This window comes from Oncorhynchus masou, chromosome 7, assembly GCF_036934945.1.
Source record: "Oncorhynchus masou masou isolate Uvic2021 chromosome 7, UVic_Omas_1.1, whole genome shotgun sequence".
NCBI classification, from domain to species: domain Eukaryota; kingdom Metazoa; phylum Chordata; class Actinopteri; order Salmoniformes; family Salmonidae; genus Oncorhynchus; species Oncorhynchus masou.
The window spans coordinates 9,607,083-9,665,049 of record NC_088218.1 but is presented as its reverse complement, the minus strand read 5'-3'; the positions used below and the strand labels follow the sequence as shown (position 1 = coordinate 9,665,049).

Sequence of the window (57,967 nt, the reverse complement as noted above, 5' to 3'; positions counted from 1 at the left end):
GACGTTTTCAGCAGGATTGTGCCCCAGGTCACAAGGCTTGTCCAGGAATGGTCCCATGGGAACCATGACAGGGATTCAGTTTACTGCAGTGGCCTGTCGAGTCACCAGATCTCAATCCAATTGTGCATCTGTGGGAGGAGATGGAACGAGCTGTTCAGAGTAGACGTCCACTCCCAGCCAACCCGACACAACTGTGGGAAGCATTGGAGTCATCATGGCCCAGCATCCCTGTGGGTTTCTTTCTACACCATGTAGAGTCCATGGCCTGACGAATTGAGGCTGTTCTGAGGACAAAGGGGATTGCAACTCGATATTAGGATGGTGTTCCTAATGTTTTGTACACTCGGTGCCAAAGGAAAGTATTCAGACCCCTGGACTTTTTCCACATTTTGTTACAAAAATTCCTCAATCTACACACCAAAGCCCATCATGACAAATTGAAAACAGTTTTTTAGATTTTTTTTTTCTGGTAAATAATAAATAAGTATTCATTACTATGGAGACTCAATTATACTCAGGTACATCATGTTTCCATTAAGTATCCTTGTGATGTTTCAACAACTTGATTGGAGTCCACTTGGTAAATTCAATTCAAACAGGCACACACCTGTCTATATAAGGTCCTACAGTTGACAGTGCATTTCAGAGCATAGTGAAGCATGGTGGTGACAGCATCATGCTGTGGGTATGTTTTTCAACGGCAGGAACTGGGAGACTAGTCAGAATCAAGGGGGAAGTTGAATGGAGCAAAGTACAGAGAGATCCTTGATGAAAACCTGCTCCAGATTGCTCAGGACCTCACACTGATCCACCTTCCAACAGGACAAGGACCCTAAGCACACAGCTAAGACAATGTTTGCAAAACTGTTTTGCTTTGTAATTTTGGGGTGTTGTAATGGAGATTGATGAGGGGGGAAAACAATTTAATACAGCATTATTATAAAATGTAACGTAACAAAAGGTGGAAAAAGTCCAGGGGTTTGAATACTTTTTGAATGCACTATCAGTTAAAGATGATATGATCAGTTTTCAGCATTAGTTTCAGTGGATTATTTTTATATTACCAAACATGTTTTTTAATTTGTACCTTTATTTAACTAGTCAAGTCAGTTAAGAACAAATTCTTATTTTCAATGATGGCCTAGGAACAACTGCCTGTTCAGGGGCAGAACGACAGATTTGTACCTTGTCAGCTCGGGGATTTGAACATGAAACCTTTCGGTTACTAGTCCAACGCTCTAACCACTAGGCTAACCTGCCGCATCTAACCGCAACATCTTCTCTTGTGTATAGTTTTAAATGAAACAAACTGTTTTAAATGATATGGTGTCTATATATGAACCAAATTTGATCCCATTCACATTCTCACAAACAAATGGCCGACACTGTGGATATATAATTGTTGACATCCAATGGTCATTCTTATGGTGGGTTGCAAGATGCAGGATCCTTCCAAGTTTTACCCACCAAAGGGGGACTGTCATGACGGTCCTGTGAGGATCAGGTTACAGTGGATCTCGGTTTACAGAGAGATCTCTCCCTCCCGAAGAGGGGGAGAAGTATAGAGGGATTGATGGGGGGGTTTATGACCTCACGCCCATCATAAATTATAAGGCAACAGCCCAACTCCATTCTGTTCTCTAATGTGAGAGACTGGAATGTCTGTGTGCCTTAGGAAGAGTTTACAGCCCAAAACTAAACAACATCAAATAAATGGACTTTGGGACATGTATATTTGATCAACCAATCGGTGGAAACAATGATGGATAGAATATGAAAAGATGCAAATTGGCTGAAAGGAATTGGTATAAATGGAAAAATATACCAGTTTCATCTGAGGACAAAAATGTTGACAGCTGAGCCACACAGGTTGCAAAATAAATGGGAGGAAATGTTCAATCTACCAATTCCATGGCACATGGTTTATGAACTGGTACAAAAAACTACACTTGACTCAACACTTAGTTTTTCAATTTAAATTATTATATAAAAGTCTTGCCACCAAAAGAGTGCTATATATATGGGGCATACAACAATCTCAGCTCTGTACATTTTGTTCACTTATTCTGCTATTGCCCATATGTAGCTTGTTTCTGGACACAGGTTCAGGAATGGTTAAAAAAATCACAACATGCACTTAAAATTAACCTTACAAATAGCAGTGTTGGGCGATCTGGAAAGCCATAGTCAGTCGATAAATAATACAACACTCGTAGGAAAGGTTTTCATCTTTAGCTCACAATCTGTGGATAATATACGTTTAGAAGGATTCAAATATTTTGTAAAACATTTAATAAATATACGGCACATGGAACCCAAACAAGGGCGGTCTATGGTGATAGGTGGGATGGGCTCAGGGGGCGGTCTATGGTGATAGGTGGGATGGGCTCAGGGGGCAGTCTATGTTGATAGGTGGGATGGGCTGAGGGGGTGGTCTATGGTGATAGGTGGGATGGGTGATGGTCTATGGTGATGGGGTTGGGCTGAGGGGGTGGTCTAGGTGGGATGGGCTGAGGGGGTGGGATGGGCTGGGATGGGCTGGGGCGGTCTATGGTGATATGGGTGGGATGGGCTGGGATGGGCTGGGGGCGGTCTATGTGGGATGGTGATATGGTGTGGGATGGGCTGAGGGGGTGGTCTATGGTGATAGGTGGGATGGGCTGAGGGGGTGGTCTATGGTGATAGGTGGGATGGGCTGAGGGGGTGGTCTATGGTGATGGGCAGGGGGTGGGGATGGGCTGGGCTGGGGGTGGTCTATGGTGACAGGTGGGATGGGCTGAGGGGGTGGTCTATGGTGACAGGTGGGGGATGGGCTGACAGGTGGGATGGGCGGTCTATGGTGATAGGTGGGATGGGCTGATGGTGGGGATGGGCTGATGGTCTATGATAGGTGGGATGGGCTGAGGGGGCGGTCTATGGTGATAGGTGGGATGGGCTGAGGGGGTGGTCTATGGTGATAGGTGGGATGGGCTGAGGGTGGCTGAAGGCTGGGATTAAAGACTTTGTTTGGTAATGTATTGTTGTTACATATAAAAATACCATCTATGTAAAAATGTATTGGTAAAATGTATGTATAGGTAGCAAAAAGGGTGTACAAAAAAGAGGACAAATTGGGGTTTTAAAATAAAGAATGATGGAAATTACTCGAATATGGCTTATTGAGAGGTCAATAAGAAAAACATTGCAATGAAACATTTTCTAATCAAATCAATTGTAGCCATAGCTGTAGTTTTCCTCGTCTTCAGGTTCACCCTCTCCAACTGAACAGGACATCAGTAGGTTTAGTCGGCGCACACAGATATGCAGCCTCGCCTCCTGAAGTGCCATCGTACAAAACACTATGGAAAGAAAGTACATTTTCTTAGAAATATACCTTTGCACTGTTTGTCTCCATTTATGGTCTTGGTATAACCTAGGCCTACACTATAGTCTATCGATCATGTTGGAAGAGAGAAGAAACCTCTGGGAGGAGGGCCGGAGAGAAGAAACCTCTGGGAGGAGGGCCGGAGAGAAGAAACCTCTGGGATTATTTTTCATATTTAAATAAATGTGAAATGCAACCTCTGAGAGGAGGGCCGGAGAGAAGAAACCTCTGGGAGGAGGGCCGGAGAGAAGAAACCTCTGGGAGGAGGGCCGGAGAGAAGAAACCTCTGGGAGGAGGGCCGGAGAGAAGAAACCTCTGAGAGGAGGGCCGGAGAGAAGAAACCTCTGGGAGGAGGGCCGGAGAGAAGAAACCTCTGAGGAGGAGAAGGCCGAGGAGGGCCGGAGAAGAAACCTCTGGGAGGAGGGCCGGAGAGAAGAAACCTCTGGGGAGGGCCGGAGAGAAGAAACCTCTGGGAGGAGGGCCGGAGAGAAGAAACCTCTGGGAGGAGGGCCGGAGAGAAGAAACCTCTGGGAGGAGGGCCGGAGAGAAGAAACCTCTGGGAGGAGGGCCGGAGAGAAGAAACCTCTGGGAGGAGGGCCGGAGAGAAGAAACCTCTGGGAGGAGGGCCGGAGAGAAGAAACCTCTGGGAGGAGGGCCGGAGAGAAGAAACCTCTGGGAGGAGGGCCGGAGAGAAGAAACCTCTGGGAGGAGGGCCGGAGAGAAGAAACCTCTGGGAGGAGGGCCGGAGAGAAGAAACCTCTGGGAGGAGGGCCGGAGAGAAGAAACCTCTGGGAGGAGGGCCGGAGAGAAGAAACCTCTGGGAGGAGGGCCGGAGAGAAGAAACCTCTGAGAGGAGGGCCGGAGAGAAGAAACCTCTGAGAGGAGGGCCGGAGAGAAGAAACCTCTGAGAGGAGGGCCGGAGAGAAGAAACCTCTGGGAGGAGGGCCGGAGGGATCCACCCCAACGACACTAACCACAGTCCTATTTCCCACAGTTCTCTGCTCATGCTGCTCTGGACTCAGGCAGGGCCATGACAATACCAGTAAAAAGAACAGACCTAGGTCCTCTGAGAAATAAACAATCAGTCTATCTTAGAGGTGATGAGTGGTGACTCCGCCTAGTTGGAAGGTATAAACATGTCATTGTGTGACTTGTATGTTGTATTTGCAGCTGACGTATCCAGTAGGTTGAATAAATCTGGTGTGTGCTTTTACTAGTTGTCAATCTGAGTATCTACTCTGTTTGTTCAGAACTTAACAATCCTTTTATTGAGACCACACTTGGCGCACTTGATATTGCGGACCCAGCAGAGAATCAGGGAGGAGGGGCATCATGAGATTAATAAGCAACTAATTCTCAAACCCTGAGCAATGTGACATTTGCAAATTACATGACACTCCCTGAACTAAATTGAAAAAAATACTAAACCCTACATATGTTGAAACAACTACATATGTTTATTACATTGTCTTTTAAAGTTAGATGTATTATTTTCATCCTTGATGAAGAATGTGTTTGGATAACTGCATGGAACTTGATTGATCTGTTTAATGAAAAATAAATAGTTGACATTCTACTGCTCAGCCTATGGGTTATCTATACATAAAATGTGTTTGTTTAATTGATAGCATGCTAAATCATTTTAAATTCTATGTATCTACTGAATACATGTAACTGCACCTCTACATTCCAATTAGCTAGCCCCCAGTATGCTCTACAATGCATACAAATAATGTTTTTCAGTATAAAGGACATTTTTCATATTTAAATAAATGTGAAATGCAACTAATGTAAAACATTGTGTGTGTGTGTTTTCTATGGTTACCACAATTCAAGTATGGTCCACTTACTAAAATTGTTTAATTAGGTAGCATGCTAAACCATTTAAATGTCTATGTAGACTGAATACATGGTCACTACAGCTAATGGAACCATTAGCCTTTACCTGCCCCATTGTTCAGAGTGGAAGAGCTGGGAACTCACCATGATGGTCCACATCTACCACAACCTTTCCTATTGTGTTAGTAAGCACCACAGCATTTTAGGAAGCCATTGTTCAGAATCTGTTCATACACTCCGTAACAATGGGAGGGGGTGTGGCCTGCACAGAGGAAGACCAGGAGGTCGATTTCAGAGTCTATTTAGGACTGGGATCCTTTCCAGAGTTGACAGGTTGACAGTGAGTACAAACCCAGTCTGCCTCTCTCCTTCCACACGGAGTACAAACCTGCAGTCACTGGGTCCTGCTTGTCACAGTGGAGCCCAGTTTGCACTGCAGGATCCAGAGATGGCATCAGTGAAGCTGGAAGACTGCAGTCAAACACTGGAGCTGAATGTCAAAATTAAAAATGATGAAGAGGAGGAGAACATTGGGAAATATTTTATTCGTGGTAAAACCAGGTTCTAGGACCCCGTAAAACCAGGTTCTAGATATAAATGCTATTCATAAACTAAACCTCCATAAATTATGACCCCGTCTATTGCTAATTGAATTCTGACCTTACACATCCATGAAGAACTTCCGACTGCACTAATGTAGTTATGAAAGTTCAATCAGTAAGGCTGGTCTGAATGGATCGTCACTTCATTCATCTAGTAAACTCTATGGTGCAGACATGGTTTAATAAATCCTGATGGGGCTATGGGAAATACTGCCCCCTTTGGATGAATTGTGTGCCCAAAGTAAACTAAAAAAAAAATGTCAAAAATTGCTAATATATGCATATAATAATTATTATTGAATAGAAAACACTCTAAAGCTTCTAAAACCGTTCGAATTATGTCTGTATGTAAAGCAGAACTCACAGGGCAGCCATTCTCCCAAACTCTCTCTCTCTAAGAAAGTTGCTCCAACTTTGACGTCATCGCCCCCACCCTTCCCAACCAGCTACGGATCTGGGAACAGTTTCTATTTCTTCAGCACGCTCTCCTTTCGATGAGACGTGGAACGGAGAAAATAGCACGAGCTTTGACTGCTTGGTGGGCAAAATACTGAGGTGTCACGAGTTTTCAGGAGCGCTCTGTAAAAGGGACTTTTTTTTTCCGGTCTGGCTGGGCAGAGTTCTTTATAAATGTTTGAAAATTTAAAGAGAGTTCCAATGATTTAATCGCCAATTGTTTTGTACGTTAAAAACATCCTAAAGCTTGATTCTGCACTTAGTTTGACCAGTTTAGTCGACATATAATATGTAAATTTGAAGTTTTGATGCATTTTCAGAGTGGATCAGAAGTCCTTTTTGGGTAATTCACCTGAAGATGTTAGCTTTTGCTAATACAAAGACACACCAACAGCAACCAAACGTTATATTAGGTAAGTATAACTCCTTCCACGGCATTCTTGGAAGACCATCAAAGGTAAGGGAATATTTATGTTATAAAATTGTATTTCATACAATCCAACATAGTAGAGAAATAATGCTAATGGCTGAGCGCCTGTCTCAGATTATTGAATAGTGAAGACCTGTAACGTTAAAAATAAATGTAACACAGCGTTTGCATTAAGAAGAAGTGTATCTTTCTAAATATATGTAGAACATGTATATTTACAGTTTATGATGTTTACAGTGAGTACAAACATTTTCAATTTTTGAAACTGCCTCCGGTCATTTCCTTCCACATTTTTTGAGCTCAATGTAAATGGAGATTTATGGATATAAATTGCATATTATTGCAAAAAAACATAAATGTACTGTGTAACAGTGCTATTACTGTCATCTGATGAAAATTTTCAAAAGGTTAGTGAATTATTTTTCTTTTAATCCTAAAGTTTGTGATTGTGCTATTTTGGAGAACATTGGCTACATATTTATGTTTCTAGTGGTGGTTTAACATAAATATGTGCTATTTTTAAATGTAAAACATTTTAAAATTCTGACATGCTGGGTAGATGAACAAGGTGTTTATCTTTCATTTAAGCTATTGGACTTGTTAATGTGTGGAGGTTAAATATTTTTAAGAATATTTTTGCTTTCCCTGCGCCACCGTTTGGGCTGAAGGGGGGGGAGGGGTTCCTAGTTGGGAACCCGTAGCCCCATATGGTTTTAAAATAGTCTGACTTGTCCTAGTGTAGATTTAAAGTCAGGATGATTTAATCGAGATCTAAGCAGTGGGGAACCATGAGGGCCTTCAGAGAAGGCTAAGGCTTGATAAAAATGTATATTTATTTATAAAATTACTTTTTAATTTGTATTTCATCTTAACAATAATTGTAATAATTTTCTGATTTCATCTCTTCAGTTGTTTTTGGAAAGAGAAGGGTTATTAAGAGAAAAGCATATCCAATCAGGATATTATTTGGTGGTCTCTGGGTAGAAAAATCTAGATAGCTCAGCCATCTAGCCATTGGCTAGAGTCATGGGTAACAGCATATATAGAGTGTGTCTGAAAGTGGGCCTGTTGACAGAAGTGGGAGGATCAACAGAAGTGAGTGTTTGGAAAGTGAATCAGCTAATTGAGAAGATTTGTTGCCACTCAAGACCGTTTTGTGTGGCTGATATGATTGTTGAACAACCAGTTGATTGTTTGACAACTAGCATTTTAGCTAAGCAAAACCCTAACCTTTTTCCTAACCTTAACCTCATCATCCTAACCTCCACGTTAATTATCCTAACCATTTTTGTAACCTTAACCTCATTATCCTAACCTGCTATGTTAGTTATCCCAACCTGCTAGGTTAGTTCTCTTAACCTGCTTTGTAAACATTACACTGACCAGCATGGACCTGGGTATGGCTGATCTGACCAATAATGGAGTGCTGATGTTAAACTTCCACCTTTCCAGACACAAGTCTCTCACCGTTGCCGATTGTTATAGACCCCCTTCAGCCCCCAGCTGTGCCCTGGACACCATACGTGAATTGATTGCCCCTCATCTATCTTCAGAGCTCGTACTGTTAGGTGACCTAAACTGGGACATGCTTAACACCCCCGCCATCCTACAATCTAAGATAGATGCCCTCAATCTCACACAAATTATCAAGGAACCTACCAGGTGCAACCCTAAATCCAAAACCATGGGCACCCTCTTAGGTATCATCCTGACCAATTTGCACTCTAAATACACCTCTGCTGTCTTCAACCTGGGTCTCAGCGATCATTTCCTCATTGCCTGCGTGCGTAATGGGTCCGCTGTCAAATGACCACCTCTCATCACTGTCAAACGCTCCCTAAAACACTTCAGCGAGCAGGCCTTTCTAATCGACCTGGCCCGGGTATCCTGGAAGGATATTGACCTCATCCCGTCAGTAGAGGATGCCTGGTTTCTCTTTGAATGTGCTTTCCTCTCCATCTTAAATAAGCATGCGCCATTCAAAAAATGTAGAACTAAGAACAGATATTGCCCTTGGTTCACCCCAGACTTGATTGCCCTTGACCAGCACATAAACATCCTGTGGTGTTCTGCATTAGCATTGAATAGCCACCCCGATATGCAACTTTTCAGGGAAGTCAGGAACCAATATACAGTAGTCAGATTAGGCTACAGGTAAAACAAATGTTAAAAAACACTGGCTGTTCTTGACAAGCATATTCAGTTAATATTCATATTTAATTCAGTGATTGAAATGATGAGCCCATCCCTCAGTAGCCTATTCCAGCAGGCTATTGGGTAACAAGCACTTCTTATTGAAGAATTGCCTCGCTTTCATGTTGAATAAATTAGTCTGGAAATTTGAAGTAAGCAAGCTGCTAAATCGTTCAGTTTACATACTGTAGACTATCTGATATGATATGTAGGTCTATCAGGCTACCTGCCTTTATCCAAGCAATCTATGGCAAAATGTAATTCGAAACATAAACCCAGCTTTTAGTCTGTTGCCTATGTCTATTGAAATGACAAATCAGTCTCACAAATGGGTCATTTATAACGGCTGTAGTCTTACAATCTGGCAGATAATAACTGCATAATTTCTATAAATTTGCCTAACATTCGTTTTTTTTAATGTTCATCCAAATGTTTCTTGCTCAGAGATTTCGAAATCCTCTGCCAGCTTTCATCACTCAAACTCTCCTGTCGGATGTATCTATAGCTATGCACATGCGTAAAGGCAATGTATTTACAAAAATAAACCTGATTCAATCCCTGAATGCTGATTGGCTGAAAGCCGTAATATATCAGACCATACTCCAGGGGTATGACAAAACATTACTTTTTACTGTTCTAATTACGTTGGTAACCAGTTTTTAGCAATAAGGCACCCTTGGGGTTTGTGGTATATGGCCAGGCACTTAGAACAGCCCTTAGCCGTGGTATGTTGCCCATATACCATACACCCTTGTGCCTCGTTGCTTAATCAAGTCGACATTCATTGATAGAAAATGATATGGTGAGTTTAATAAAGGTGTTATGAAAAGGTCGTATAATATGTGTTATATCTGGAGTTTCCTCGGACAATGAGGTTCATCTTCTTAAGCAGAAGATTCCTGGAGTGTTTGGATGACTAAACCGTGTGTTGATGGAAAGGAGGAAAGTCAATCGGTTTTACTGACGTTGGACGAAGAGTACCAACCTACTTGTCTTTTTGCTATTTATTAGGATCCCCATTAGCCGCTGCAAAAGCATCAGAGTTGTTCACTTCTTTCATTATATTCTCAAACCTCGGCTTGGTCTGATTTCAAGCCTTCTCGCAAGTCTCGCGTTGTTGCGTCTCTTGGTTAGGAACTCTATGGCTGAAGTGGGGGAACAGGAAGTTCCGGCCAGGGCCGCATCTTTCTTCATAACAAAGAAAGTGGCAGAATTGTGCAGTAGAGACGATTACTTTTGTCTCCTTTTCAAATGGATTGATACAGGTATGCACGTTTAAATATAACGTTTAAACTTTGTAATATCGAAAGAACATGTCATAAAAAAACGTTAAGGTATTATCACGTTTAGTTAAGGTTTTATTTTTGTGTCAAACTGGGTGAGTGAAGAACGCAATAAAAAAAATAATGTACAATTCACATAACGTTAGCTAGTTAGAGATTTCGGGCTTGCCTGAGTGGATGTACATAATTTCGTCTAAGTAATTTCATAAATAATCAATTTATTTGAGATGTCGGAGTTTGTTTTACTTGTCGTTATTGGTTTTGTGTCAAATGAGCTGCAAAAATGGCGAGCTGGGAAAATGGTGGTGCCCACTCTGTCTGCGTCAAAGAGAGACAATTTCACGGTTGCACTACTGTTTTGAAGCTGAATGTGATGATGATCAGTTTTCTACATATGTAGTAATATTCAGACACATTCAGTTTCCACCTTGATCTATAATTGTTACTGGTGTGAACGGGAAATTCAATTGGTCTTTGAATTAAGTAATACATTGAAGAGAAGATTATTCGGGAGAATCAAATGTGTCACATGCCGAATACAACAAGCGTTGAACTTAGGGAGGATCAATGCAAATAGTTCAGGTAGCCTTTTGATGAATTGTTCAGCAGTGTTATGGCTTAGGGGTCAAAGCTGTTAAGGAGCCTTTTTGACCTAGACTTGGCGCTCCGGTACCGCATGCCGTTAAAATGGTACATAGAGCTGCCTAAAACTGCAACCTTGTACTAAATGGTTTTTGTCATTGATGTGAATTTGGGAAATCTACTATAGATTAAGTGCATTTACGTTATGTAGCCTAATTTATAGTGTGTACTCGTCAAATGTGAATGAGTGTTTTGCTGTCAATGCTAAGCTACCAGACCTGTTGAAATTAGATAATTGAACAAGAAAAAATATATTTTTTGAGAATAAAGAATGTACCTGAACTGCCAAGACAATTACTTTTGTGTCCGTGTCTCTTTATTACTACAGGCCGACTCAGATTAAGTCTGAGGCTGGTAACATCAACAGTGAGGACAAACCCAGCCTGCCTCTCTCCTTCCACACTGAGTCCAAACCTACAATCACTGGGTCCTGATTGTGACAGTGGAGCCCAGTTTGCACTGCAGGATCCAGAGATGGCATCAGTGAAGTTGGAAGACTGCAGTCAAACACTGGAGCTGAATGTCAACATTAAAGATGAAGAAGAGAAGATTGGGAAATCTGTTTCTCATGGTAAGCACAGTTTCTATCTAACTAAGTTTGTTATTCATTCCAACTTCCCACTGTGCATGAGAAGTTGAAGTAGAACTGTTTCATGATGAACTGTTTCATGATGAACTGTTTCATGATGAACTGTTTCATGATGAACTGTTTCATGAACTGTTTCAATGAGAAGGTAGATGTCTGTCCTGTGTAGCTCAGTTGGTCGATCATGGTCCTCTCATCGCCAGGGTTGTGGGTTCGATTCCCATGGGGAACAGTATGAAAAAAGTATTGTAAATTTGTAATACTTTAGGAGATAAAGAACATTGTTTTCTTCATTACATCTTTCACATTATTATGTAGTTTACGGTGGTCCCCAGTCATTTGGTGTTTGTTACAAGAACACAACGAGAAGAGACCGGAGTCTTTTGAGTCACTCACTGTCGTGCAGCATGCGCCAGGTGATCTAATTACAGTATGGAATTCACAACTAAATGTTTGCCAGCTAGATATCTTAAACCTATTAAGTTAAGTCTACAATGTGCTAAATGCTCTGCATTTGCCCATTTTGTTTGCTAATTTAGTAGCTAGTTAGCTACCTAGCTAAGTGGCTAGCTTCTTCTAAAATCAAGTATTTGCCTGGTAACAGCAGAGAATGCCCTCCTGGATCAAGAGCCCTGCAGGCTAATAGTCATTTGGGGTGCAGCAAACTCAGTCACTTTTTTGAGTTCCCTGTATATTTGTATAGTTTGTCCGTAACTGTACAAAATGTTTGCACCACGCTCATTAGCATTTAGTTTTCTCTATGAGGATTCCTTAGTACTTGTTAGCATTTTGATAGCATTCTGCTAAGTCACTTTTTAAACGGGTGTAGTCAACTTGTGCTCTAGGTAATAAATAAAGCACATCGCGTTCATAAATTTGCCCATTTAGATCATTTTTCATTATGAAACTTACCGCTACTAGTTTCCCAAAACAGAGGTCTGAGCCAGTAACGTGTGTCAAACGGTGGCTATAAAATATATTTTTGATGTAAAACTTTTTTGGTTACTACATGATTCCATATGTGTTGTTTCATAGTTTTGATGTCTTCACTATTATTCCACAATGTAGAAAATATTAAAAATAAAGAAACCCTTGAATGACTAGCTGTTCTAAAACTTTTTACCGGTAGTGTATATCTGCAGAAATAAGACCGATCCTGCTTGTGTTGCCTGTTTGTTTAATAGCCTACTGATTCCGTGAGCACAAAGCCTCACGCAACATGTCGGAAAAACTATTTTTAATATTCAGCTGTTTTTTTAATATCTTTGCAATGCTGTGATGAAGGCTTAACCAAACGATTCAACAGACTTGGTTATGCTTATTTATTTAGTGTTGTTTACGTTGTTCCAAATAGTCACAACTTTTTTTCTTGTACTCTAACAGCACCTATTTGGAACACCCAATATGCACTCAGTGTTTGCTCCTTACCTTCTTTTTCTTGATCTCCAGTGTTTTCCACAACTAGTCACATTTATTCCACACATCTGACTTCCCCTTTACCTACTGAGCAACCAGTAAACATTCTCCCATTTTCAAGTTCGTCACGTCCTCTGCATTCATTTTGCTGTTACGGTGTTCTGAGTTTGTTATAACCAATTTATTTATGTGATTACGATATAGGTTAGGCCCTATTGGTCAGGTGCATGCGATGTATACATGTGTCACAAAGAGAGGAAAAGTTGAGGGAATAGAGAGTGTTTTTCCATAACATATGAGGGATTTCAGCAACAGAACTTTTCAGTCAGAAATGGCTGTAATTATGTTGCAGCTTCAGTACAGTGGACAGCGTGATGAACACTGTTGATGTTCTGTGGTGGTCGCTGCAGCAGGGAAGAGAGAGACAACGTGTGCTAGTCTTTTTTTTGTAAGTCTGAGCACAGTCGTATCAATTGCGGTCGAACTCACTCTCGTCATTTGTGTGTCTTAGTTTAAGAGCAGTTTTATTAAATAATTATCAGACAAGCTCAGTGCATGTGGTTGATTTGATTAAAACACGTGTCTATATATGGAGAAATAGATGGTACATTTTTTTTTCGACCAATCGATTGGTGGAAAGAACAGACTACTCTTGGTGCCCTAATGGACTGTGCAAGTTGTTTTTTGAAATGTGTTTTTATTTAACCAGGTAGGGTAGTTAACAATTTACAACTGCGACCTGGCCAAGATAAAGCACAGCAGTGCGACACAAACAACAACACAGAGTTACAAATGGAATAAACACGAGTACAGTCAACACAATAGAAAAAAGAAAGTTATATACAGTGTGCAAATAGCGTGAGGAGGTAAGACAATAAATAGGCCATAATAGCGAAGTAATTACAATTTAGCAGATTAACACTGGAGTGATAGATGAGTAGATGATGATGTGCAAGTAGAAATACTGGTGTGCAAAAGAGCAGAAAAGTAAATAAAAACAATATGGGGATGAGGTAGGTAGATTGGGTGGGTTATTTACAGATGGCTATGTACAGCTGCAGTGATCGGTTAGTTGCTCAGATAGCTGATGTTTAAAGTTAGTGAGGGAAATATAAGTCTCCAGCTTCAGCGATTTTTGCAATTCTTTCCAGTCATTGAAAGTATTCCACAGAGCGGCTGGCCCATGTTGACTCAAAAGATGGATGTCCTTTGGGTGGTGGAATGTTCTTGAGACATAAGGGAAAATGTTCAGCATGAAAAACCCAGCAGCATTACAGTTCTAGACACAAACCGGTGCACCAGGCACCTACGATCATACCCTGTTCAAAGGCACTTCAATCTGTTTTCTTGCCCATTCACCCTCTAAATGGCAGACATTCGATCCAAATGATCTTAAGCCTTAAAAATCTTTCTTTAACCGGTCTCCTTCGCTTCATGTATACCGATTTAAAAAGTGGTTTTAACAAGTGACATCAATAAGGGATCATAGCTGTCACCGGGTCAATCTGTCATGGAAAGAGCATGTGCTCATAATATTTTGTACCACTGACTTTTTTCTTCTGGTGCTGTTCACACAGGTCACGTTGAGACATCCTCTACATCCAGAGAGCAGAAGCAGGAAGATCACAGAGCTAAGAGGTTTCACCACTGCCCGCATTGTGAGGAGATTTTCCCATATCTATCAAAGCTAAAAATACACCTAAAAACACACACAGGAGAGAATCTATATTCCTGTACTGACTGTGAGAAAAGATTCACAACATCACATTCTCTGACAGTTCATCAGAGAGTGCACACAGGTGAGAAGCCTTACTCCTGCTCTGCCTGTGGGGGGAGATTCTCTCGACGGAGCCACTTAAAGAGACACCAACATATACACACAGGAGAGAAGCCTTACTCTTGCTCTGACTGTGGAAAATGCTTCGCAACATCATCTGACCTAACAGTTCACCAGAGAACACACACAGGAGAGAAGCCTTTTTCCTGCTCTGACTGTGGGGGGAGATTCTCTCAACTGAGCAGTTTAAAAAAACACCAACATATACACACAGGAGAGAAGCCTTACTTCTGCTCTGACTGTGGGAAGAGTTTCTCCCTATTGGATACCTTAAAAGCACATGCACGTATACATACAGGAGAAAAGCCTTACTCTTGCTCTGACTGTGGGAAGAGGTTCTCTCAACGGAGCAACTTAAAAATACACCAACGTTTACATACAGGAGAAAAACCTTATTCCTGCTCGGACTGTGAAAAGAGTTTCTCCCAATTGGATAAGTTAAATAGTCACCAGCGAATACATACAGGGGAGAAGCCTTACTTCTGCTCTGACTGTGGGACTTGTTTCAGCCAAATTGATACGTTAAAATGTCACCAGCGAATACACACAGGAGAGAAGCCTTACTCTTGCTCTGACTGTGGGCAGAGTTTCTCTCAACACAGCAGCTTAAAGAAACACCGACGTATACACACAGGAGAGAAGCCTTACTCCTGCTCTGAATGTGGGACGAGTTTCTCTCTACAGGACAGCTTGAAATCACACCAACGTATACACACAGGAGAGAAGCCTTACTTCTGCTCTGACTGTGGAAAGAATTTCTCTCGACACAGCAGCTTAAAGAAACACCAGCGTATACACACAGGAGAGAAGCCTTACATCTGCTTTGAATGTGGGAAGAGTTTTACAACATCAAGTGCTCTGACAGTTCATCAGAGAGTGCACACAGGAGAGAAGCCATACTCCTGCTCTGACTGTGGGGGAAGTTACTCTCGACTGGGAAACTTAGAAACACACCATCGTACACATACGGGAGAGAAGCCTTACTCTTGTTCTGACTGTGGTAAATGCTTCACAACATCAAGTGCTCTGACTGTTCATCAGAAAACACACACAGGAGAGAAGCACACCAACGGATACACAGAGAGTTTTGCAGATTAAAATCTTACGTTTTCGGTGGATTGACAATGGACCCGTTTTAAAGTATCCTTTTTTGGTAACAGTTCTCTCAAACCAGCTATGATTAAAGTCACTCCATCACTTAATTCTCATTAAAGAAGTGGTAAGTGAATTGGATCAAATGAAGAAAGTGTAGAACACTATTGTAATCCTGTTGTTTCTCACTGTGAGAGAACTGTGCAGAGGAAAAGGAGCATTACAGAATGTTAGCCTCTCTTTACTGATCAGTGTGCATCTTGTCTGTTTTGGTGTTTTGTTAGCGTCTACTGCAAAGATATTGAGATGACCTTGGATTGGCCCTTAGTGTTGAATATCATCTTAGGTTTCTCTTGTTGAAACAATGGAGTCTGATGGTTGACTGGATAGTACTGCTTCCCTCTAGTTTTCTGTGGGAATGAGCACGTACACACAGCATGTATGAGAGAGCTGGTGTGATGATCAGTTTTCATATATATATATATATATATGAAGAAATGTCAATAGAAAAACAATTAAAAATAAATTGAATGCAGCTACTTCGCTGTTATTCTAGCAACACGGTTTCACGTGACTGTTAGCCGTAGTTGGCTGGCAAGCAAGCAAGGGATAACAAACGACTTGGTCACGTCCATAGATACAGAATAAAATTACTTTGACTGGATCCAGTCTCTGGCAACCTATCCAATAGAATGAACGGACATCTTTTCTCAGACAGTCAAAATCATGAATCGGCATGATTTTTATGGATATACACAAAGAAATGTTGTTAGAGAAATGGGTAAAACGGCATGAAATGCAGCTAGTTTGCTGTGTTACAGCGTCCATTTGAAATGATTGCGTTTGCTGTGTAGATGGCTAGCTTCTCTGAACAGTGTCCTGACCAGAGAGCACATTTTCTATGCCATGCGAAATCCAAAACAGCTTGCAGCTACTTTGCTGTTATTCTAGCTGCACTGTTTGACCTGTTTTCAAAAAAATAATAATTGGTAACACATTGTATAAAAGCAAATGTACACTAGGGATTGTGGACAACGGTACTCTTACCTATGACCGCAGCACAGCCGTGCTAAAAAATTGTTTTCGTATAGTCTGTGATGTGCCATCTGTAAATACGAATACATTTGTTTAAATTACGAGCCTAGTTTGTACTTCTGCATAAGTACTTCTGCATAAGTGTTGCTCTCCACTTTTCTGGAGGACTGAGTTTTGAGATCAGTGGAATTAGAGTATGTTAGCCATCTAACTAGCTAGGTAAACAATTAACCACATGGGTTTTCTCCATCTCCTTACATACTAAAAAAAAACATGTTTCTGGATCACATCTTCAAACTAAGGGCAAACATGGTATCTGTGACAGGGAGACGCATCCATCCATGATGTATACGGGTAAGGTAATGTAGCTAGCTGGACTTTCAGATATTACACGTTTCTAATTTTGACAGTGGTTTCATTTCAAGTTAAAGTGTACTGTTAGCTATCTAGCTAACGTTAGCTGGTTGGCTCGCTAACTTACATTATGTGTATGATGTTATTATTCGTATCTCAGAGCCATTTGCTTTGCTAGTTATAGCCTAATGTTAGCTAGCTAACATGAACCTGGTTGGTTAGCTACCTGCAAATTCATGCAGGGTAGTAACATCATGAGTTGGGATTATGGTTAATTGTTTACCTAGCTAGTTACACATCTTATTAAAAGACTCCAGTATGTAAGTAACCATTTCCGTTGCATTTGTAAATTCAGTCTGAGTATGCCAGAGCGCAGAATAACTGATGAATTTATGAACACTCAACACCAGTTGAATATGGCCAGTGTCCTCTCATTTGTGTCTGGATGTAGCTAGCAAGCAAGCCAATTTTAGCCAGTTAGCTGTGGGGCTAAAGCTTAAGAGGGTGTGAACGATGCTGAATGGGCAAAGAAGAGCTTTCCAGTTGGTACCAAAATTTTCAAAGGCCATTTTCTCAGAAGTGAGGTTACAAGTATTAAGTTAATGGCCGAGCTGGTCGCCCGGCCAAACTGAGATATTGGGGGAGAAGGACTTTGTCAGGGAGGTGACCAAGAACCGAATGGTCACTCTGACAAAGCTCCAGAGTTCCTCTGTGGAGATGGGAGAACCTTCCAGAAGGACAACCATCTCTACAGCACTTTGCCAATCAGCACATGACTTCCCGCTTAACGTTTGTGAAAAGGCACCTAAAGGACTCTCAGACCATGACAAACAAGATTCTCTGGTCTGAAGAAACCAAGATTGAACTCTTTGGCCTGAATGCCAAGCTTCACGTCTGGAAGAAACCTGGCACCAGCCCTACGGTGAAGCGTTGTGGAAGCAGCATCATAGTGTGAGGATGTTTTTCAACCGCAGAGACTGGGAGACCAGTCAGGATCGCGGGAAAGATGAATCCTTGATGAAAACCTGCTTCAGAGCACTCAGGACCTCCGTCTGGGGCGAAGGATCACCTTCCAACAGGACAACACAGGAATGGCTTCAGAACAAGTCTCAATGTCTTTGAGTGGCCCAGCCAGAGCCCGGACTTGAACCCAATCAAACATCTCTGGAGAGACCTGAAATTAGCTGTGCTGTGACGCTCCCCATCCAACCTGACAGAGCTTGAGAGGATCTGCAGATAAGAATGAGAGAAACTCACCAAATACAGGTGTGCCAAGCTTGTAGTGTCATAACCAGGAAGACTTGAGGCTGTAATCAATGCTGAAGGTGCTTCAACAGAGTAAAGGGTCTTAATGTATATAAGTATTTTTATTTTTTTTTGTAAACATTTCTAAAGACCCATTTTTGCTTTGTCATTATGGGGTATTGTGTGTAGATTACGTAACGTAACAAAATGTGGAACAAGTCAAGGTATCTGAATACTTTCCGTATGCAGTGTGTGTGTGTGTGTGTGAGAGATGCGGTAGCCTACCTTGTTCAGTTTAATAAAGTCAACGCAGTATTCATATTATTATAATGGGTTATGCATAATAAGCTAATAGCCTCTGTCTCTTGTGCAATACTCACCTGTGCTCTGCTGGCCTTTCCTTAAACCCTCCTTAGCTCTTGGACTCGCATTTCTTCCTCTAATAGATTATTGGAAGAGAGAAGCAAGCTCTTTTTTTTTGCTGAATATTAATTACAGCAGCCAATAGAACTCACAGGTAGTTTGAAAGAGCCAATGCTCAATGGTGGTAGAATATATAGTAGTTATTGATTCACACCCATAACCATTCAATCTTCGTGAAGAGAAAGCCGTCTTCATCTTATTGTAGTCCTACATTATCATATTGTAGTCCTATATTATCATATTGTAGTCCTATATTATTGTAGTCCTATATTATTGTAGTCCTCTATTATTGTAGTCCTCTATTATTGTAGTCCTATATATTATTGTAGTCCTATATTATCCTAGTCCTTATTGTAGTCCTATATTATCCTAGTCCTATATTATCCTAGTCCTATATTATCCTAGTCCTATATTATCCTAGTCCTATATTATCGTAGTCCTATATTATCCTAGTCCTATATTATCCTAGTCCTATATTATGTAGACCTATATTATTGTAGACCTATATTATTGTAGACCTATATTATTGTAGACCTATATTATTGTAGTCCTATATCTTATTGTAGTCCTATATTATTCTAGTCCTATATTATTCTAGTCCTATATTATCTTATTGTAGACCTATATTATTCTAGTCCTATATTATCATGTTGTAATCCTATATTATTCAAGCATGTCATTACAATAATAAAGATGAGGACAACAGGACTTATTTAACTGTTGAAAGTCAGGAAGGAATGAAGCAACCATAGAAAAGGGAGTTAGACTAATAACATTAGGGGAAATATTATGAATCCATACGCATCCGCCTACTAATTATACAAATGTCAAATAGGCTCTATTCAACTTTGTATGCCGCATGTCCTGCACCAGATTGGCATGTTCTCTCCACAGTTCATGGAATGAAAGAGGTGAGTAATTCCAGACCAGATAATACAATATAATACAGTCCACACTCAAAGATTAGCCTACTGGAGCTAGTTTCATATATTTACCCAAAAGAGCATAGCTGCATCTATGGGCTTTTATGTTTTTCTGTGTGCAATGTGCGTCAGCCTATATATTATAGGCTATGTATTGGATAATGGCACAATCATTTGGGGCCCACTCCAACGACACTAACCACAGTCCTATCTCACACACCTCACGCTGCTTTGCACTCAGTCAGGGCCATAACAATACCAGGAAGAGGAAGACTTGGGTCATCTTATCAATTGAGACTGATTATCTTAGAGGGGGTGAGTGGTGACTCGGCCTAGTTGGAAGGTATAATAATGTACTTGTATTTGCATCTGAAGCGTCCAGCGGGTTGAATAAATCTGGTTTGTGCTTTTACTAGTTGTCCGTCTGTTTCTACTCTGTTCGTTCAGAACTTAACAATCATTTCATTGAGACTTCACTTGGTAAACTTGATATTGCTCACCCAGCAGAGAATCAGGGACGAGAGGCATCACGATATAATAAGCAACTAATTCTCAAACCCTGAGTAATTTAACATGTAATTTATTCCAAATGACATGACCCTCCCCTGAAATAAATGTACAAATTTCTAAACCCATTTTTCTCCAGGTAACAATTGTCAATTTCGATCTCTCCCTAAGCGACTTTTGTTTTAATGATATACATACCTTGAAACGCTTTATTAAATTGTCTTTTAAAACTAGATGTATTATTTTTGCCATTGATGAATAATGTATTTGGATAACTGCATCGAACTTGCATTGATTGCAACCTGCATTGATCCGCTAATGACAAATTCATATTCTACATTCATTTTTGCTGCTCAGTCAATGGGTTATCTATACAGAAAAGGTTTGAATTCATAGCATGCTAAACCATTTAAATGTCTATCTACCCCAATACATGTCACTATACCTCTACATGCCAATTCGCTAGCCTCCTTTCATATTTAAATAAAACTGAAATAAAACAAAAAATATTATTTTAAAGTGTTTTCTATGGTGCAAAAGTCCAGAGACTATATTACTACCACAATTCAAGTATGACCCACTTACTATTGGAGAATACAACCAGAGAGGAAGCTCTCTGGAGAATGCAACCAGAGAGGAAGCTCTCTGGAGAATGCAACCAGAGAGGAAGCTTACCCATTCCATGCCTCATTGTTCAGAGTGGAAGAGCTGTGAGCTCTCCTGTGATGGCCCACATATATCACCTTTCCTATTGTGTTCGTAAGCACCACAGCATTTTAGGAAGCCATTGTTCAAAATGTGTTCATACGTAATATTATAATGAGAGGGGGTGTGGCCTGCACAGGGGAGGACCAGGAGGTTGAGCTCAGACTTCTTTTTGGACTAGCATCCTATCCAGAGGTTCCAGATTACCATTGAGTACAAACCCAGCCTGCCTGTCTTCTTCCACACTGAGTAGAAACCTACAGTCACTGGGTCCTGATTGTGACAGTGGAGCCCAGTTTGCACTGCAGGATCCAGAGATGGCATCAGTGAAGCTGGAAGACTGCAGTCAAACACTGGAGCTGAATGTCAACATTGAAGCTGAAGAGGAGGAGAAGATTGGGAAATCTGTTTCTCATGGTAAAACCAGGTTCTAGCTATCAATTATATTCATAAATTAAACCACTATAAATTATGACCCAGTCTATTGCTAATTGAATTCTGACATTACACATCCATGAAGAACTTCCGACTGCACTAATGTAGTTATGAAAGTTCAATCAGTAAGGCTGGTCTGAATGGATCGTCACTTCATTCATCTAGTAAACTCTATGGTGCAGTTCCGTGGACACAGATTGAGCCTAATCCTTGAATAAATTGCACATGTAAACTGTAGTAACTGAAATGTCTTATCTCAGACACGGTTTAAAATAGTCTCAGACTTGTCCTTGTCTAGATTTTAAAAATCTGATTTCCAGAAGGATGATTAGAGTTCATCTAAATTCAGCAAAAAAAAGAAACATCCCTTTTTCAGGACCCGGACTTTCCAAGATAATTCCTAAAAATCCAAATAATTTCCCAGATCTTCATTGTAAAGGGTTTAAACACTGTTACCCATGCTTGTTCAATGAACCATAAACAATTGAACATGCACCTGTTAAAGACACTAACAGCTTACAGACTGTAGGCAATTAAGGTCACAGTTATTAAAACTTAGGAGACAAAAGAGACCTTTCTACTGACTCTGAAAAACACCAAAAGAAAGATGCCCAGGGTCCCTGATCATTTGCATGAACGTGCCTTAGGCATGCTGCAAGGAGGCTTGAGGACTGCCGATGTGGCCAGGGCAATAAATTGCAATGTCCGTACTGTGAGACGCCTAAGACGGCGCCACAGGGAGACAAGATGAACAGCTGATCGTCCTCGCAGTGACAGACCACGTGTAACAACAACTGCACCGGATCGGTACATCCGAACATCACACCTGCGGGACAGGTACAGGATGGCAACAACAACTGCCTGAGTTACACCAGGAACGTGCAATCCCTCCATCAGTGCTCAGACTGTCCGCAATAGGGTTAGAGAGGCTGGACTGAGGGCTTGTAGGCCTGTTGTAAGGCAGGTCCTCACCAGACATCATCGGCAACAACGTCGCATATGGGCACAAACCCACTGTCCCTGGACCAGACAGGACTGACAAAAAGTGCTCTTCACTGACGAGTCGCGGTTTTGTCTTACCAGGGGTGATGGTCGGATTCGCGTTTATCATCGAAGGAATGAGCGTTACACCGAGGCCTGTACTCTGGAGTGGATCGATTTGGAGGTGGATGGTCCGTCATGGTCTGGGGAGGTGTGTCACAGCATCATCGGACTGAGCTTGTTGTCATTGCAGGCAATCTCAACGCTGTGCGTTACAGGGAAGACCTCCCTCATGTGGTACCCTTCCTGCAGACTCATCCTGACATGACCCTCCAGCATGACAATGCCACCAGCCATACTGCTCGTTCTGTGCATGATTTCCTGCAAGACAGGAATGTCAGTGTTCTGCCATGGCCAACGAAGAGCCTGGATCTCAATCCCATTGAGCACATCTGGGAACTGTTGGATCAGAGGGTGAGGACTAGGGCCATTCCCCCCAGAAATGTCTGGGAACTTGCAGGAGCCTTGGTGGAAGAGTGGGGTAACATCTCACAGCAAGAACTGGCAAATCTGGTGCAGTCCATGAGGAGGAGATGCACTGCAGCACTTAATGCAGCTGGTGGCCACACCAGATACTGATTGTTCCTTTTGATTTTGACCCCCCCTTTGTTCAGGGACACATTATTCAATTTCTGTTAGTCACATGTCTGTAGAACTTGTTCAGTTTATGTCTCAGTTGTTGAATCTTATTATGTTCATACAAATATTTACACGTTAAGTTTGCTGCAAATAAACTCAGTTGACAGTGAGAGGACGCTTATTTTTCTGCTGAGTTTAGATCTAACAGTGGGGAACCATGAGGGCCAAAGCCCCAAGCATGGTGATATATATTTTCTGTAATGTTCAGCCATCGTATGCGCATCATCATCTGCGTTGGACAGGGTCATGGGATGGATGGAGTCAAACAGACTCAATGTTTCCCGCAGGCTTTTAAATCTGTTTGACAGCTGGTGAATAACGATGTCAAGGTTTGCATTAAAGACGTTGACTCTAAAACTACTCTCCCCATCAGACAGTCGCTCGTCCTCACATAGCTCATCAAAATGACGCTCGCCTTCCTTCTCCGAGTGTCAAATGCCTTCTGAGCACCCCATTTGTCGGCAAGGGTCTTTGCAGTGACTTTGGCCTTCTCAAAATCATGTCGGAATCCGGACAGGGCCTCTACAATATCCTTGAGTAGTCTAACTGCCCTGTGCAGGTCTGTATCTTTGGCCTGTAGCATTTTGGAGACAACGTTCACACTTTCTAAAACCTCAGTCTGCAGAACGACTAACATTTAAGTGCTGCTGCCTCGTCCATTTCGTCCTTCTTGTCACTTAAAAGCACAATGTTGGTGAGGTCCTTCATTACGTCCACATATCTGCGTCTCAGGGCGGCAAGGGACTCCTATCGAGATGACCAGCGGGTGGGACACAGTCGTTTTAGAGTTACATTTTCTGATACAAAATCAAATATACCCCTCAACACTGACCATCTCTTTATGCTATACCCGAAGAAGGTTTAAAACAGTTCAACAGTATCATATTGTTAAAACTGTTTAATCTCTTGCACATTTTTGATAGAGTCGTTGAGAGCCAGGTTAAGATTATGCGCTGAGCAATGCACATAAACAGCAAGCGGCTCCTTTTCGGATATTCTGGCCTGCACACCCGAATACACCCCACTCATGTTAGCAGCTCCATCATACCCCTGACCACGACGTTTTGAAATATCCAGCCCCTTGTCCTCTTTGCTGCCGAAGGTTTTTATGTTGAAGTCTCCAGAAATCCCAAAACAACTCTGATGGTCAGATCTGTGGCGACATTATATTTGCATCACTTAACATATAGCGATAAACTTGGCTTAACTGGCTTACTTTTTAAAAAACCTTTATTTAACTAGGCAAGTCAGTTAAGAACAAATTCTTATTTTCAATGACGGCCTAGGAACAGTGGGTTGACTGCCTGTTCAGGGGCAGAACGACAGATTTGTACCTTGTCAGCTCGGGTAACCTTTCGGTTACTAGTCCAACACTAACAATTGGCGACCCTGCCGCCCACCACATCCGGGGTGGTGTCCATAATAATAGAAAAAAATGGGGCTTCCTGCATCTCTGCCTGAATGTCACACTTCACTCGCTCGGCTAAGATATAAATCAGCTAATTTTGGATTTGAGGACTGAGACGTTAACGGATCCTGCGCGGCGTTCTTAAAGTTCTTTCAGAACTGGCTTGTAAAATGACAGCAGTTCAATTATACAGAGAAAATTCCCACTGTTGACCTGCCCCAGCATTTCACAGTGACCCAGCTGAACGCCAAATTACGTAATGCAAGTGTGGGAGTTAACATTAACTATGCGCTCCAACACCTGTCGCCAAAGATTTGCTGCGTTACGCATTACCCATTTCTGCGCCAACAGTACCATTGAGCTTCCATTGCTCATATACCAAACAGGCACCCATGTGAATCTGGGATGTCTCATGACATGCTATTTTGGGTGTTAGATGGCGCCAATCTCTTACCCCAGTCACCCACGCATCAGAGAAGAAAGGGGCTCTCTGATCTCCAAACAGCCAGCAAGGCTCACAATACGCGCAATCTAGCTTGGCCAAATAACATAGCCATGTACGTGGTCATTTGATTCCAGCCTTGGTCGTAGTGGTGTGATACAACTCGGAAAAACACTGCCTTTCATCATCTATTGGGAATGGGCCAGTAGGTTTACACGAGCCTAATGCAATAACGTGCCGTTTAACTTTTGCATCGACTTTTGTTGCATAATACAGTTGGATAGGTAAAAAGTTTCCTCAGCCGCCACAATTCTAGCCTCGCCCTGCTCCTCTTCCTCCCCGCCCGGCCCGGGGAAAGCTTGTCCGGCCTGGCTTGTGCTCAGGGTCGTATCCACCGATACCTGACAACCTGTATCCTCCTCTGTCAAAGTTGCTTCCTCTGGTACGATGGAACAGCATTACATTACATTTAAGTCATTTAGCAACAGCTTGGCCTTGGCTCACTTGACCCGCTAAAAGCTGCTGCTGGTGATGATAAACCTACATCCTCTTCTGGTCCTGTTGCATTGCTTGTGCTAGCAATGACAGCACTTGAACTGCATTTGAATCGAACTGCATTTGAATCTAATTTAACACATTTTGAAACCGCCTTTGCTTTCTCATTTTTGATCCTTGATCTTTTGGGCTTCACTTTTGTGTTGATACATTGCTGATTTTTAAATCCGTAATTTTCTATTCTCGACATTCTCTCATTGTTTTGTGCCCGTTGTCTCTTGATAGCTATCTCTACTGTTGCTTAAAATGATGACAGAAACAACAAAGCTTTGGAGAGTATTTGCACAATGAATCCCAGAATGCATTTCATTATCTTAACATGGTATTGAAAGTATTGAATACAATTATTTATTAAGCAAATTAATTTGATTTATTGTCATCAATACACTAAAATATCATGCTGACTTATGGAGTGACAATACGCGGAATTCAAATTACATAGTGGGCCTGTGGCTCCTTAGATCTGGGCCCGTCACCGGGTTCATACACGATGCGGGTCCTGGTGCAACTGCACCGGCTGAAGCTACGCCACTGGATGGTATACAGAACATTTGGTAAAATATCAAGTCCTACAATATCAAGTCCTTATTATTATCCTGATACTGATCCGAGATGTCATCTGTTATGCGAGAGACAGAAACATGCGGCTTGTAGTCCTAAATTTAGATTTTGAAAAAGCCTTTGATCGGGTCTCGCACCAGTACCTCTTTAAGGTACTGCAAAAAATGGGTTTCCCTGACAGGTTTTTAGCTTGGGTGGGACTGCTGTACGGGGACATCACCAGCAAAATCCTTGTAAATGGGCATCTGTCAAAAGCAGTGGGAGTACACTGCGGCGTCCGTCAGGGCTGTCCTTTATCTCCTCTTCTGTTCGTGGCCTGTATTGAACCACTGGCACAGGTCTTGAGAAGGGACCAAGGGATCAGTGGGGTGGGTATCCCGGGGAGTGGGGGGATGACCGCCAAGTGCGTCTTTTACATGGACGACGTCAACATTTTATGTACCAACCTTTTATCCGTCGACAGGACTCTGGACAGGACTGACTGGTACGGACGAGCCACTGGGGCGAGACTGAACAGAGACAAGACAGAGGCCCAGTTCTTCGGACCATGGGCAGACCCAGACTTGACCAGACTACCTCTGACAGTCAAACGGACGGACATAAGGGTACTGGGGGTAAAGTTTGACCGGGGGGAGGAGGGAGCGGCAACTGGAGTGGAATCCTGGGGACAGTAAGACAGAGACTGGGTTTTTGGGGACTACGACAGCTGACGCTTGAGGGCAAGGTTTTAATCATTAAAGCTGTGATTTTACCTGTGCTTTTATTAATCAGTTCTGTTTTTATCCCCCCTCGAAGGAGTATTTTAGACCTGGAGCGGATGCTTTTCTACTTCCTGTGGGGAGGCAAGTGGGAGAGACTGAGGAGGGAGGTGGTCAAGAGGCCCAGGTCCAAGGGGGGGAAGGCTTGCCTGACCTCTACTTGTTCCTGGGCAGCCGCTACACAGCGTTACATCTGACCCTTGCCACCTCCCCGGTCAACAACAAGACTCAGGCCCTCGCACGGTTCTGGCTGGGATCTTACCTCAGGACTCTGAGGCTGATCCCAGTCGACCTGCGAGCCCCAGTCTCTTTCCTGCTACCCCCGCCCTACGTCCAGCTCCAGAAGTTTTTAAGACATTTTAAACTGGAAAAAGAAACAGTCACGGTTTTAACAAAACACCGCTCTCTTCTCTCTCTTGTGCAGGATCGGGAACCAGTATGTCCAGTGCGCGGGCTCGCTATAGGTGAGCCCACAACGGTTTGGCGCAACGTGGCCCATCCTGCTCTCCTGAATCGGCATCGGGACCTGTCCTGGTTGGTCGCCCACGAGATCCTCCCGGTCAGGGCCGTTATGCACTCACGGGGCATGGCGAGGATATCCGCGTGCCCCCGACCAGGCTGCGGCCAAGAAGAGTCGGTGAGGCACATGCTCTGGGAGTGCAGAGCCGCCAGGGACCTGTGGAAGGAAGCAGGCCCCTGATCACCTCGTGTCTGCCAGCAGGGGAGGACCTAACACCTCAGCTCGTGCTGTATGGGTTGGGCCGAAGGCCCATTCCATCGAAGACCTTCACCAAGCTCTGGTCCACCCTCACGTGCCTGAAGGAAGCACTGTGGTCCTCCCGTAACCTGCTGGTAGCGAAAAACGTAGAGACCACCCCCCAGGCACTGGCCATGGTAGCCACGGAAGCCCTGGGGTGGTACGGAAGGAAGGGGGCCTCGACCCCAAGCGAAGGGTCCCCCACAACACCCTAGGTCCCGGCGGCCACGGCCTGACAGCGCTGCGGCGCCTAGGGCGATGCGCCTAGGGGAGGGATCCCCTCTGGGCCCCGAAGGACGGGAAGATGATCCATTCAGAAGAGCAGGATGAGGTGAGCTTGATAAAGACTCACCCCGCTCCTGTACAAGGGACTGAAGACAGCCTTTTAACAAAGTGGCTTTTTAACATGTTTTTCATGTCTTAAAAATGTTTTACCTTTGTTAGATCATTAGTACACATTTTAAATGGCCTTTACAGATTTGATGTTTTTACAAGGAAAGTACTTTTATTCATAGTTGTTTTCATTGGTTTTAACAACATGTACTTTTTAACAAATTTAAACGTAACTTTCAAATGCTGTGTTTTATGCTTTTTTGCCGTTTTTATGTGTATAAATGACGTAAAAAATGTATGAGCTGTTTTTAAAGGAATTGTACCAATAAAACTTTTCCAAAAGAAAAAAATCAAGTCCTTATTATGGCAAGAACAGCTCAAATAAACCATTTGTTACAGAATTTGAGTTAGTCCAACATAATGCTGGAGCTTTGCTTTCAGCACCTTGGAGTGAATCCTTACCACCGCTGCACCTGGCTATCAGCCACAGGAGCCTCGTCTGGCAGCTCATTCGCCCTCATTTACTGCCTTTTTAAAAACATAGCTGATATGGCTGACTTGCTTAAACAAATATGGTTTCTATTGACTTCTTGTGGATTTGTGTAATTCGATAAGAACCGCCTAGTTAAATTAAGGTCAAATAACAATACAATATGTACATGCTAAAATCGCCACTGTATTGCACACAGGGTGTTCTCTCCTTAGGCCCACCTTTCTTTCTGCGTCGGACTTCAGCTTCATGACTGGGGTGGAACATCTACTTCTGAAAGTACCATGGTTAGATTCATCATGACATCTCAGATTGAACTCTTTGCCAACAGCGACAGTCTTGTTACAAACAAGACATACTGGTTTGAAATTGGAGTAGTACGATGAATATGGGTGATCAAATCCAATTTAAATACAACAGGTGTAGACCTTACAGTGAAATACTTACAAGCCCTTAACCAACAATGCAGGTAAGAAAGTTTTTTTTTTAAGTAACAAATTATTAAAGAGCAGCAGTAAAATAACAATAGCGATGGCATATGCAGGGGGTACAGAGTCAATGTGCGGGGGCACCGGTTAGTCAAGGTAATTGAGGTAATATGTACATGTAGGTGGAGATATTAAAGTGACTATGCATAGATAATAACAGAGAGTAGCAGCAGCATAAAATAAGGGGGGGGGCAATGCAAATAGTCTGGGTCGCCATTTGATTAGCTGTTCAGGAGTCTTATGGCTTGGCGGTAGAAGCTGTTTAGAAGCCTCTTGGACCTTGACTTGGTGCTCCGGTACCACTTGCCATGCGGTAGCAGAGAGAACAGTCTACAGTGGGGCAAAAAAAGTATTTAGTCAGCCACCAATTGTGCATGTTCTTAAAAAGATGAGAGAGGCCTGTAATTTTCATCATAGGTACACTTAAACTATGACAGAAAATGAGAAGGAAAAAAATCCAGAAAATCACATTGTAGGATTTTTAATGAATTTATTTGCATATTATGGTGGAAAATAAGTATTTGGTCAATAACAAAAGTTTATCTCAATACTTTGTTATATACCCTTTGTTGACAATGACAGAAGTTTCCTGTAAGTCTTCACAAGGTTTTCACACACTGTTGCTGGTATTTTGGCCCATTCCTCCATGCAGATCTCCTCTCTGTTTTGGGGCTGTTGCTGGGCAACACGGACTTTCAAGTCCCTCCAAAGATTTTCTATTGGGTTGAGATCTGGAGACTGGCTAGGCCACTCCAGGACCTTGAAATGCTTCTTACGAAGCCACTCCTTCATTGCCCGGGCGGTGTATTTGGGATCATTGTCATGCTGAAAGACCCAGCCACATTTCATCTTCAATGCCCTTGCTGATGGAAGGAGGTTTTCACTCAAAATCTCATAATACATGGCCCCATTCATTCTTTCCTTTACACGGATCAGTCGTCCTGGTCCCTTTGCAGAAAAACAGCCCCAAAGCATGATGTTTCCACCCCCATGCTTCACAGTAGGTATGGTGTTCTTTGGATGCAACTCAGCATTCTTTGTCCTCCAAACACGACGAGTTGAGTTTTTACCAAAAAGTTATATTTTGGTTTCATCTGACCATAGGACATTCTCCCAATCTTCTTCTGGATCATCCAAATGCTCTCTAGCAAACTTCAGACGGGCCTGGACATGTACTGGCTTAAGCACGGGGACACGTCTGGCACTGCAGGATTTGAGTCCCTGGCGGCGTAGTGTGTTACTGATGGTAGGCTTTGTTACTTTGGTCATTCACTAGGTCCACCCCGTGTGGTTCTGGGATTTTTGCTCACCGTTCTTGTGATCATTTTGACCCCACGGGGTGAGATCTTACGTGGAGCCCCAGATCGAGGGAGCTTTTCAGTGGTCTTGTATGTATTCCATTTCCTAATAATTGCTCCCACAGTTGATTTCTTCAAACCAAGCTGCTTACCTATTGCAGATTCAGTCTTCCCAGCCTGGTGCAGGTCTAGAATTTTGTTTCTGGTTCCTTTGACAGCTCTTTGGTCTTGACCATAGTGGAGTTTGGAGTGTGACCGTTTGAGGTTGTGGACAGGTATCTTCAAACAGGTGCCATTAATACAGGTAACGAGTGGAGGACAGAGGAGCCTCTTAAAGAAGAAGTTACAGGTCTGTGAGAGCCAGAAATCTTGCTTGTTTGTAGGTGAACAAATACTTATATTCCACCATAATTTGCAAATAAATAAATTAAAAATCCTACAATGTGATTTTCTGGATTTTTTTTCTCTCATTTTGTCTGTCATAGTTGAAGTGTCCTTATGATGAAAATTACAGGCCTCTCTCATCTTTAAGTGGGAGAACTTGCACAATTGGTGGCTGACTAAATACTTTTTTGCCCCACTGTATGGTGTATTGCATGGAAACTGTAGGCTACTAACAACAGCAGTTACATAGTCTAGACTACAATAGGCCTGTCCCTCAGGCCAGGGTATACAAAGTGGTAATGTTGTGTATTGTATATACAGTTTTTCACTTCAAAAAGTGTATTTAATTGAGTTATACACAAAAGAAAAGCAGCTGCCCAGCATAAATTAATGTACAAACATTTTTCATTGCTTTGTCAATTAGCAGATGTTATTATCCAGAGCAATTTACAGGACAAATAAGGGTCAATTGCTTTGCTCAAGGGCACAATTACATATTTTTCACCAAGTCGGCTCGGGATTCAAACCAGCGACCTTTCAGTTACTGGCCCAACACTCTTAACCGCTAGGCTACCTGACACCAGATCAATTCACAAACACACAGTTATTCAAATACATTCATCATCAATGACAAAAATAATGAATCTAGTATTAAAATACAATTTAATAAACACAAGTAGTCGATTCATAGCCTGTTTACCATTAAACAAAGTTGTTTAGTAATATAAAATAATCTACCCAAACTAATGCTAAAAACTGATCATCACACCATCTTTATCTGATATACACGGAGTACAAAACATCAGGAACACCTTCCTAATATGGAGTTGCACCCCCTTTGTCCTCAGAACAGCCTCAAATCGTCACGGCATGGACTGTCCAAGGTGTTGAGAGCGTTCCACAGGGATGCTGGCCCATGTTGACTCCAATGCTTCCTACAATCGTATCAAGTTGGCTGGGAGTGGATCTCTACTCTGAATAGCTCGTTCCATCTCCTCCCACAGTAAGCTGAATTCTCTATAATGTTCTTGGAACCATTCCTGGACAATTCTTGGGGCATAATCCTGCTGAAAGAATCCATTTGCAAATGGATATACTGCTGACATGAAGGGATGCACCTGATTGACAATGATGTTTAGATATCATGTGGCATTCAAACATTGCTCAACTTTTATCAAGGGGCCCAATGTGTGCCCTGAAAACACACTCCACGCCATCACACCACCACCCTGCAATGCTGACACACGGCATGAATGCAGGCAGTGGTGTAAAGTACTGAAGTAAAAATGATTTAAAGAACGAATTCAGTCGATTTTGGGGGGTATTGTTATTTCACTTGGCTATTTATATTTTTGACCATTTTTATTTCACTACATTCCTGAAGAAAATGATGTACTTTTTACTCCATACATTTTCCCTGACACCCAAAAGTTCTCGTTATATTTTTTATGATTAGCAGTACAGAAAATGGTCCAATTCACACACTTAGCAACATAACATCCCTGGTCATCCCTACTGCCCCTGATCTGGTGAACTCACTAAACACAAATGCTTCATTTTAAAATTATGTCAGTGATGTAGTGTGCCCCTGGCTATCCGTAATATTTTTTTTAAACAATGTAGGAGAATACCACATTAGATCCGGTAAAAGATAATACAAACAAAAAAAGTTTATTTTTCATCATCTTTGAAATGCAAGAGAAAGGCCATACTTTCAGATAGGAGTCTAGGTGTAATTTAGATTTTGGCCACCAGGTGGCAGCAGTGTGTGCTCAGTTTGACTGATCCAGTGAGGAATTACATTACTGCACTGTTTCAAGTAGAGGTCGACCGATTATGATTTTTCAACGCCAATACCGATTATTGCAGGACCAAAAAAAGCCAATACGGATTAATCGGCCGATTTTTACAAATGTATTTGTAATATTGACAATGACAACAATACTGGAATGAACACTTATTTTAACTTAATATAATACATCAATAAAATCAATTTAGCCTCAAACAATAAATGAAACAGGTTAAATTTGGTTTAAATAATGCAAAAACAAAGTGTCGGAGAAGAAAGTAAAAGTGTAATATGTGCCATGTAAGAAAGATAACGTTTAAGTTCCTTGCTCAGAACATGAGAACATATGAAAGCTGGTGGTTCCTTTTAACATGAGTCTTCAATATTCCCAGGTAAGACATTTTAGGTTGTAGTTATTATAGGAATTATAGGACTATTTCTCTCTATACCATTTGTATTTCATTAACTTTTGACTATTGGATGTTCTTATAGGCACTTTAGTATTGCCAGTGTAACAGTATAGCTTCCGTCCCTCTCCTCGCTCCTCCCTGGGCTCGAACCAGGAACACAACGACAACAGCCACCCTCGAAGCAGCGTTTGCCATGCAGAGCAAGGGGAACAACCACTCCAAGTCTCAGAGCGAGTGACTTTTGAAATGCTATTAGTGTGCACCCGCTATCTAGCTAGCCATTTCACATCGGTTACACCAGCCTCCTCTCGGGAGTTGATAGGCTTGAAGCCATAAACAGCGCAACGCTTGATGCACAACAAAGAGCTGCTGGCAAAACACACGAAAGTGCTGTTTGAATGAATGCTTACGAGCCTGCTGCTGCCTACCACCGCACAGTCAGACTGCTCTATCAAATCATAGACTTAGTTCTAACATAATAACACACAGAAATACGAGCCTTGGGTCATTAATATGGTCGAATCCGGAAACTATCATCTCGAAAACAAGAGGTTTATTCTTTCAGTGAAATACGGAACCTTTCCGTATTTTATCTAAGGGATGAGATCCATTAGTCTAAATATTCCTGTTACATTTGCACAGCATTCAATGTTTTGTCATAATTACGTAAAATTCTGGAAAATTAGGCGGCCCAAACTGTTGCATATACACTGACTCCGCGTGCAATGAACGCGAGAGAAGTGACACAATTTCACCTGGTTAATATTGCCTGCTAACCTGGATTTCTTTTAGCTAAATATGCAGGTTTAAAAATATATACTTCTGTGTATTGATTTTAATAAGAAAGGCATTGATGTTCATGGTTAGGTACACATTGGAGCAACGATACGCACCGCATCGATTATATGCAATGCAGGACAAGCTAGATAAACTAGTAATATCAACCATGTGTAGTTGATTGATAATGATTGTTTTTTATAAGAGAAGTGTAATGCCAGCTAGCAACTTACCTTGGCTTACTTCATTTGCGTAACAGGCAGTCTCCTCGTGGAGTGCAATGAGAGGCAGGTGGTTAGAGCATTGGACTAGTTAACTGTAAGGTTGCAAGATTGAATCTCCCGAGCTGACAAGGTGAAAATCTGTCATTCTGCCCCTGAACAAGGCAGTTAACCCACCATTCCTAGGCCGTCATTGAAAATAAGAATGGGTTCTTAACTGACTTGCCTCGTTAAATAAAAGGTGTAAAAAATACATTTAAAAAAACGCCAAATTGGTGTCCAAAACCAGTAGAACCAGTTCCTACATTTGAACATAAAAATGGATTTTATTAGACGAAACTACGCTACATTTTATCTGTGGGACCCTCAGGATGACAAATCAGAGCAATATGACTGAATGAAAATACATTCACCTCTGAAAGTAAATAATGTATCAAATCATTTGCGAGATAAGTTTGTTGTTGTGCACTCTCTTCAAACAATAGCATGGTCTTTTTTCACTGTATTAGCTACTGTTAATTGGACACTGCAGATTGATAAACAAAAATTTAAGCTTTCTGCCCATATAAGATATGTCTATGTCCCAGAAAGATGGCTGTTGTATACAACGTCAATCTAGTCAGACTAGCACACCTTAGCTACAACCGTCCCAGTTTAGGGACACCCATCCCGTAGGGGTAATTTAAGGAATTGGAAATTATGCATACTTTTACTTTTGATAATTAAGTATATTTACAACCAAATACTTTTCCTCAAGTAGTATTTTACTTGGTGACTATCACTTGAGTTACTCTTGCCACATTAAGAGCAAAAGTAAGGTTCCCTCTTGACCTTTCAGCTCAGCTGTTGTTTCAAAACATTTTCTACAGTCAGGTCAGTGGTAAGGCTTCTCTCCTCTATGTACACGTTCATGTGTTTTTAAGAGACCTATTCGAGAGAAACTCTTCCCACAGTCAGAGCAGGAGTAAGGCTTCTCTCCTGTGTGTGTTCGCTGATGAACTTTTAGTTCAGTTGATGTTATGAAGCATTTTACACATCCAGAGCAGGAGTACGGCTTCACTCCTGTATGTATATGTTCATGTCTTTTCAAGTGGGCCAGTTGAGAGAAAATATTTCCACAGTCAAAGCAGGAGTAAGGCTTCACTCCTGTATGTATACGTTCATGTATTTTTAAGAAAGCCAATTGAGAGAAAGTCTTCCCGCAGTCAGAGCAGGAGTAAGGCTTCTCTCCTGTGTGTGTTCTCTGATGAAGTTTTAGCTCAGTTGATGTTATGAAGCATTTTACACAGTCAGAGCAGGAATAAGGTTTCACTCCTGTATGTGTATGTTTATGTCTTTTCAAGTGGCCCAGTTGAGAGAACATCTTTCCACAGTCAGAGCAGGAGTAAGGCTTCTCTCCTGTATGTATACGTTGGTGTGTTTGTAAGGCATCCAGTCGAGAGAAACTCACCCCACAGTCAGAGCAGGAGTAAGGCTTCTCTCCTGTATGTATACGTTCATGTATTTTTAAGAAAGCCAATTGAGAGAAACTCTTCCCGCAGTCAGAGCAGGAGAAAGGCTTCTCTCCTGTGTGTGCTCGCTGATGAACTGTCAGAGCCCCTGATGTTGTGCATCTTTTCCCAGAGTCAGTGAAGGAATACAGATTCTCTCCTGTGTGTATCTTTAGGTGTATTTTTAGCTTTGATAGTGATGGGAAGATCTCCTCACAATGTGGGCAGTGGTGAGACCTCTTAGCTCTGTGATCTTCCTGCTGTTGCTCTCTGGATGTAGAGAATGTGGCACCATGGTTTCCTGTGTGAACAACATCAGAAGAACCAGTCAGTTGGTGTGATATACATGTCAATCAAATTTATATTATGAAGCCCTTTTTACATCATCAGCTGTCACAAAATGCTTTATAGAAACCCGGCCTATAATTCCCAAAGAGCAAGCAATGCAGATATAGGAAGCACAGTGACCAGGAAAAACTCCAGAAAGAGCAGGAACCTTGGAAGAAATGTAGAGAGGAACCTGGCCCAAAGGGGTGACGTATTTATTCATATCAGTAGGCTGTACAACACAAAAGGGGAATGAAACAATTCTAAAAGTGGGTAAGAGTTGAAAGCTAAAAAGGGGGCGTGTCATCCTCTACTCACTATCACAGGGGTTAGTAACTACACAGACTAATTTCATATCATCCTCCTCTCACTATCACAGGGGTTAGTAACTGCACAGACTTGTTTCATATAACTTTAAAAACACTGGCAGTTGGTCTACTTCACTTCTTTAGTCTACACTCTGATCACTCCAGATAGCCCAGTTAATAAAACTAATGCAGACAATACTGGTGTCAAACCATGCAAGTCTCAGTAGCATGAAATAACATCTACCTTCTCATTGAAACAGTTCATCTGCACCTTTTCATACACAGTGTGAAGTTGGAATGAATAACCCAAACTTAGTTAGATAGAACCTGCTCTTACCATGAGAAACATATGTCCCAATCTTCTCCTCCTCTTCTTCATCTTTAATGTCAACATTCAGCTCCAGTGTTTGACTGCAGTCTTCCAACTTCACTGATGTTCCCAGACTTAATTCTAGTCGTCCTGTAGTAACAATGAGAAACAGACAAAAAGTTAGCCTTGACAGTTCCGTCGATTTCTTTCTACTTCTAAAAATATATTCTATTTCTTCTTGTTCAATTATCTAATTCAGTGCTCGACTTGGACTGAAATAGGTGCAGGTACTGTTTATATTTAGGTTCAATAGCTCCACAACACTGTTGAGCTAATATTCTATAAGAGGAACATGAGCTCAAACAGTAGAAATTTGAGGTGAGCTCTTGTCCAAGTCAAGCACTGATCTCATTTCAATAGATCTGGTAGCGAAGCATTGACAACAAAACATTCATTAATGCACATTAGAAAAGGACACACTTTAAAATTAGGCTACACAAACATAAGTTAACTTAATCAAAAGTAGATGTCCTAAATTCACAAATGACAGAAACACTTAGTACAATGTTGGAGTCTGTTTTAGGCAGCACTATGCACTATTGTTATGAATAACCTTGTCTTCACTGTATTTCCACATCAAAAAACCAATTGTATTTCCCGTTCACACCATAGAACCATTTACAGATAAATATGGAAACAAATGTGTCTGAATATTACTACACATGATAATCATTACATTCAGCTTCAAAACTGTAGTGCGATCGTGAAATTGTCTCTCTGCATCCGCACTGCAGTCCGTTGACGCAGACAGTGGGCACGCTGTTATCAGTCCACGGATTTCACACAAACCAATTACATGCCAAATGAACTCAAATCTCAAATTAATTAATTAATTAAAATTACCATGAAGAAATTATGTACATCCCATTCAGACAAACCCAAAGTTTCTGTGACTTTTAAAATAGTTTATCACGTTATTTTTGTGTCAAACCAAGTGAACAAACCTTTACCAAACGTGATAATATCTTAACGGATTTGTTACCTAGCATGGAATGACATGTTCTTTTGTAGAGCAAGGGAAACAACCACCCCGAGGCTCAGAGCGAGTGAAGTTTGAAACGCTATTAGCGCGCGCTAACGAGCCAGTCATTTCACTTCGGTTACACCAGCCTCATCTCGGGAGTTGATAGGCTTGAAGTCATAAACAGCGCAATGCTTTGACGCACAACGAAGAGCTACTGGCAAAACGCACAAAAGTGAGTTTGAATGAATGCTTAAGAGCCTGCTTCTGCCTACCACCGCTCAGTCAGATACTTAGATACTTGTATACTCAGTCAGATTATATGCAACACAGGACACGCTAGATAATATCTAGTAATATCAACCATGTGTAGTTAACTAGTGATTATGATTGATTGTTTTTTATAAGATAAGTTTAATGCTAGCTAGCAACTTAGCTTGGCCTACTGCATTTGCGTAACAGGCAGTCTCCTTGTGGAGTGCAACGAGAGGCAGGTCGTTATTGCGTTGGACTAGTTAACTGTAAGGTTGCAAATTTGGATCCCCAAGCTGACAAGGTGAAAATCTGCCTTTCTGCCCCTGAACGAGGCAGTTAACCCACCGTTCCTAGGCCGTCATTGAAAATAAGAATGTGTTCTTAACTGACTTGCCTAGTTAAATAAAAGGTGCAAAAAAATGTGTTTAATAAATAAAAAATATATATTAAAAAATAAAATATACAAAAATTTGGCAAATCGGATCCCAAAAACACAGATTTCCGATTGTTATGAAAACTTGAAATCGGCTCTAATTATTCGGCCATTCCGATTAACCGGTCAACCCCTAATGTCTACAATGATGCTTATTAGCGTTTTTTAATCGGAGAGGAAATAGAGACTAATATATTGGTAAGTCACCAAGTCCGAGATAAATTTCCATGGTTATCAAAACGTCACGCCAGGGTAAGCCTACACGAAACGCAGCCTTACTTTTATTGTTTCTAAAAAAAATCACTGAAAAATTATTGGAACCATTTCAATTCCCCCCCGAAACGGAAATATCACATTTACATAAATATTCAGAACCTTTACTTTACTCCATACTTTGATGAAGCACCGTTGGCAGTGATTACAGCCTTGAGTCTTCTTGGGTATGAAGCTTCAAGCTTGGCATACCTGTTTTGGGGAGGTTCTCCCATTCTTCTCTGTAGACGTGTCGCCATACAGCTATTTTCATATCTCTCCAGAGATATTTGATTGGATTCAAGTCTGGGCTCTGGCTGGGCCACTCAAGGACATTCAGAGACTTGTCCCGAAGACACTCCTGTGTTGTCTTAGCTCTGTGTTTAGGGTAGTTGGAAGGTGAACCGTCACCCCCATTGTGAGGTCCTGAGTGTTCTGGAGCAGGTTTTCATAAAGGATCTATCTGTACTTTGTTGTACTTTCCAACTAGTCTCCCAGTCCCTGCCGCTGAAAAACATCCCCACAGCATGCTGCTGCCACCACCATGCTTCACTGTAGGGATGGTGCCAGGTTTCCTCCAGGCGTGATGCTTGACATTAAGGCCAAAGAGTTCAATCTTGGTTTTATCAGAACAGAGAATCTTGTTTCCCATGATCGGAGTCCTTTCGGTGTCTTTTGGCAAACTCCAAGCAGGTTGTCGTGAGCCTTTTACTGAAGAGTGGCTTTCATCTGGGCAGTCTACCATAAAGGCATGATTAGCAGAGTGCTGCAGAGATAGTTGTCCTTCTGGAAGGTTCTCCCTTCGCCACAGAGGAGCTCTGTCAGAGTGAGCATCGGCTTCTTGGTCACCTCCCTGACTAAGGCCCTTCTCCACTGATGTCTCAGTTTGGCCTTGGCATCCAGCTTCCTAAAAAGTCTTGGTGGTTCCAAACTTCTTCCATTTAAGAATGATGGAGGCCTTTCGATCATATCCTTGGACTAAAATGATTGACACTCACATGCAAAGGAACTTTGGGTAACGTGGCACATATTCAATGGCATATTTTTCTCACGGAGGCTGTTCATTTCTGATCTTTGATACTTTTTTTGGTTTGTAACCATATCATGGTATACTATGTTAACGCTATATGGGAGGGCCACTTTGTTACTTGGTAGCTACTAGCAAAAAACCCTGTGTTGTGGATCATCTACAACTATTTTGGACTGTCCATACTGTAACGTTAGTCTCAGGCTTCACTAACTAGCATTACTGTTATAGGTGGAGCTATTCTTTCCTACTTTTCAAACAAATACTGTAATATTTCACATATCTTGCTAGATATGTATCTTGTTGTGATATTTCACATAACTAGTATGTGCTTTGAAAGCCTTCCATCTGGTACTTGCTGACGTTTGGTCAGTGTTCAATGTAAAATAAACATCTATATGCACTCCAACATAATGTAAGAAGTCTGGGTCCTGTAACCATCTGGGACACAAACGCCATCTAGATGATCCTTTTACTAGTTTTGTATCCCTATAGAATAATGACACAGGGGAACGGTCACTCAGAACAATACTATCATATCCGCTTCCTGCTACATTGGGAAGCAAGGAGCAAGAAACTAAAAAGTAGTCTGTAGGAGAAAATGATTTAAAATGTTAACGAGTAACAGGAATACTCCCTTTTACTCTGGTTCTGAATCCTCCAAGGTTCACATAGATTTAAGTCCTTAATGAAAAGCTGTAATTTCTTTCTACTCTGTTAGTGGGAAGTGTCTAAACCAGAGGAGCGATCGAGATCAGGAGCAATTAAAATCCCCTGCCATGAGGACTTTACCAGGAAGGGAGGTAACTAGACTAATTAATTCTCAGTTACTCTAATATCTAAATAAACGATAATACTTCATACGGCGTCTAGTATGTTCAATAAGAAAGGAAAATGACGAAGAGAGCGCCCTCGTTCACGCGGGCAAAGAGACTCATTTTCTCTCAGTGCTCTCCATGGATAAACAACCATTACTGGTTTGTTTTTCAAAAAACAAGCCTGAAACCATGTATAAAGACTGTTGACATCTAGTGGACGCAATATCATCCTCCACTCACTATCACAAGGGTTAGAAACTACACACTCATTTCATAGAACTTTAAAACACTGGCAGTTTGTCTACTTCATTTCATCGGTCTACTCTGAACACTCCAGACAGCCCAGTTAATAAAACAAATGCTGACAATACTGGTGTCAAACCATGCAAGTCTCAGTAGCATAAAATAACATTTACCTTCTCATTGAAACAGTTCATCATGAAACAGTTCTACTGCAACTTTTCATACACAGTGGGAAATTGGAATGAAAAACACAAACTTAGTTAGATAGAACCTGCTCTTACCATGAGAAACAGATTTCCCAATCTTCTCCTCCTCTTCTTCATCTTTAATGTTGACATTCAGCTCCAGTGTTTGACTGCAGTCTTCCAGCTTCACTGATGCCATCTCTGGATCCTCCAGTGCAAACTGGGCTCCACTGTCACAATCAGAACCCAGTGACTGTAGGTTTGGAGTCAGTGTGGAAGGAGAGAGGCCTGCGTTTGTCCTCACTGTTGAGGTTACCGGCCTCATACCAGAGTCGGCAAGTACTAGAGGAGAAACGGACACAAAAGTTGTGTCTTCAAAGTCCTGGCACTTTCTTTATTCACTATTAAATATATTTGATTTTTTCTTGGTCAATTATCTAATTCAGTGCTTGACTTGGACTGAAATAGTTGCCGATACTCATTTTGTGTGCTGGTACTGTTTATATTTATGTGCAGGAGTTTCATAATACATTTGAGCTAATACTTAACCTGTAGTAGATAAAAGCATAAATCACTCAAAAACTATTTAGTACAAGGTTACAGTTTGTTTTTGGCAGCACTATGTACTATTTTCCTTAACCTTCTTCACGGTATTATTCCAATCAAAAAACAATTGTATTTCCATATAGAAATACATAGACAAACTGAATGTGTCAATATTCTACACATGTAGAAACTGATAATCATTACATTTAGCTTCAAAACAGTAGTGTGACCTGAAAATGGTCTCTGCTGCACCCACACTGTCTGCACTAAAGTCCGTTGACGCAGACCGGATTGGCGCCGCCATTTTGCCAGCTTGTGAATTTTTCCTTCCATGGACCTCTACGGACAATTCCTTCCACCTCATGGCTTGGTTTTTGCTCTGACAGGGCTGGGCGATGTGGCCAAAATATCATACCATGACATTTTTCACATTTTTGATGGTATTTTATGTTTTTGATTAATAAAAGTTTGACATTTGCTTTATGAGTAGTGCATGACCCCAGGGTGGCAACACTTATATTCTAAATTAATTCAATGGGTCTTTCTCAATTCTGATTGTTTTATACTGTTCAATTCAACTTCAACCTAAAACAATTTCCTGCACTCATTTGAGATCATTTACACTGCCACGATATGGGCAAAAATACTAGGGCTTATTATTAACCAAATGTTGCAATTTAGATCAAAACACCAAGGTGAACTTTTGGAATCATGGAAATAGAATGATTATTCTAATTCTATAGTTAGAATATAAATAATGGGCACTTCTACCTTCTCATTGAAACAGTTCATCATGAAACAGTTCTACTGCAACTTTTCCTGCACAGTGGGAAGTTGGAATGAAACAAACTTAGAACCTGCTCTTACCATAAGAAACAGATTTCCCAATCTTCTCCTCCTCTTCTTCATCTTTAATGTTGACATTCAGCTCCAGTGTTTGACTGCAGTCCTCCAACTTCACTGATGCCATCTCTGGACCCTGCAGTGCAAACTGGGCTCCACTGTCACAATCAGGACCCAGTGACTGTAGGTTTGGACTCAGTGCAGAAGGAGAGAGGGCTGGGTTTGTCCTCACTGTTGATGTTACCGGCCTCATACCTGAGTCGGCAAGTAGTAGAAGAGAAACAGACAAACATTATTGTCTTGCCAGTTCTGGCACCCTCTTTATCCTCTAAAAATATATTCTATTTCTTCTTGTTCAATTATCTAATTCAGTGCTTGACTTGGACTGAAATAGGTGCCAGTACTGTTTATATTTAGGTGCAGGAGCTCCACAACACTGTTAAGCTAATATTCTATAAGAGGAACATGTGCTCAAACAGTAGACATTTGGAGGTGAACTCTTGTCCAAGTCAAGAACTGATCTCATTTCAATAGATCAGGTAGGTAAACATTGACAAGAAAACATTGATGCATTAATATTAGACACACAACGTAAGATCACTTAATATATAGATTTCCTAAATTCACATAAAATGACTAAAAAACCATGAAGAACAGGGTTAGTTTGTTTCAGGTCGCATTATGTTTTATTTTCCTGAAGAACCGCGCGTCTTCGTTGTTTCAATCAAAAACCAGCAGTATTTCCGTTCACACCATACTCAAATGTATAGATAAAGATAGAAACAACTGCATGTGTCTGAATATTAGTACACATGTAGAAAACCAACAATCATTACATTCAGCTTCAAAACAGTTGCGCAACCGTAACATTATCTGCACTTTAGTTCGTTGACCCAGTCCGAGTCGACGCCGCCATTTTCACAGCGTGTGAATTTTACACAAAACCGATAACATGCAGCTCGGAAATCTCAAATAAATTGATTCTTTATTAAAATTAACCTGAGCAGAATATGTACATCCACTAACACCAACACCAACGTCTCTAGTTACGTGACTTGTAAAATAGTTTAACGTCACCACGTTCTCCACTCGGTTTGACACAAAAATAACACATCAAACCTTTACCAAACCTGATAATAATTTAATGGATTTGTTACCTAGCATGTAATGACATGTTCTTTCGACAGTAGAAAGTTTAAACGTGCTATTACGTACCTGTAGTAATAAAATGAAACGGGCACAAAAGTTACCTTATTGACTGCACAGTTCTGGCGCATTTTTTATTCTGAAGAATGGTGCGTCTCTGTCGGGAACTTCCTGTTCACCCACTAACACAGTCCGTGCATTTCGGGATCCTTGGGTTGGCCCTATCCCATTTCATGAGAGGGGAGTGGGGGCTGCTGCTGGCCTGTCTGCTGCTCCTTCTCTGGGACACTTCTCCTTTGCATATCAAGCTGTCGATTGTGTCCTGTGGAATGTTGTCCCACCCCAGCTTGCACAGTGGATCTGGGCAGATTCCGGCTGTGTGTGGGGGCACTCCGCTGAGAGTCAGACTCGGCCGACATCATGTGGCCTGGGATGCGGGGATTGAGCTCGGGCCCAAATATTTAACCAGGCAAGTCAGTTAAGAACAAATTCTTATTTTCAATGACGCCCCGGGAACAGTGGGTTAACTGCCTGTTCAGGGGCAGAGCGACAGATTTGTACCTTGTCAGCTCGGGGTTTGAGCTCGCAACCTTCCGGTTACTAGCCCAACGCTCTAACCACTAGGCTACCCTGCCCCCCCTAAATTATAGGCTATTATCCATCGATTCTGTCAGCCTATTCCTTCAGTCACCATTAGAGTTGAATATTTTCCCGGGATTTTACAAATGTGCCATCCTGAGTGGGGCAGTGGTCTAAGACACTGCATCTCAGTGCTAGAGGCATCACTACAGATCCTGGTTTGATTCCAGGCTGTATCACAACCGGCTGTGATTGGGAGTCCCATAGGGCAGAGCACAATTGGCCCAGTGTCGTTCGGATTCCTTCTGCATTTTGCTGTGGGAATGAGCTAGTAGACACAACAACATACTCTGAGTGTACAAAACATTAACGACACCTGCTCTTTTCATGACAAACTGACCAGGTGAATCCAGGTTAAAAGCTATGATCGTTAATAATGTCATTTTTGTGTGTTTATGATGGATCCCCATTTGCTTTCAGCAAAAAACAAGAAACTGTGGTTGCAGTGGGCTAAGGAATGAAAACACTGGACACTGAAAAATTGGAAACATACTGCCTGGTCTGATGAATCCCTGTTCCTGCTGTTTCATGCTGATGGGAGGACTGGGGTATGGAGGAAACCACGAGTACATACATCCAGTGGTGGAAAAAGTACCTAACTGTCAGACTGAGTGAAAGTTATGAAACCTTAATAGAAAATTACTCAAGTGAAGGTGAAAGTCACCCATTAAAATACTACTTGAGTAAAAGTATTTGTTTGTAAATACACTTAAGTATCAAAAGTAAAAGTATTAATCATTTCAAATTCTTGAAATTTAGCAAACCAGACTGTACAACTGTCTTTTTTATATATATTACAGATAGCCAGGGGCTCACTCCAACACTCAGACATCATTTACTAACAAAGCATTTGTGTTTAGTGAGTCTGCCAGATCAGAGGCAGTGGGGAGGACCAGGGATGTTCTCTTGATAACTGTGTGAATTGGACCATTTTCTGTCCTGCTAATCATAAACAATGTAACAAGTACTTTTGGGTGTCAGGGAAAATGTATGGAGTAAAACGTACATTTTCTTTAGGAATGTAGTGAAATAAAAGTTGTCACCAATATAAATAGTAAGGTACAGGTACCCCCAAAAACTACTAAAGTAGTTCTTTAAATAATGTTTATTTAAGTACTTTACACCACTGCCTGCTTCCATACCGTGTGTCAGCATTACAGGCTGGTGGTGTGATGGTTGGGGTGTGTTTTCAGGGCACACATTGGGGCCCTTGATATAAGATGTGCAATGTTTGAATGCCACAACGTTTTCGTCTTTTGAGCTTCTATTGATGAAATCTATGCAGCCTACTCAATCACTTTTTATAGCTACTGTTTACAGGCCTCCTGGGCCATATACAGCGTTCCTCACGGAGCTCCCTGAAGTCCTATCGGACCTTGTAGTCATAGCAGATAATATTCACATTTTTGGTGACTTTAATATTCACATGGAAAAGTCCACAGACCCACTCCAAAAGGCTTTCGGAGCCATCATCGACTCAGTGGGTTTTGTCCAACATGTCTCCGGACCTACTCACTGCCACAGTGATACTCTGGACCTAGTTTTGTCCCATGATATAAATGTTGTGGATCTTAATTTATATTTTTCCTCATAATCCTGGACTATTGGACCACCCATTTTATTATGTTTGCAATCGCAACAAATAATCTGCTCAGACCCCAACCAAGGAACATCAAAAGCCGTGCAATAAATTCTCAGACAACACAAGGATTCCTTGATGTCCTTCCAGACTCCCTCTGTCTACCCAAGGACGTCAGAGGAAAGAAATCAGTTAACCACCTAACTGAGGATCTCAATTTAACCTTGCACAATAACCTAGATGCAGTCGCACCCCTAAAAACTAAAAAAATTTGTCATAAGAAACTAGCTCCCTGGTATACAGAAAATACCTGAGCTCTGAAGCAAGCTTCCAGAAAATTGTAACAGAAATGGCGCCACACCAAACTGGAAGTCTTCCAACAAGCTTGGAAAGACCGTACCGTGCAGTATCAAAGAGCCCTCACTGCTGCTCGGTCATCCTATTTTTCCAACTTAATTGAGGAAAATAAGAACAATCCAACATTTATTTTTGATACTGTCGCAAAGCTAACTAAAAAGCAGCATTCCCCAAGAGAGGATGGCTTTCACTTCAGCAGTAATAAATTCATGAACTTCTTTGAGGAAAAGATCATGATCATTAGAAAGCAAATTACGGACTCCTCTTTAAATCTGCATATTCCTCCAAAGCTAGGTTGTCCGGAGTCTGCACAACTCTGCCAGGACCTAGGATCAAGGGAGACACTTAAGTGTTTTAGTACTATATCTTTTGACACAATGATGAAAATAAGCATGGTCTCTAAACCTTCAAGCTTCATACTGGACCCTATTCCAACTAAACTACTGAAAGAGCTGCTTCCTGTGCTTGGCCCTGCTATGTTGAACATAGTAAACGGATCTCTATCCACGGGATGTTTACCAAACTCACTAAAAGTGGCAGTAATAAATCCTCTCTTGAAAAAGCCAAACCTTGACCGAGAAAATATAAAAACCTATCGGCCTTTTTCGAATCTCCCATTCCTCTCAAAAAAATGAAAAGGCTGTTGCGCAGCAACTCACTGCCTTCCTGAAGACAAACAATGTATACGAAATGCTTCAGTCTGGTTTTAGACCCCATAATAGCACTGAGACTGCACTTGTAAAGGTGGTAAATTACATTTTAATTGCATCAGTCCGAGGCTCTGCATCTGTCCTCGTGCTCCTAGACCTTAGTGCTGCCTTTGATACCATCGATCACCACATTCTTTTGGAGAGATTGGAAACCCAAATTGGTCTACACGGACAAGTTCTCGCCTGGTTATCTGTCGGAAAGATATCAGTTTGTCTCTGTGGATGGTTTGTCCTCTGACAAATCAACAGTAAATTTCGGTGTTCCTAAAGGTTCTGTTTTAGGACTACTACTGTTTTCACTATATCAGAGGTCAATCGAAAACATAATGTTAACTTTCACTGCTATGTGGATGACACACAGCTGTACATTTTGATGACACACGGTGAAGACCCAAAATTTCCCTCGCTGGAAGCCTGTGTTTCAGACATAAGGAAGTGGATGGCTGCAAACTTTCTACTTTTAAACTCGGACAAAACAGAGATGCTTGTTCTAGGTCCCAAGAAACAAAGAGATCTTCTGTTTAATCTGACAAATAATGTTGATGGTTGTACAGTCGTCTCAAATAAAACTGTGAAGGACCTCGGCGTTACTCTGGACCCTGATCTCTCTTTTGACGAACATATCAAAACTGTTTCAATGACAGCTTTTTTCCATCTACGTAACATTGCAAAAAACAGAAATGTTCTGTCCAAAAATTATGCAGAAAAATGAATCCATGCTTTTGCCACTTCTAGGTTAGACTACTGCAATGCTCTTACTTTCCAGCTATCCGGATAAAGCACTAAATAAACTTTAGTTAGTGCTAAATAGTTAGTGCTAAATGCTGTCTCTGCCTGGCCGGCTCCCCTCTCTCCACTGGGATTCTCTGCCTCTAACCCCATTACAGGGGCTGAGTCACTGGCTTACTGGTGCTCTTCCATGCCGTCCCTAGGAGGGGTGCGTCACTTGAGTGGGTTGAGTCACTGACATGGTCTTCCTGTCTGGGTTGGCGCCCCCTTTGGTTTGTGCTGTGGCGGAGATCTTTGTGGGCTATACTCTGCCTTGTCTCAGGATGGTTAATTGGTGGTTGAATATATCCCTCTCGTAGTGTGGGGGCTGTGCTTTGGCAAAGTGGGTGGGTTTATATCCTTCCTGTTTGAGTATCTCTACCACTCCTGCTGTCTCTAGAGGCATGGTCCACTGTGGCCCCATCCGATGATACCCCCGGACAGGGCCACAGTGTCTCCTGACCCCTCCTGTCTCAGCCTCCAGTATTTATGCTGCAGTAGTTTGTGTCGGGGGGGCTAGGGTCAGTCTGTTACAGTGCCTTGCGAAAGTATTCGGCCCCCTTGAACTTTGCGACCTTTTGCCACATTTCAGGCTTCAAACATAAAGATATAAAACTGTATTTTTTTGTGAAGAATCAACAACAAGTGGGGCACAATCATGAAGTGGAACTACATTTATTGGATATTTCAAACTTTTTTAACAAATCAAAAACTGAAAAATTGGGCGTGCAAAATTATTCAGCCCCTTTACTTTCAGTGCAGCCAACTCTCTCCAGAAGTTCAGTAAGGATCTCTGAAATATCCAATGTTGACCCAAATGACTAATGATGATACATACAATCCACTTGTGTGTAATCAAGTCTCCGTATAAATGCACCTGCACTGTGATAGTCTCAGAGGTCCGTTAAAAGCGCAGAAAGCATCATGAAGAACATGGAACACACCAGGCAGGTCCGAGATACTGTTGTGAAGAAGTTTAAAGCCGGAATTGGATACAAAAATATTTCCCAAGCTTTAAACATCCCAAGGAGCACTGTGCAAGCGATAATATTGAAATGGTATCAGACCACTGCAAATCTACCAAGACCTGGCCGTCCCTCTAAACTTTCAGCTCATACAAGGAGAAGACTGATCAGAGATGCAACCAAGAGGCCCATGATCACTCTGGATGAACTGCAGAGATCTACAGCTGAGGTGGGAGACTCTGTCCATAGGACAACAATCAGTCGTATATTGCACAAATCTGGCCTTTATGGAAGAGTGGCAAGAAGAAAGCCATTTCTTAAAGATATCCATAAAATGTGTCGTTTAAAGTTTGCCACAAGCCACCTGGGAGACACACCAAACATGTGGAAGAAGGTGCTCTGGTCAGATGAAACCAAAATTGAACTTTTTGGCAACAATGCAAAACGTTATGTTTGGCGTAAAAGCAACACAGCTCATCACCCTGACCACACCATCCCCACTGTCAAACATGGTGGTGGCAGCATCATGGTTTGGGCCTGCTTTTCTTCAGCAGGGACAGGGAAGATGGTTAAAATTGATGGGAAGATGGATGGAGCCAAATACAGGACCATTCTGGAAGAAAACCTGATGGAGTCTGCAAAAGACCTGAGACTGGGACAGAGATTTGTCTTCCAACAAGACAATGATCCAAAACATAAAGCAAAATCTACAATGGAATGGTTCAAAAATAAACATATCCAGGTGTTAGAATGGCCAAGTCAAAGTCCAGACCTGAATCCAATCGAGAATCTGTGGAAAGAACTGAAAACTGCTGTTCACAAATGCTCTCCATCCAACCTCACTGAGCTCGAGCTGTTTTGCAAGGAGGAATGGGAAAAAAATTCAGTCTCTCGATGTGCAAAACTGATAGAGACATACCCCAAGCGACTTACAGCTGTAATCGCAGCAAAAGGTGGCGCTACAAAGTATTAACTTAAGGGGGCTGAATAATTTTGCACGCCCAATTTTTCAGTTTTTGATATGTTAAAAAAGTTTGAAATATCCAATAAATGTCATTCCACTTCATGATTGTGTCCCACTTGTTGATTCTTCACAAAAAAATACAGTTTTATATCTTTATGTTTGAAGCCTGAAATGTGGCAAAAGGTCGCAAAGTTCAAGGGGGCCGAAAACTTTCGCAAGGCACTGTGCATCTGGAGTATTTCTCCTGTCTTATCCGGTGTCCTGTGTGAATTTAAGCATGCTCTCTTTAATTCTTTACATTTACATTTACATTTAAGTCATTTAGCAGACGCTCTTATCCAGAGCGACTTACAAATTGGTGAATTCACCTTCTGACGTCCAGTGGAACAGCCACTTACAATAGTGCATCTAAATCATTTAAGGGGGGGGGGGTGAGAAGGATCACTTATCCTATCCTAGGTATTCTTTCTTTCTTTCTCTCTCTCAGAAGACCTGAGCCATAGGACCCATGCCTCAGGGCTAACTGGCATGATGACTCCTTGCTGTCCCCAATCTACCTGGCCATGCTGCTGCTCCAGTCTCAACTGTTCTGTCTGCGCCTTTGGAACCCTGACCTGTTCACCGGATGTGCTACCTGTCCCAGACCTGCTGTTTTCAACTCTCTAGAGACAGCAGGAGTGGTAGAGATACTCTCAATGATCGGCTATGAAAAGCCTTCTGACATTTACTCCTGAGGTGCTGACCTGTCGCACCCTTGACAACTACTGTGATTATTATTATTTGACCATATAATATTTGACCATGTAAGAACTGTGCAGTCAAGAAGATAACCTTTGTTTCCGTTTCAATTTACTACTACAGGTATGTAATAACACATTTAGACTTTCTAGTGTCGAAAGAACATGTCATACCATGCTAGGTAACAAATCCGTTAAGGTATTATCACGTTTTGGTAAAGGTTTGATGTGTAATTTCTGTGTCAAACTGAGTGAAGAACGTGGTAAACTATTTTACAAGTCACATAGCTCGAGACTTTGGCTTTGTCTGAGTGGATGTACATATTTTTCACAAGGTAATTCCATAAAGAATCAATTTATTTGAGATTTCTTTGTTGCATGTTATTGGTTTTGTGTAAAATTGACGAGCTGGTAAAATGGCGGCCCCCACTCGGTCTGTTACTGTAGTGTGAACGGGAAATACAATAGTTTTTTAATTTAAATAATACAATGAAGACGCGGATGTTCAGGAAAATAGTAACAGTGCTGCCTAAAACAAACAATGACCTTGCGATGTACTACATGGTTTTTGAGTCATTTTATGTGAATTTAGGAAATCTACTATAAAGTGCTCTTACGTTGTCCTTTGTGTCTGTGAATGAGTTCATGTTTTCAAATCACATTTTATTTGTCACAAGCGCCAAATACAACATGTATAGACCTTAAAGTGAAATGCTTACTATCTACAAGCCCTTAACCAACAGTGCAGTTTGAAGAAAATACCTTAAAGTAAGAAAGAAAGATAATTAAAGAGCAGCACTAAATAACAAGAGCGGGCAATGTACAGGGGGAACCTGTACAGAGTCAATGTGCGGGGGGCACCGGTGTCGAGATAATTATGTATTTGTAGGTAGAGTTATTAAAGTGGTTATGCATAGATACAAGTAGTAGCACCGGTGGGTGGGTGGGGGGGGGGTGCAAATAGTCTGGGTAGCTATTTGATTAGCTGTTCAGGAGTCTTATGCCTTGGGGGTTGAAGCTGTTTAGAAGCCTCTTGGACCTAGACTTGGTGCTCCAGTACTGCTTGCCGTGCGGTAGCAGAGAGAACAGTCTATGACTTGGGTGGCTGGAGTCTTTGACAATTTTTAGGGCCATTCCTCTGACACCGCCTGATATAGAGGTCCTAGATGGCAGGAAGCTTGGCCCTAGTGATGTACTGGGCCGTACGCACTACCCTCAATAGTGCCTTTGTGTCTCAGGGTTCGATTTTTAAAATAAAATGCTCATTTAGATTTGTTTATTTCACATCCATTAAGTAGATACTAAAATAACCTTCAACTCTTTTTCTTCCAGCATGTCATGTCTGTTTTTGTTCTGTCTCACACGACTTTTGACATTCTTCTTTGTATTACACTTTAAAAAAGTATTGATAATTACAAAATATTTAATGCACCTGTTTAAAAAGAGTCAATTACATGGAAACTATATATATATTAGATGTGCATAAGCCATTTGATACTTTCTTTACACAAAATACAGTCGTCTCTAAGTATTGTGTCATTAACACCACGACAAGCTAATGACATGACAATAACCTTTTTCAAAAGTGTGTACTTGGTTACCATGGATATGAATAGTGACAGTGGAGCACATGGATGTCATGGAGTCTATTTGGTCATTACCAAATAGGCTATAATTTCATCAAATTATGTTAATTTTTGAAATTGTTTTAATTATGTGTATTTAGGGTACATTGTATGCTAGCTGTTCAACTGGAGTTAGCATGCTAGAATCCCTGCTATTTATGACCAAATGTCATAAAATTGTTACTCCCACCACGTCATTACTACCACATAATGAACTGTGATGGTAAGGACAGAATCTGGTGGTAATGACAATGTTTTAGTTCATACATTTTCACTTGCCGTAAGACCCGAAAAGACAAACAAATGACATATGATCATGGTTCAGTTGAAATTGAACACTAAATAAGACCATTACATGATGTATTATGTTAGGATGGTTGAGTGATTTTGATGTCTATTCATGTGACTTACTATGGTTATTACTGGGTTAGGGTTAAATAACATTTAGACATGACAACTCACTACCGAGTTACTGGGTTAGGGTTAAATATCAACATTTAGACATGACAACTCACTACCGAGTTACTGGGTTAGGGTTAAATATCAACATTTAGACATGACAACTCACTACCGAGTTACTGGGTTAGGGTTAAATATCAACATTTAGACATGACAACTCACTACCGAGTTACTGGGCTAGGGTTAAATATCAACATTTAGACATGACAACTCACTACCGAGTTACTGGGTTAGGGTTAAATATCAACATTTAGACATGACAACTCACTACCGAGTTCCAAACTGCCACTATCACAAGGGTCAGTAACTACCAAGGGCGAGAAAGAATTCATTTCAAGTAGTTCCAGTGAAAGAAAATAACGCTCGAGCATACGATGACATTCTAGATGATTCTGTGCTTCCAACTCTGTGGCAACAGTTTTGGGGAAGGCCCTTTCCTGTTTCAGCATGACAATGTACCCGCGCACAATGCAAGATCCATACAGAAGTGGTTGGTTGAGATCAGTGTGGAAGAACTTGAATGGCCCGCACATTGGCCTGACCCCATCGAACACCTTTGGGATGAATAATAATAATAATAATATTTCACATTACTTTAGAAATTAAGATTTTGATGTGGTAAATACACGTTTGAGTATCATCAAGGCATACAGTGGGGCAAAAAAAGTATTTTGTCAGCCACCAATTGTGCAAGTTCTCCCACTTAAAAATATGAGAGAGGCCTGTAATTTTCATCATAGGTACACTTCAACCATGACAGACAAAATGAGAGAAAAAAATCCAGAAAATCACATTGTAGGATTTAATGAATTTATTTACAAATTATGGGGGAAAATAAGTATGAAATATTCATTGTCTCTGTGAATTGAAATTATATTGTTGCCCACCAGTGCACTCAGAAGAGGAAACAATGATACAATACAGTCTAACAACAGCTCTCTCAAACAGCACAATGTGATTCACTGTAGAAGCACTGGTCCTCTTACATTTTAATTCCAGGTTGCATATTACAATATTTAAGGGCATATCAGATGGTCTGTTCTGACCATACCAGTCACACCAAGCACAGGGTTGGTTGGTATAAGATTGAAATGGGTAAATAATGTACCTCGTAGTTACTTAGCCTGATAACATATCACTCCCAAAAGACATAAGCAGAAATGTAGCAGCCTATACACCTAATCATTAGTGATCTGACATGCTGTATTACATGGAGACTGTAGGCTACTGACAGCAGCAGTTACATAGTCTAGTTTACTATGGTCCTGTCCCTCTGACCAGGGTAAACAAAGTGGTAATGTTGTTTATAGTATATACAGTTTATTTCATTTAATTATACACAAGAGAGAAAAAAATGTACAAACATTTTTCATTACATTCTTGTAATTTAGCGGATGCTCTTATCCAGAGAGATTTACAAGACAAATAAGGGTACAGGACAAATAAGGGTTAATTGGCTTGTTCAAGGGCACAATGACAGATTTTTACACCAAGTCGGCTCGGGATTCAAACAAGCAACCTTTCAGTTACTGGAATAACACTCTTAACCGCTAGGCTACCTGCCACCAGATGAATTAACTTCAATACAGTCTTTCAAATACATTCATCATCAATGACTACAATAATGAATCAAGTATTAAAGACAATTTAATAAACAAGTAGTAGATTCATAGTCTGTTAATCATTAAACAAAAGTTTAGTAATAAAATAATACACCCATACCAATGCTAAAAACTGACCACCTCATCTTTATCTGATATACACCGTGTACAAAACATTAGGAACACCTTCAAAATATTGAGTTGCACCTCCCTTTGTCCTCAGAACATCCTCAATTCATCAGTGCATAGACTGTCCAAGGTGTCAACTCCGAATAGCTCGTTCCATCTCCTCCCACAGTAAGCTGAATTCCCTGTCATGTTATTGGAACAATTCCTGGACAAGCCTTGTGGCATAATCCTGCCGAAGAAAACAACTTGCAGATGGATACACTGCTGCCATGAAGGGAGGCACCTGATTGGCAGTAATTATTTAGATATCCTGTGGCAGTCAAACATTGCTCAACTTTTATCAAGAGGCCCAATGTGTGCCCTGAAAACACACCACCAGCCTGTAATGCTGACACACGGCATGGATGCATGCAGTGGTGTAAAGTACTGAAGCAAAAATTATTTAAAGATCTACTTTAGTTGTATCTGTACTTTACTATTTATATATTTCCTGTTTGTTTTTAATTTGACCCTTTTTTCAGAATAATTTCTTTAAATAACAAATTTAGCAGTTTTTTGGGCGTATCTGTACTTTATTATTTATATTGTTGACAACTTTTACTTCACTACATTCCGAAAGAAAATAATGTACTTTTTACTCCATACATTTTCCCTGACACCCAAAATACCCGACATTTTTTACGACTAGCAGGACAGGAAATGGTCCAATTCACGCACTAAAAGACAACATCCCTGGTCATCCCCACTGCCTCTGATCTGGCGGACTCACTAAACACAAATGCTTCGTTTGTAAATGATGTCTGAGTGTTGGAGTCTGCCCCTGGCTATCCGTACTATATATATTTTTTAAAGACAAATGTGCCGTCTGGTTTGCTTAATTGAAGGAATTTGAAATTATTCATACTTTTACTTTTGATACTTAAGTATATTTACAACCAAATACTTTTACTCAAGTAGTATTTTAATGGGTGACTCACTTTCACTTGAGTCATTTTATATTAAGGTATTATTACTTTTACTCAAGTATGACAGTTAGGTACTTTTTCCACCATTTCGTCCCATCAGTATGAAACAGCATGAACTGGGATTCATCAGACCAGGCAGTATGTTTCCAATAAATACACAACTAGATCATTAAAGATCATAGCTTTCACCTGGGTTCAGCTGGTCAGTCTATGTCAAGGAAAGAACAGTTGTCGTTAATGTTCTGTACACTCAGTGCATGTTGTAACTACTAGCTCAATCCCACAGAAAACTGCAGAGTGAAGCAGTACCACTCAGTTAACCATCAGACTCCACTGTGAGAAGCCTCACAAAGGATATTCAACCTTAAGGGCAAATCCAAGGTCATCTCAATATCTTTACAGTAGATGCTAACAAAACTCACCAAAACTGTCAAGGTGTACAATGATCAGTAAAGACAGGCTTACATTCTATAATGCTCCATTCCCTCTGAACAGTTCTCTCACAGTGAGAAACAACAAGAGTGTTCTACGCTTTCTTCATTTGATTCAATTCAACGTTGCCAATTATTTAATGACATGAGAATTAAGTGGTGTCTAATCTTAGCTGGTCTGAGAGAACTGATGAGACTTCTCTCCTTTATGTATACATTGGTGTCTTTTTAAATGGCCCAATCTGTAGAATCTCTTCTCACAGTCAGTGCAGTGATAAGGCTTTTCTCCTGTGTGTAAACGTTGATGTCGTTTTAAGTTGCACAGTAGAGAGAAACCCGCCGCACAGTCAGAGCAGGAGTAAGGCTTCTCTCCTGTGTGTATACTTTCATGTCGTTTTAAGTGGCACAGTACAGAGAAACTCGCCGCACAGTCAGAGCAGATGTAAGGCTTCTCTCCTGTGTGTGTTCTCTGATGAACTTTTAGCCTAGTTGATGTTGTGAAGCATTTTACACAATCAGAGCAGGAGTAAGGCTTCTCTCCTGTGTGTGTTCTTTTATGAACTTTTAGCTCAGTTGATGTTGTGAAGCATTTTACACAGTCAGAGCAGGAGTAAGGCTTCTCTCCTGTATGTATATGTTTATGTGTTTTTAAGTGGCCCAGTCGAGAGAAACTCTTTCCACAGTCAGAGCAGGAGTAAGGCTTCTCTCCTGTATGTATATGTTTATGTGTTTTTAGGTGGCCCAGTCGAGAGAAACTCTTTCCACAGTCAGAGCAGGAGTAAGGCTTCTCTCCTGTGTGTATAAGTTCATGTCGTTTTAAGTTGCACAGTAGAGAGAAACTCGCCTTACAGTCAGAGCAGGAGTAAAGCTTCTCTCCTGTGTGTAAACGTTCATGTCGTTTTAAGTTGCGCAGTAGAGAGAAACTCGCCTTACAGTCAGAGCAGATGTAAGGCTTCTTTCCTGTGTGTATACGTTCATGTCGTTTTAAGTTGCACAGTAGAGAGAAACTCGCCTTACAGTCAGAGCAGGAGTAAAGCTTCTCTCTTGTGTGTAAACGTTCATGTCGTTTTAAGTTGCGCAGTAGAGAGAAACTCGCCTTACAGTCAGAGCAGATGTAAGGCTTCTCTCCTGTGTGTGTTCTTTGATGAACTTTTAGCCTAGTTGATGTTGTGAAGCATTTTACACAGTCAGAGCAGGAGAACAGCTTCTCTCCTGTGTGCACTCTCTGATGAACTGTCAGAGCCTTGGATGTTGTGAAATTCTTCCCACTGTCAGTATAGGAATAACGATTCTCTCCTGTGTGTATTTTTAGGTGTACTTTTAGCTTTGATAGAAATGGGAAAATCTCCTCACAATGTGGGCAGGGGTAAGACCTCTTAGCTCTGTGAGCTTCCTGCTGTTCCTCTCTGGATGTAGAGAATGTCTCAACATGGTCTCCTGTGTGAACAACATCAGAAGAACCAGTCAGTTGATGTGATATACATGTCAATCACATGCATTTTATGTAGCCCTTATTACATCAGAAGTTGTCACAAAGTGCTTTACAGAAACCCAGCCTCAATCCTCAAAGAGCAAGCAACGCAGATGTAGAAACAAAGTGGCCACGAAAACTCCCCAGCAAGCAGGAACCTAGGAAGAAACATAGAGAGGAACCAGGCTCAAATAGGTGGCCAGTCCTCTTCTGGCCGTACCGGGAGACATACGTATTCATATTAGTAGACTACACAATAGGAAAGGGAACAGAACTATTCTAAAAGTGGGTAAAAGCCATATCATCCTCCAATCACTATCAAAGGGTTAGTAACCAGGCTGTATCACATCTGGCCATGATTGGGAGTCCTAATAGGGTGGCTCACAATTGGCCCAGCGCTGTCCGGGTTTGGCCGGGTAGGTCAATGTAACTAATAATTTGTTCTTAACTGACTTGCCTAGATAAAAAGATTTTAAAAAACAAAAAAAAAACATGTTTTAACTAATTTCATAGAACTTTAAAACACTGGCAGATTGTATACTTCACCACTTAGGTGTACTACTCTTTGAGCACTCCAGATATCCCAGGGAATAAAACAAATGCTGGCAATACTGGTGTCAAACCATGGAAGTCGGAGTAGCATGAAGTAACATTATCTTCTCATTGAAACAGTTCATCATGAAACAGTTCTACTGCAACTTTTCATACAGTGGGAAGTCGGAACGAACAACTAACTTAGTTAGAACCTGCTCTTACCATGAGAAACAGATTTCCCAATCTTCTCCTCCGTTTCTTCATCTTTAATGTTGACATTCAGCTCCAGTGTTTGACTGCAGTCTTCCAGCTTCACTGATGCCATCTCTGGATCCTGCAGTGCAAACTGGGCTCCACTGTCACAATCAGGACCCAGTGACTGTGGGTTTGGACTCAGTGTGGAAGGAGAGAGGCAGGCTGGGTTTGTCCTCACTGTTGATGTTACCGGACTCAGACTTAATTGTAGTGGTCCTGTAGTAACAATGAGAAACAGACAAAAAGTTATTGTCTTGACTGTTCCGGCACTCTCTTTACTCTCTATTAAAATATATTCGATTTTTTTCTTGTGCAATTATCTAAATCAGTGCTTAACTTGGACTGAAATAGTTTGATACTCATTTTAGGTGGTGGGGTACTGTGTATATTTAGATGCAGGAGCTCCACAATACTGTTGAGGTAATATTCTATAAGAGGAACATCAGCTCAAGCAGTAGAACATTGAGCTCCTGTCCATCTAATTTCAATAGATGAGGTAGGTAAGCATTGACAACAAAAACAAGAATTCGTTCAAATTAGACAAAGTACACGCTACACAACGTAACTAAACTTAACCTATAGTAGATTTCTTGGATTTACATAAATTAATAAACAACTCAAAAACCATTTAGTACAAGGTTGCAGTATGTTTTAGGCAGCACTATGTACTATTTTCCTGAATAACCTTGTCTTCACTGTATTATTTAAATCAAAAACCAATTGTATTTCCCATTCACACCATATTAACATTTATAGACAAAGATAGAAACTGAATGTGTCTGAATATTAGTACACATGTAGGAAACTGATCGTCATTACATTCAGCTTCAAAACAGTAGTGCGACCATGAAATTGC

The 57,967-nt window shown here is 41.3% G+C and overlaps 3 protein-coding genes and 1 pseudogene across 4 annotated transcripts; 2 read left to right on the top strand and 2 right to left on the bottom strand.

Moving 5' to 3' along the window:
* Window positions 1-10,027: 10,027 nt before the first annotated feature.
* LOC135543197 (zinc finger protein OZF-like) lies at window positions 10,028-19,140 on the top strand. Its single transcript, XM_064970305.1, has 3 exons — window positions 10,028-10,149; window positions 11,138-11,380; window positions 14,389-19,140. The coding sequence occupies exons 2-3, from the start codon at window positions 11,284-11,286 to the stop codon at window positions 15,744-15,746; spliced, it is 1,455 nt and encodes a 484-aa protein (XP_064826377.1). The 5' UTR covers window positions 10,028-10,149; window positions 11,138-11,283; the 3' UTR covers window positions 15,747-19,140.
* Window positions 17,902-28,185, top strand: LOC135542958 (uncharacterized; annotated as a pseudogene).
* A 2,982-nt stretch (window positions 28,186-31,167) lies between these two features.
* Window positions 31,168-43,095, bottom strand: LOC135543196 (zinc finger protein OZF-like). Of its 2 annotated transcripts, none has more exons than XM_064970303.1 (5): window positions 43,027-43,095; window positions 41,801-42,031; window positions 40,484-40,729; window positions 36,181-36,303; window positions 31,168-35,509 (listed from the first exon to the last, which is right to left on the bottom strand). In XM_064970303.1, the coding sequence occupies exons 2-5, from the start codon at window positions 42,027-42,029 to the stop codon at window positions 34,593-34,595; spliced, it is 1,515 nt and encodes a 504-aa protein (XP_064826375.1). In that variant the 5' UTR covers window positions 42,030-42,031; window positions 43,027-43,095; the 3' UTR covers window positions 31,168-34,592. The 2 variants fall into 2 exon arrangements, with proteins under 2 accessions (XP_064826375.1, XP_064826374.1); XM_064970302.1 differs by having other exon boundaries at window positions 42,992-43,076.
* A 10,875-nt stretch (window positions 43,096-53,970) lies between these two features.
* On the bottom strand, window positions 53,971-57,404 carry LOC135543198 (zinc finger protein OZF-like). The gene is made up of 2 exons (XM_064970306.1): window positions 57,079-57,404; window positions 53,971-56,288 (listed from the first exon to the last, which is right to left on the bottom strand). Exons 1-2 carry the CDS (start codon window positions 57,179-57,181, stop codon window positions 55,021-55,023), a joined length of 1,371 nt encoding a protein of 456 aa, XP_064826378.1. The 5' UTR covers window positions 57,182-57,404; the 3' UTR covers window positions 53,971-55,020.
* Window positions 57,405-57,967: the final 563 nt, after the last annotated feature.

Coding starts and splice junctions, on each gene's coding strand:
- LOC135543197 (XM_064970305.1), top strand. CDS start 11,284: ATGGCATCAGTGAAGTTGGAAGACTGCAGTCAAACACTGGAGCTGAAT. Junction 11,381..14,388: donor TGGGAAATCTGTTTCTCATG/GTAAGCACAGTT, acceptor CTGTTCACACAG/GTCACGTTGAGACATCCTCT.
- LOC135543196 (XM_064970303.1), bottom strand. CDS start 42,029: ATGAGGCCGGTAACATCAACAGTGAGGACAAACCCAGCCCTCTCTCCT. Junction 40,730..41,800: donor TGGGAAATCTGTTTCTTATG/GTAAGAGCAGGT, acceptor TTTCTCCTCTAG/TACTTGCCGACTCTGGTATG. Junction 36,304..40,483: donor TGGGAAATCTGTTTCTCATG/GTAAGAGCAGGT, acceptor TTGTTACTACAG/GACGACTAGAATTAAGTCTG.
- LOC135543198 (XM_064970306.1), bottom strand. CDS start 57,181: ATGGCATCAGTGAAGCTGGAAGACTGCAGTCAAACACTGGAGCTGAAT. Junction 56,289..57,078: donor TGGGAAATCTGTTTCTCATG/GTAAGAGCAGGT, acceptor TTGTTCACACAG/GAGACCATGTTGAGACATTC.